Source organism: Numida meleagris, chromosome 3 (assembly GCF_002078875.1).
Source record: "Numida meleagris isolate 19003 breed g44 Domestic line chromosome 3, NumMel1.0, whole genome shotgun sequence".
NCBI lineage: Eukaryota > Metazoa > Chordata > Aves > Galliformes > Numididae > Numida > Numida meleagris.
In genome coordinates, this window is record NC_034411.1 from 42,771,857 (window position 1) to 42,843,945 (window position 72,089).

The 72,089-nt window shown below is 41.1% G+C and overlaps 1 protein-coding gene and 1 long non-coding RNA gene across 3 annotated transcripts; one reads left to right on the forward strand and one right to left on the reverse strand.

Moving 5' to 3' along the window:
• On the reverse strand, positions 15,161–17,908 carry LOC110396588 (basic proline-rich protein-like). 2 transcript variants are annotated; one of them, XR_002437077.1, is made up of 2 exons: positions 17,399–17,473; positions 15,161–15,837 (listed from the first exon to the last, which is right to left on the reverse strand). XR_002437077.1 is itself a non-coding variant. In XM_021392311.1 (2 exons), the coding sequence occupies exons 1-2, from the start codon at positions 17,888–17,890 to the stop codon at positions 15,828–15,830; spliced, it is 372 nt and encodes a 123-aa protein (XP_021247986.1). In that variant the 5' UTR covers positions 17,891–17,908; the 3' UTR covers positions 15,161–15,827. The 2 variants fall into 2 exon arrangements, 1 of the variants encoding a protein (XP_021247986.1); XM_021392311.1 differs by lacking the exon at positions 17,399–17,473 and adding an exon at positions 17,529–17,908.
• LOC110396589 lies at positions 21,795–40,289 on the forward strand. The gene is made up of 4 exons (XR_002437078.1): positions 21,795–22,054; positions 24,523–24,594; positions 38,810–38,899; positions 39,853–40,289. It is a non-coding gene; the product is annotated as an uncharacterized LOC110396589 (long non-coding RNA).

Below are 72,089 nucleotides of genomic sequence, written 5' to 3' on the forward strand. Positions count from 1 at the left end.
ACAGCAGCAAAGCAGTTGCTGGCTTTGGCAGTGGGGACAAGAGCTTTTCAGAGGGATGTCCTTTTGTATTTGAACTCTCAGTTCTGGTGTGGATGCGCTTCAGGCTGTTGTGCTCTGCTTGGATCTGGCTCTCATCACCATTAAGCAAAGGCCGCAGAAGGTTATCGGCGTCACTAACATTGTTACTGCTGCCTGATGATGCTACTGATGATGCAGAGGAAAATGTCAGGACTCAGATAGTCACTTTCCCAGTAATGGAGCAATCAGTGATGAGGAGCAGTATTTTTGTCCTGAATTCCCACTGCCTTGCTGCTCAGGCAGCTTCCTTGACAAGTCTCGTCTCATGCCTTCCCTCCCTGCAGGTAAGGATTCCTTGCTACACAAAATTCTGTTATGCCACCCAGGTTTGATATACATAAATAATGCTTTTCTGAAGGGATTTCAGTTACTTGTGCTTTGGAGATAACAAGTTTTGGTGTACAGGCTCAGTGAGGCCTGATGCAGGGGATGGGCAGATTATTCACCTCAGAATTTTCTGTAACTCACACAATTGTTGTGTTCATTAGGAACCCATGCTCTACATGCAAATCAGAGAAGCCCAAACAAAATTAGCAAGAACTACAAACGCAGCAGTTACCATGTAATAATTACCACCTCCATAAACAAGCCTGATGCATCCCAGTGGGTACCCACCATTAGCTTACTTCTGCACAGTGCTGCTGAGCAAAACTCGCCATTGTCAGTCTTGGGGAGAGGCCTCCCCCCCTCCAGGTCCCTGCTGCAGGCAAGGGAGCCGTGCATGCTCCTGCAGAGGCACAGTGCTTTCTGGGTTAGGAAGAGCTGACGCATTGCCCGAGTACTCTCATTCCATCCCATCAACCTTCCACAGATCCACCTCCCTTGTTGCACGGGTTAAGCTATGACCATGAAGATGTCTGTCCAGACTTCTTGTGCTATCAGTTCTTGGTGCCAGCTATTACACATTCATGTTCAAAACAATGCAGTGATTCTCAGGTATTTACCACGTGCCCAAGACATGCATTTTTGAAGGAGGTTGATGAACTGACAGGTGAAGTAGGAACAACACTCGTCTCCCAGGCAGTCAGATGTTTGGGCTGACAGTGCAGGTGTCCTGCAGGGAGGGCACAGCTGGCCCTGCCCCAAGTATCCTCCAGACCCCACATACCTTAAGAGATTTAATTTGCCACATTTTCAGGGCATTCAGTGAGCAGCCTTTCAATGTCACTTCATAGAATCATAGAATCATAGAATCATAGAATCATAGAATCATAGAATCATAGAATCATAGAATCATAGAATCATAGAATCATAGAATCATAGAATGGCCTGGGTTGAATAGGACCTCAAAGATCATTGAGTTTCAACCCTCCTGCTGAGTGCAGGGTCGCCAACCACTAGACCAGGCTGCCCAGAGCCACGTCCAGCCTGGCCTTGAATGCCTCCAGGGACAGGGCATCCACAACCTCCTTGGGCAACCTGTTCCAGTGCGTCACCACCCTCTGAGTGAAAAACTTCCTCCTAATATCTAACCTAAATCTCCCCTGTCTCAGTTTAAAACCATTTCCCCTTGTCCTATCGCTATCCAGCCTCGTGAACAATCGTTCCCCCTCCAGTTTATATGCTCCCTTCAAGTATTGGAAGGCCACAATGAGGTCTCCCTGGAGCCTTCTCTTCTCCAAACTAAACAAGCCCAGCTCCCTCAGCCTTTTCTCATAGGAGAGGTGCTCCAGCCCTCTGATCATCTTAGTCACCCTCCTCTGAACTCGTCCTAAGAGCTCTGCATCTTTCTTGTACTGGGGGCCCCAGGCCTGGATGCAGTACTCCAGATGGGGCCTCACGAGGCCCATCACTTCTGTGGTCTAAAGCATGATTGCCGTAGCAAACTAGCTCCAGGACACAAACAACCCTCTCATCTACAGAGACTCATTTTGCTTTCTCTTAGATTCCCTTCATTATCCTCAGGGAAGGACCAACCATGCTCTTTGATCTCGCAGAATAGCCAAACCTTTCATGAAGACATAGATATTGCAGCAGAGAAAATGTCAACTCTCATGGACAAAATGCATACAAAATATTTTCCTTCTCTTCTCCCTCCCTTCCCCTTTCCTTCTCTTCCTTTCCCCTTTTGTTTTGAGAGATTCTGGCTTCAGGGATCACTGAGGGACCTGAGGAAGGTAGGCACACTGATGGACTTTAAATTCTTTACTCGTTTTAAAGGACTGGGGACTGATACTAGATGATGAACACAAACCATTCTGTGGCTCCACACATATCCCTTTAGCACCTGTTTTTTGACATTTCTGTTTAACGGGTTTGCTGTCACGCTCACATCTGACCGAGAGCAATGTCTAAGAAAAAATTAATTAATTTAAAAGATGGCAAAAATAGTTGTTTACCACCTTAGCTAACAGCCTGGGACCTCCGTAATTACTTAAACAGAAATATGGCATGGGCGGTGTGGTCTGTCTGGGCAGATGGGAGAACAGGGAAATTGTAGTATCTGTTTTCTTACTCAGCTCTGCTGCTGTTCCTGTGTAAGTGGAATGCAGCTTGAAATCTGGTGGCAGTTTTAAGTCCCACACAAATGAAAGCAGACTTCCATGTGTTTGCTGTATGCAGAGGGGCATTTCATCACCCATAAGTCTGGACACATCATTAAAGTATAAAGTTTAAAAATACCTTGACTTTTGGAGGGAATCAGAGCATCTGGTCTCTGTGGTGGCATCAAAATGCTGGTACAAGCAACAGAGGGCCAGTCCTAAACCTGGCTCCTTCCTAGGGTGACTGGGGACATGCCAAGCTGCCTTGGGGCAGTGGAGTTGCAGGAGTCCCTCCCTTCCTAAGCCTTTTGGGAGAAACCAGGTGAGCCAGAGTTTCCCAAGATCAGACCTGATGCTTTGCATGCCCAAATTTCCCCATGTCTCCCTCATCAAGTGGGTTTTGCAGCCACCTCCTGGAATTTGATAAGCAGCATTTTTGAGCATTTTTTCTCTCTGGCTAAATTCTGCTGGAGGCCACCAGTGGTCAGTGCTGGAAACTCTAATGAGGCAGCTTGCTTTATAAGCTGCAGAGAGCCAGATGGAACCATTTCCATAATCCTGAAATATAAATTATGTATTATTTAATACAGATTCTGAAATCCCTGCAGGATTGCAAATCAGCCACTTAATAGCTTTTCGCTTTAAACGTACTGAACTCTGTAATAACTCGATGTCATTCTGAACACAGTGATTAAGTATTTAGTTTACAAGACAAATGGAGACTCATTACAGTCAATCAGAGAAGAATAACATGAACAAGAATTGTGGGTATTTATCACAGTTTCTCAAAAGAGTATTTTACCAGATATTTTGGAAAAAAAAAAAAAAAGCTGCTGCTTTGTTATCCTGCAGAAGTACTGCTTTCTTCATGAAGAACTTCTAATGAGATCTCTTCCAGTCCCAGTGTTTTATGGTAATCTGACAGTACTACGCCATCATGCGTCAGCGTGAAATTAAGTGGTGAGTGTGGCAATGTATCTCCTACTGACTATTTCTTCACCATCTATTTTAAGCTTTTGCTGCTGTGATAACCAGAATGAAAGAAAGCTTTACTTTACGTAATGCAATAGGAACTGAATCAGCAGCCAGTGACTTCCAGTACGCTAGCCAGGAAAGAAAAATGCAGGAAGAGAAAGGAATATTTGATGTGTTTAGTCGGTCACATTTGCTTAATGTGGAAAATGTTGGGAATTTTCCAGTAATTTAAAGACCAATGACATGAGGAGTACAAGTACATTTAGTTAGATACACACATTCCAATTTTTATGATTCCAATTTCTTGTGATTTCAATTCCATCCATCTCTGTAAGTTTTTTACTATATTTATCCTACTTTTTTTTTTTTTTAGCAGGTTGCATGAGCTGTGATAAGGCTTCCAAAAGCCAATTACAAATATCAGAGTAATGCTAATACATTGTAGCCAAGGCACTGGAATAAAATTATTTCCACTTAGCATCATGAGTATATTTATTGACAGAAAGCCATAGATGGAGTCTGCTTTTCAGAAAATTGCTGAGCATTTTTTTCCCTGAAATTCTCTGCAGCACAACAGTAGCTGTGGGCACCAGATACAGCATTCAGGGTTCCTACTGATTAAAGATAGTTTTATTATTGTTTAAAAGAATTACAGTCAGGCTCTGCTAATCAGTAAATAACCTTTGTATTCCAAATAACTTGCAGTAAAGCTCCCGTTTTAACTCCCTGTTTGTCATAACAGCATGCTTCTCTTCTAGGTTATTTGGTGTTATTTGCAGCTAAGGCTGTGTTTTGCACCCACTTTTTGTGAAGATAAAGTTGGCATGGCCATCCACTAGAATCTCACAGTCAGCTTTGGCTTCATTAAGAGATCAAGGAATCATAGAATAACCAAGGTTGGAAAAGACCTCCAAGATCATCCAGTCCAACTGTCCACCTACCAACAATGTTTCCCACTAAACCATGTCCCAGAGTACCACATCTAAACATTTCTTGAACACCCCCAGGGATGGTGACTCCACCACCTCCCTGGGCAGCCTGTTCCAGCACCTGACCACTCTTTCAGAAAATAAATTTTTCCTAATATCCAACTTGAACGTCCCCTGGCACAACTTGAGGCCATTCCCTCTAGTTCTATCACTAGTTACATGGGAGAAGAGGCTGACCCCCAGCTCACTGCAACCTCCCTTCAGGTAGTTATAGAGAGCTATAAGGTGTCCCCTGAGCCTCCTCTTCTGCAGACTGAACAATCCTCAGCTGCTCCCCATAGCACTTGTTCTCCAGACCCCTCACAGCTTTGTTGCCCTTCTCTGGACATGCTCCAGGGCCTCAATGTCTTTCTTGTAGTGAGGGGCCCAAAGCTGAACACAGTACTCAAAATGTTGCTACTCCAAGACAACAGGAATTTGTATTAAAGTAAGAGAGCAGAAAGGTTTGCAGAGAAAATCATGTTAATTACGTAGCTTTGCCTTAGAAAAGTAATTATGTTTTCACAGGAAGAAGGGAGAGGTTTTATCTTCATTTTCTTATTCCACATGTTGAATTAGACATAAAGATTCAAAGGTAGGACTTATTACTGGTGATCTGTAGAAGTGATAGGTGTGTAATTATTTCTAGAACATTTAAGTCAGCAGTTACTTCAGACATTTAGGCAGTGGAAATATTTTCAGTAGAAAATTTGAAAATGAGCAAATCATAAGATAAGGCTAAGTTTTAAGGACAGTTTAAAAGCTGAAATTATGCAGATTCACAATTGAAGTAGCTGAAGCAAATAGGACTCTATTCACAGTAGATGATACAGGACTCAGCAATCATTATAGCGCTAAAATCAGATGACAACAAATTAGATATTTGATAACCACGTTTATTACCCTTGCTGAAGAACGTGCCTAGGAACATATATTTCAGTACTAAGCACTAAGTACTAAGAATTGTTGTGGAAACCACTGCAAAATAATATTCACATATGACTGTCAATTGTCAAAATAACAATCATGAAGGAGGGAGAGGGAGGAGAAGAGACAGAAGATATCCAGTGCAAAGTAGGTTCCAGACATCTAGTGACTATAGGTAACATTGCTTTCCTTTTTAATTCTCATTCTTTGCCAAATTTCTTTCCCTCCATATCCCAACCTTCTCTACTCATCCAAGTTAGAAAAATAGAACATCAAGTGGAATACTTTTTAAGGAATTCTGGGGAAATGAGACAACATTAGTTTCTGAAAAACTGGTTGTGCCCTTGTCTGGAAAAGGGCTGGATCTTACTCTTTGCTACATCAATGCAATTATAGCAGAACAAAATGTTCCGAGTATAACAGGGTTTATGCCATCTACAAAGTAATTCTCACTCCTCTGATATTGTTTGCTCCTATGTTCATGGATTAGAGATAATTTATGTAGCAGATAATAGTTGCTAGCACAACCTAGCAGTATAATTCCATATTTGCTTTAATGGAAGTACATGAGCTGTTGATATGTGGTCAAAAGTTATTAACTGAACCAGTTGTGTTCAGCTGCAAAGCCGCAATTCTTTGCTGACTACACAAGGCCAGCTTGCTAGACAGCTTTTTTTTTCTCCACTCTTGAATGTGAGAAGTGAAACTCACTGAGATGGTCGAGACTGTACAGGTGACCCCTGAGGCCACTTGTATTCATCACAAGGCCATCACATTTAGGAGATTATCCATAAGAGCTAGTGATTATCTTAGCAAGTGCACAAAGCTTCCCACCTTTTCAATGGTTGACACAGAACATTGGTACCACAGGAAGGAAATAAAGCATGAGATTCTCATTGTGCTAATAGCATTTTCTTCTTCCAAATTTAATTACCAGAAAAGATCTTTATAACAATATGAATTCGTAGTTAAAGGCCGCATGTTCTCTTGAGCAGACTAATAATCCCCTCACATATGTATACCCATGGTGGTCATTAAATTTCAGATCTTTTGAGGATCTCTGTGCATCATTTTCCTTCATTGCACCTTTGTGCTACTAGGAAAATCCTAGTAAAGTTTGTGTTTATGCAAAACTCATCCAAGACCTCAGAACATTGACAGTGATCTCATGGCAAATTCACTTCTTTGAGGTTGAACAGTGGATTTAGGGTTCCTTCTTTACATGACTGGAATTCTTGCATATTGTCTCTGCAGTTAGCATGGTTTTATAACCTGTTAGTTATAATATGCTCTGATCCTATGGTCTTATGGGGTTTTAAAGCTTGTTTGCCAGGACAGTGTAGGTAGGATCTAATACTACTTTTACCACAGATATATGTTGTGAGTTATTGCTGCCTGAAGGCTACTTGGGAAGGTTAAACACTGAAATCAGGACAGATTTGATCTGTCACAGTCTATGGATCTATGAGACAGAGTGTTACCTGTTATGCATAAAAGTGGGAAAATACTTCAGTTAATGAATAAAAGCTTAAGATTGACTTGGAAAAAATGAAAATTATTTTGTAAAGATGGGTGTAAAGAAGCAATCCATAAAAAAGCAGCACAAATACTAAGAATTCCCGTACAAGATGACGTTTGGTTTCAGTTCAGGGGCAATTAGGACTTGGGAATTAGGAGTCCTTCCTTTAGCTCCCTTTTTGGCTCAAAAGTAAGAAGTGTGTGTTAAAATATGTCCAGGGCAAGGAACTGGCAGCAGATCTGTGGTTCTGAGGAGGAAAAGTAACTCTTGCAACACACTTCTTTTTGTTTGCATCCTAGAAGATATTTTCATATAAAAGAATTAGGTATGGGTAAAAAAGTGCTGTGCATAAGGACTGTGCATGCAATAATAGGTAATCTAGAGCCTCTCATTTCATAATTACTTAATATAGGCTAATATTATCTTTTCTGTCTTCCACTGCTTTTCTACTTTTTTTTTATTCTAATAGGGGATGTCACTCTGCTTTGAAAATAATTTAGAACCAGGTTCCCCTTCACTGAACTCGACACCTTTCCCCAGGAAACCTAGAAATGCCATTTATTTGGAAGGATGGCAGAAGATAAACACATCCTATATTGAAAATCATCAGAGCAATAGCCTCTACAGCTTTGGGAACACCAGCTTGGGTCAAGATCTGTGAGCAGAGGGGTCAGCTGTGTTGGAGCAGAACAAGAGTCAATTAAATGTGGAATTCTTATTGTGAGAAGCACAGGACTCCTGTCAGCCCTATAAATGCTGAAGCCTGTATCAATAGCATTCTCATAGGCAGTTCAGGTTAGCTGGATGGTTGAATGTGTAGGGCCAGTTCCCCCACTTTATCCTCAAAGATCAGCTGAAGACAATGATTTGGTGTAGGAGTTAATTAAACCCTGATGACCCACCTGAGGGGAATGAAGCTCACAAGGGGAAAATGCTAAACCTGGTAGAGAAAGAACGAGTGTAGATTTGTTAAAAAAAGCTGGGGAAAGAAATATACTTTGTGTTGTTTATCTGCTTATAGAAGATAAATGGAAATGCTGTGAAGGACTTTTACTAATTGTTTGAGATTTGAACTGATCAAAAGTCTGTGCAAGCCAGCTAAACATGGACCTTTTGTTCTTATTCTTTCTGCAGTTACTTTGGCCTATACAACATTACTTAGCCTTGACTAGTAAATTGCAGTTCTAGTGGTTGAGACTAGTTCAGAGTCTGCAACATGCTCTATGTATCTGTTTCAGTGACTAATGAGGACAAGGGAGCTTTGTTTTGAAACCTAGAAGCATGACTGCTCTTGTAGAATTCCACTTTTGGCAAAGAAAATTGTCCCTCACTTGTACAGTCAGAGCTTAGACCTTTGGTTTGTTTCTTACTGCTGTAGCCCCACATTCCCTTGGTTTTGTGCTGCTATGGAATTGATGCAGCCAGTCTTAAATCCTCACTGGTCTCATTCTTATTCCATTTGGCTAAGTCTTTGGCTAAATGGTAGTCAGGTTCATTTGGGGTTGCCTGTGTAGGAACCCTTGAAATTTTCTTGAAGGTTGCTTTAAAAGTTATTTACACTAATAACTTGCAGAACAACTATGTTTGTTTTCTAATACAAGTAAGCTTTTATTAATTGGTACTCTTATAGCATCTTCAGCAGGCTTTGCTTTTCATACATTGATTAAGAAATTATGCTTTGAAATTTTTCAGAAATGCAAAAGCTAACTAGTAATACAGAATAGTTCATGAAGCAGAACATTGAAATCATAATGTAGAAGAAGACATCAAACATAAACCAAATATAAAATTCTACTATAGATTTAATTTTGTTGGGAGTCAAGAAACCAGATGAATGTTGGAACAAATTTATAAATTCTACCAGAACTTTTCCACCCCTTCAGATAACAAGATGGCAGATGATAAAGGAAAACCCAGGAAATCAGTAACTCAGATTTTCAGATTGTTTTGCTAGCTGAGATTTTTTTCTACTACATCCTTTTTCTCTCAATAATTTCCTTTACTAGCAGAACTAACACATTGCAAGTTGCTGTTACTAAAATTTTACTCTCATCTGAACCAAAACAGCAACAAGCTGTTGTGCATCTCACTGACTTCCCCACAGGTTGAGCATGAAACCTCTGTAGATGCCTGCGGTACACAGGTGTTGTCAGGAGAAGTCAGTTGCTCCATTCATCTCAACAGACTTTGATCCTGGAAAACCCCAGCCCAGGAGGAGGTAGAAAATGCTCCCACCACTGAAGCCATAGCGCTTTCCTTCCTCCTAGAGCCCAGTAACAGATGAAGGCCTGGTGGTAGCTGGTCCTCACCCAAGTAGCCCTCGCTGCTCTAAAAAGGAGGTGTAAATTGGTGCAGGCTGTGCTCCTCTGCTTGTGGTCTCCTTTGTAGTTTGTGCTGCTGTTTTGCATGGAGGTGCTGTGCTGTCTGTAACCTGTAAAAGTAGAGAACTATCTTCAAGCAGCCCTATTTCTTTGCTCCTTCTAAGGTGGGAGAAGATAGCACTGAGGAACAAGAGGGTATGTGCTGTTGGGCTGGTTTATTCCCACTTTTGCACTGTGGGGATGGAGATTAGCTTGTGTGGCATGATTGGTTTTGTGTGCTCCTGTCCTGACAGTAGGAAGGACATTGAGTTTGGATATGTAACATTTCTTGTTAGTTTTGCCATGGGAGGTACCTGCGTGACCTGTAATGTCTATTTTGGAAGGGGTCAGCTATATTGCAGCTGTGGATATCTCTTGTTAATGGGCAGTGCAAGTAACAAATGGTTTAATCCCTTGAGCAGTGTGGTTCTGACTTGCCTATCGAGCTGCTTGGTTGGTTTTTTTCCTTTCCCTAGGAAACCAAGGCATGAATGATGTGGGGATGGTGCACAGCTGTGCCACCCAGACTGGTTCTCCTTTTACTCTCACTCTGTGACAGCATGAAGCTCCCACCTACAGCTTGCTGTCCCCAGCATCCCCCTCCTGCTGTCACCTTTGTGTCACTGCATTGATTGGGGTGATTTTTCACGAAATTGTGTAGGTGACAGATACATGTTGGACTACAGTCTAAAAAACTGTCAATCATCACCCATAATTTATTTCATTTCTTGAATTGAGACATTCAAAGCTGTACTTCAGTTGTCTTATGCTTTCTCTGGAAAAATAACTGTAGTTTTCACTAGGAAATGCAATCAAAGTATGCAGCATGACACAATTTATAAGAAAAAAATCTGTCACTTCTCTTTTGCATATTTAAACTTCAAAACACTGAAGAAATTCACTTAAAAATAGCTCTTCAGAGTAGCTGGTTGTTTTCTTTTTTCCCCTCCCAGAATCAGATGCTCGTCACCTGCAATGTTCATGAAAATTAATAGAAGAGACATTAAGTACTGCAAGAGGTAGGGATAGCTCCATCAGATGCTTTCTTATTTTCAAGCTAAGGTCATCATTAAAAACATGGAAGTACAAATTGGTGAAAGGGGCTGAAATCACACTGTGTGTTCTTTTTGGGGCTAGGAGCTCTTGATTTTCTATTTGTTTTGTTTGTAGGCTTTCTGTATTCCCCATTGCTTCTATCTGACTGAGGCAGCGGTTTCCTTCTAGACTAATGATACTTGATGTGGTAAAAGCACTGTTATAGCAGTGGCCTGGTGCTGTTTGCTTTGGGCAGACTGTCAGAGTTCTGTCTGCAGATAGATCCCTCAGAGAAGAACCTGTGCAGCTGAGCCAGCTACAACAGCTCCCATCAGTTCTGCCTTTATTCTTCTGTGTGGGCGAGCTCATGATTTGCCACCTGGGAGCAGAGCAGCTTGCATGAGTTGGAAGCAACTCGGGGGTGAACCCCTCCAGTGCCCTGCTCCTTACCTCTGCGAGGTGCTGCATCCTGAGCCAAACACAGACAGACTCTGCACAAATAGTTTGAATGGCTCTTTTTCACTACTTTGCAGCTGCTGAAAAGCTTATGCTTCTGTTAAATGTTGAAAGAGTTCGTCTGCTTGGATAGGCGTACTGATGGGGAAGTGGGCAGCTGGTGAATTTAGAGTGCTCTATTTAATGTCACTTGGCAACATGCATGACACCCTTTGCCTGTTGATTGAAATGGAATATTCTTCTAGGAGCACCTTAATTTATGGTTATCATTTTATCTTGATGCTGTTTTGGTGGTGTGCATCTATTTTGCCACCTTTCAGCAGATTCTAAATGCAGATGTGCCCAGAAGTGAGCTGGAACTGTCGTCCTCATGCACCTAAAATGCCTGTGTCACCGTCACTGGGTAAAACACTGTTTGGATTTCTGTCACTTGCTGTGTAATCTTCTGTTACATAAACAATACCCTTGCTGACTTCTACACTGGAGAAGTGCTGCTTGCACTCTCCAGATACTTCATTACATATATATCTAGGCAACCTTACCTTCTCTGCTCTCACATTATCTCCTAGGCTACTTAATCTTCTTTCTGTCATGCAAGTCTTTACATATTGATTCCAGGAGGATGGGGGGAGAGAGTTGGTTGGTTAGTTTTTTTCCCTTTTTTTTTTTTCTTGGAATTCCAGAAGTTTGTATGGAAAACATTAGTTCCATTTTTGTCCTCAGAGTAATGTTACTCTCTATGGCTCTATATCTGAAATGGGCATAATGTCAACATACAGCTGAGTAGAAGAGAAGCACCTTGATTTTCTTGTACTTGTGAATGCAGTGACTGATACTAACAGTGAGCTGAGCAAGGGCAGCCTGCTCTACCAGTGAAGGTTAACCAAGACCTGAATTTACCTCCTGGGCTCGATTTCCTCAGTGTGCACTGAAGTTAGGCAGATGCTCACACCTTGGGTTTAGTGCAGCTGATTTTCCACTACAATGATGGGATGCAGACTTGTCTCCTTATAATTAAGTTGGTGTTTCTGCTTCCCTTCCGTGTGGCCTGACTGATGTAGCAAAGCCATTCCTGCTACTACCAGTAGAGTTTAGCAGGTGGAGGCTCGTTCCTAGGGGGGACTCCAAACCGGTTTCCTGACCTCAGGTTGAGGACAGTGTGACTCTCCTTCTCTTCCCTTTCCATCTCCTCATTTTGGCTGCAGCAAGTGTTCAAACTGCTGAAGTTGCTGTGAAGGCATGCTCCAGCCTGGCTTGAGCTGATGGTGTCAGCAGCCCTACCCCTGCCAAAAGCAGGAGATCCTCTGCACAGCGAAATGCTGCACTCAGCAGCATGTCCCTTGAGGCTCTGCCCTACTGTGCTTTGAGCTGCTCCTTAAGGAGTCGTGCAATATATCTGGGGTGAAATGGTCTCCTCTGTGCTCACAACCTGAAAACATGAAGTCACAGGACTTACTGTAGACTTTCACAGCAGGAAAATGTTCTCTACAGTTAATTTGTATTGAATTCGGGCTGAAAGAGCTGAGGCTGTTTATCCTGGAGAAAAGAAGGCTTTGGGAAGACCTGATAGCAACCTGTCAGTATCCAAAGTGGGACTGCAAGAAAGAAGGGGACAGACTTTTTAGCAGGGTCTACTGTGACAGGACAAGGGGGAATGGTTTCCAGCTGAAGGAGGAGAGGTTTAGCTTGGATAAAAGGAAAAATTTTTTTTACAATAAGGATGTTGAGGCACTGGCTTGCCCAGAGATGTGGGGGATACCCTGTCCTTGGAGATATTCAAGATCAGGCTGGATGGGGCTCTGAGCAACCTGATCAAGCTGTAGGTGTCCCTGTTCATTGCAGGGGAGTTGAACTAGATGACCTTTAAGGGTCTCTTCCAACTCTGAAGATTCTATGAATGTGTTGAACTGGTGTTTTTCACTGCGGGTACAATTTCACTGAGGCATATCCCAGCTTGTGTGAGAGCTTGCTGTTTGAGAGATTACTTGACTGAAAGCTTCCAGAAGTCAGCAGCTTTGCCAGAGAAGTCCCTTCATTTGATATTAGGCACTGACAGTATCAGATAAGAGTGTCCTGTGGTTGGCAGCTCAGCTCTGTGAGGTGACACAGAAAGAGAAGATGGTGCAACTGAAAGTGGCCTTAGCTGGCCCATGTCACGACACTTTACAGCTCCTACATTCCCATTCTGCATGGGAATGGAGCTTGATTACCACTGTTGCTCCCTCAGCACTGATCTTGCTGTTCAGTCTAGACCTTCTCATTAAGTACAGATGGGCAAGTCAGAGCATTGCAAAGGTCAGCAATTAAGTAGAGCTGCTCTCTAGCATTCAGCATTTAGTATTTCAGGAGATACAGTGAATATGATTTTAATTTGCAAATGTTCAGCTCTGAGATTTGCAGGCAACAGATGCACACTGCTTTGCTGCTGAATGCCCTATTTTATTTGCCTCCAGTCGTTTTTGTGTGTCTCAGGAATGATAGGGCATCTAATTCAAAATTAAAAAGTAGATTATTTTATTAGCACTAGGGGCACCCCTTATGTTGGAGTGAGCAACATTTCCCCTTGTGCTTGCTTAGCTATGTGTGAGCATTGTTTGTGTTCTGCGTGAGTGGTGGTGAATATCCACCAACACTGAATGTGAAGTAGTTAATGCTGAAACATGAAAAGAGACAGCTTTTGCTGAGGAAATGTAGTCATCTTGTTTTAGTAATGAGCTTAAAGCATTTCAACATCTGCTCTCGGGGAAAAAACAGGAGCGTGGGGGATCTTGTTTGTTTGCCTGCTTTCAGTCAGCATGACTGGATTTTGATGACTTTGGCATAAAAACAAAAAGGCACAGGCAGCTAAGACTTTGCTCCATCGTGGTGATACATGGCTCCTGTGCAGTTCTTAAACTGCACTATTTTCATTAACTTCCAGCATTTTGGCACTGAGAATTTCATCCATCTAATACGGACTTAGTTGGGTGTGAGTTCTGGTGAATTGCATAGATTATAGGGAACTGGGTGTGCGCAGTCTGTTTTTTCCACTTACTGTCCATAGCATAATGACAAACTGTGGTTGGATATTAGGAAAAGTTTATTTTCCAAAAGACTGGTGAGGCACTGGCACAGGCTGCCCAGAGAGGTAGTGGAGTTACTGTCCCCAGAGATGTTTAAGAAACATGTAGGTGTGGCACTGCGGGATGAGGTTAGTTGGGATGGGTTGGTGGTTGAACTCTATGATCTATGATCTCTATGAACATCTAGTGCTATTTTCTAATCTTAATAATTCCATGAAACTGAGACAAACAGAAGGCTGTGTTTACAGGCTTTTTTATACTCATGCCGTGGTGAACGAGAGGCTGTTGAGGGATGCACGCGTGGTGGGCACTGGACAGTGCTAGTCTACTGCAATGACTTAGATGTGTTTGGACATCTGCATTTGCTCTTATGGTTACACTTGTCCATGGTCTGTGTACACATACTCTTCTACACTATGGGGTAGCTGCAGTGTGACTTTAATTGATGTTTTTTCCCTCAGTCCTCTGTGTCCTGCTCCTCCAGTTCGTACCAAGTGATTACTGTCAACTGATGTATTTTGAAGTGTTGTTCAAGTGTGCCTTGGTCTGTCTATGTGGCACTCAAATCTGTGCATAACTCATAGGAAAAAAATATTCTACAGAATAGTAAGCAAGCTAGAATTTGGTTTCTTGGTTGAAATCTGTATGTGCATTTGCTGCACGGTGAACATTTTCCTGCCTCAAGTGTTCCTCATTTTTGGCTGCAGTATGCAGTAGGAATAACTGGAAAGAACCAAAGAAAACCTTTGTGTGCTTCAGGAACCTGAACCAATCTCAGGAGAAGCTGCTGATACAATATGTAGTTCCTTTCTAAGTCCTAGGCACCATTGGGGAGAACTTGAGAACATATTTCATTGTACAGTCTGGTTGCTTTAGAGGTTACTGTAATGATCAATAATTGGACGTCTTGTAGATGAGCACTGTGGGCTTTCGAGGAGAATTCAGGCTGCCTAAAATGGCATGAGACAGGTGGTGTGTTCAAACGGCTGCGGGATCTCCAGCGAAGCATCTGAAAGTGACAGGGGAGTACTGTTCTTTGTCCCCAGCAATCTGTCTTTTTGCTGGTTAACTCCTCCTGGTACTACAATATTAACATTTCAGAGAACTGACCTTTGCTGGGTGCTGGTGCTTGTAGTAGTCCATCCTCTAAGAAATTCACCCCTGTCGCTGTCGTGCAGCTGGGAGGCACTGGTTCTGGAGCTGAAGTTCTGCTGGTGTGGTGCTGGGGCTGAACAGGGCAGGAATTGTCCTGAAGGTTCAACTTTTACTACTGTACCACCAACATCCACCGCTGGTGTCATGGGCCAACATAATGAAATAGAAGGGATTACTTTCAGAGCAACCCTTGTGTTATTTCTCTGTCCCTCTTCTGTTCTGTATATCAAATGGGAAATAGTACTTTCCATTTTCACAAAGCACTGGATGTGTGAAGTACTTGTGTCCAATATCTTGATATAGTTATAGACAATGGTCTTCAGAAATCTACTTCTGATAATGCAAGAGTTGCTGTAACACAATGGGGTATCCCATACACTGCATCTGGCAGCAGCCACAAGGCAGTACTCAGGAGATGGGTAAGAACGGATTAAAAACCACCATCCAGTGGATGGATGGTAGTCCAGGGCTTTGAAACACAGGAGATCAAACACTTTCATGTTCTTGAAACGAGTTAAGCTAATTTTTATGTGATTCTTGACCTACTTACCATATTTTCAATTATTACTTCTGCTACTAAAATGTGACTGTGGTTAACTAAAGTTTCCTTGGGGAGAAAAATAGTTTAAAAACTCATAACTCTTGCCTGTCGTGACTTCTTGCTCTGACCAGATTTGGGTGTCCTTAGAGATAAACTGAACTTCCATTTGCTTGCTTGTATATCTTCTGCCCCCGTGATGTTCCATATATGTCATCTGTTTATTCTGTGGAATTCCGTCCCTTTTCTACCCAGTATCTCCATAAGTGGATCACGGGAACCTGAGGAGGGAAGCATGGATTTTATTTTGCTGCTCTATTCAGATAAAATAATATCAGTCTTGGCTGTCAGTTAGATGCCACTCACTGTTCTGGAGTGACATGACTATTTTTAGCTATTTTTAGTATTGCCAAATACTCAGGAATTTTAGGCTTACGGACACATCAAGGTGCTTTTCTCTATGGATGAAGGTTCCAGCACAATGCTTTTTTCATTAAGAAGAAAAATGGTGATGTTATCAGTGAAGGTGACTCTGTTCTTGCAGAACTTCTCATTAAAAATATTCCATAGATTTTGGTGGGATTACTGTGGTGACAAAATGCAGCAAAACAGAGAAACAAGTGAGCAAGGGACATATTATTTCCTTTTTTTTTCCTATAGCAGAGATTGAAAAATTCTATTTTTCCTTATAGGCTGGATGACTGAGGTTCAATTTGTCCTGCAGTGCTGAAAGAGTTCAGTGGCTGCTCTGGGGTACATGCATTACACTTGAAACATAAGCGTGTTTGCAAAAGGTGTAACATGACCTCATTCAGTTTTCTCTTTGTTTCTACCTCACACAAATTAATACCTTTTATTTTCATTAAAATAAAAAAATTCATTTTAACCAAATTTAATAGGTTAAATATTTAAACATTAAAATGCATGTCTCAAGAGTTATGTCAATCTTACGTAAAAGAGGTAAACATATTAGGTCTGTATGCACCCGATGCAGAACCTGGTGCAGATGTGATGATGGCCATCCTGTTCCCTTCATCTCCCTCACCCAGGACTACCTAGGCACGTCTCAGCTCCTTGCTGCTGCAGGGGCTTTGCTGCTTCTCTCAGCCTGTGATGCCCATGCTTCGTGTCCCTAAGCCAGCGAGCTTTGTGCTCTGAATGGATTGCACTTGGTCTCGTATTCTACTAGAGAATTAGAGGGCTGAGCTCGGGCAGCAGTGCCTGAAAGCACAGATCTCTTTGTGGTCCTAGCTGATGCACCTTCTATGGTCAGTGAGCTGTTGCCTCTCCCCTACAGCCCCACTTGGTGCTGGACTTCGCGGGGCAGCTTGCTGTTGAGCAGAGCTGGAGAGAGGCAGCTCAGAGCCCAGGGAGGGATGCTGCATCTGCTTCGCTATTCCTCTGTACGGTGTTTGTTGGTCGCTAAAGTTTGCTCTGAATTAGTTTGTCACTGCTGCCGTGGAAGTAATCGGTGGCTTTTTTTGAGCATGGAACAGAAGAAAAATGCACTTCGCATTTTTCTTGCGTTGACTGTTTGTTCTGACATGGTTCTTTGAGTGGTGACTCGTTTGCCAGTAATGCCCTTGGGAGAGTGATGATAAAGATGCCAGAAGGAGGTGATGTACCCAAGTTAGCCTCAGTGTGACTGAAATCCAAATCATACCCGCACAAGCCCCGGCCCCTGCGGCTAGCAAGCACGTGGTGCCGGTCGTAGTGGAGTTGGGACAAGCTGCCATGGCTGGGGAAAGGAACAGGCTTCACCACGGGCAGCGTGGTGAGGGAGTAAAGCGTTTATCTTAATGATCACTTGCTTTATCATTAGTTTCCAGATCGGAATAATACCCAGCTCGGTGAACTCCGGCTCTCCTACTGTTAGCTGCGCTCCCTATCGCTACATCCCCGCGCTTTGAATCACCGGCAGGACGATATCGCTCCTTAATTCCCACTTTCCGCTCCTGCCCCGCGGGCTCACCCTGCGCTGCGGGGCGGCCGGGGGGAGGGCACAGCGGGACCGAGCCGCAGCCCCGGCGGTGCCGTTGCTATAGCAGCGCCGCAGCGCAGCCTCGGCCGCAACTTTGGCCGCGGTGCGGGAGCGGAACGGAGCGGCCCCTCCCGCAGCTCCGGGCTGGGCGGCGCGGAGCCATCTTGCCGAGCGGGAGGAGGAGGGTCCCGCGCTGGGTCCCGCTCCGGTGCCTCCTCTCCTCCAGCTGCTCTCGGCGACCGCAGCGTTCTGAATTGAATTTCGTTTCTCCTCCCTTCCTGCGAGGCATCGCCCGGCAGCATGCCGATCGCCCACCTGCTGGAGCTATGGAAAGGGATCGAGGTGGAGCCCATGGAGACGGAGGTGAGCAGCCCGCGGGCTCCGCACCTGTTGCCCCGCGCCCTGAAGCGGCGGCGGAGGGGAGCGCCCCGAGGTGCGGGGGCAGAGTGCCGGGCGCAGAACCGAGCTGGGGCGGGTGGGAGCCCGGCCGGTGCCGTAGGGCTGGGACAGCCGCCTGCTGCCGTGCCGCGCGTGCCGTCAGCTGGCGTCGCAACGGCTTCGTCACCCGCGTTTTGATGCCCGTGTCAAGGAAGGGCATCATCTTTGTGTGATGCAGCGGACGCCGTGGGTTCTGGATGAGTATTTCTGGGGCTGCTGAGTAGTGCGGGATAAACAGTGTGCTCTCAAGTCAGCGGTTTCACCAGGTGATGTAAATAGAGGAGTAACGGTTGTGTGCAGGCTGTGTTTGCTGTGTGCCGCTGAGTTTAATTTCTGCTTAAAGGCTTCCCGGGTTCTGTGACCGTAGTTCTGCGATGGATTTTGGCGGGGATGCGGGGGGCAACGTAGCTCAAACAGACAGGCTGTGGGAAGGCAGAACGCCTCAGAGGAGGAGCCCCAGAACTCTGGGAAAGGTTTTCTACAAAGCGTGGGCTTAAGTACCTGAGAAGCACAGCAGGAGCAATGCTACCGTGCGTTGTTATTCCGGTGCTGCTCGTGCTGGAGCCCTGACGTTCATAACTAGTTTGGAGTTGGAGCTGGAGAGGTTTCTGTTGTGTGGTTCAGTGCTGAGTGCTGCCTCCGGCTCCAGGCTGTGTAAGAAGCCCTGTGTGCTAACCCAGGTTGGGTCTGGGCATCTGCACATCACTCTTGATTTCAAGTAGTCAGTTGGCACCTTGCTCGGTCACCTTCCCAATGAGGAGTCTTCTATCACTATAACCACTGTACAGTTTTTCTGCTGGACATCAAATCTGCTGTTCCCTTGACCACAATATTCACCTCTCTGTTCAGCGTCTGTGCCCAGTGTCTGTCTTTCTTCCCCAGACAGGAGACACTAAGCCATTGCTCAGATGTCTTTCTCTGCATCAAACCCTGGGGAAAAACATCCCCTGATCGCAGATGAAGCTCTCAGCTCTGCACTAAGGCCCAATGACCGATGCCTGAGATGACAGCATCCTTATTTTCTCCCCTTGCTGCCGGAGGAGCATTTAGGCCCTTCTTCCATTTAAAGGGACAAAACTATGTGGATCTCCTTACCAATGGAGCTGACCCTTTACACAGATAGTTAATCACGAATCACGTGGATGGTATTAGTTTTTGTTTGCTTGTTTTTTATCATTTCTTGGTCTAGGGAGTACCATAGTTATGAACTATGTGAGATAATCACTCTTGATAAGATTTCACTTACAAAAAGAACAGAAAGTTATGGACATAAAGTTCTGTGGCTTAGATAAGAACAACAGATAAAGCACCACTCAATCTCCTTGATTTATTGTTACCTTTTAAACACATGAAATCAATAGGAGATATTACAACCCTTTAAGTTGTGCTGTGGGTAGAATTCATGCAGTACCATTTGCTCAAATCTAGTTAAGGTACACGAAATTAATTTAGTATCCCATGGGCTCTTGCCCATGAAAAGCATTCATCGTTTCCATCAGTGATGCCAGTGGCTCCATAGTGGGTTGCTGCAGTCTGAATGCTTGTGGCTGAACTGCGTCTTGGGAGCTGTCATAGGCTCTGAGGCTGTGTGGGATAATGTGTTTTCGTGGCTGTCTGCTAGTTGTTCTTTTTTGTGTAAGCTTTTCACAGTTAGTCGACAAGGAGGGAGACAGCTCCTCTCTCTTAGGCAATATGGGTCTGCTTCTCCTCCTCTCCCTTGATGCCAAAAAGCCTTTTAAAATAGACGTGTGTAAGAGTGCTTGTGCATGACTCAGGTGAATGACTTGCAGATATTAATGATAGCATTTTTAGTAAATCGATCGCATCATAAGGAAGAGTGTGTTGAGGACATATTCTGTATTATGATTATGCAAGGGAAGAATAGGATAAAATCCTGCTGCCTTCATCTTTTGGCTCAGGAGGTCATTAACTTCCTGTTAAGTGAGCAATAACACCAGGATATTTACTGTCTCTGGATTTTCTTTGTGCTTAGGCAGAATTATTGATGGAAGGAGAGTAAGTTACAGCCTTGGGAATGTTTTTTTGGAGGATGGGAGGTTTGCTTAAGCTTTCAGCTTCCTTCTGTCATCTTAGACTAGAGCTCAGCACTCACTAAAATGTTAATATTGATGTGGAAGTTGTATTTAGAAAATATGACCTTAAGTGTGCATACATTCTCCTCTTAGCAAAAGTTACTCTTCCAGGCCTCAAGTTTAGCTTATTCATGAATAATCTTCTTTCATTCTTTATTCAGTTTTTCATCATTTCTCTGACAAACCCAGTTTCAACTGTTCATCAGCCATTTTAGTGCCAGTGTGCTCTTGCGTTCTTCTGTGTGCTCAAAGTAATATATATGTGTGTGTGCATATAAAGTTGTGAACAACTGAATAAGTCACATACATACTCAGCAAATAGTACATGGATTTATCATAGCTTATAAGCTATGAGAGCCATTCTGAAAGTAATGTCACTTATTTTATTATGTTGGCTCATGACATCAGAGGTGGATGTCGGTGGTACAGAAGTAGAGGTTGAACCAATATTCCACTACATTTCATTGCTGTGTGACAGATGGCGGCAGAGGGGAAGTCTGACAAAATGGTGTCTGACATGGAAGTACGGATGAAGCAAAAGTGTGTCATTGAATTCCTTCATGCAGAGAAAATAGCACCCATTGATATTTACCAATGCTTGCTGGGCTTTTATGGGAACCAAACAGTGGATATCAGCACAGTGAGGTGGTGGGTGGTACGTTTCAGTAGTGGGTGACAGTGGGTCACCTCTGTTGGTACAGATTTTGACGAGCATGGCATGCAGGCTCTTGTTCACTAATAGCAAAGATGCATAGCTAATGGTTGTGACTATGGAAAAACAGATTTTTGTAGCTGAGAATTTTCTCTATCAAATAGTGTTATTGTGCTCTTTGTATTTGTTGTAGTTTTCATGGAAAAAATAGGAGGCAGTACGTTCAGAGCAACCGACACGTATCTGTGAGAGGAAGCAGATACTCTTGGATTCAAAGCTTACGTTACCTGCATTAAATGTGAATAGGTGAATGGGCGTGTAGTGGTAGTATAAATTAGGAGTGATGTAACTGATTAAATGTAAACCGACTATATTTTGCATTAAAATCTGGCTCAGAGCTGTATCTTTCCCAAGAGTGTATATTTACATGAAATTTTTCCTTTCTGTGTTCCCTAGGCTGTGGTGGAAGATGCTACCCTGGATGAAGAACCTGTAAAAGAGGCAAGTCTGTGTATCTGTGTTTCACACATTAGTAAAAAATTATAATATAATCTTTTACCTTCATAGAAATAAAAGGTCTGAGGAGCCTCTTTTCCATATGCTTCTAGCCCTGAAGATGCAAGTACAATGCGGCTGTTTTTTCTTTGTCTTGAAAGAAAAAGAATAGTTGGCCAACTGGAAGCTAGGGATAATTATTTCAGATGTTATTCTTCTGCTGTCTTTCCCACAAAAGAGCACAACTTTCCCAGGCCTGTGCCTTTCCTATGGAGGAGATTGTGTAATGACCTCAGGAAGAGTAACCACCATCATAACATGGCTTCTGTGTCATGAATTATGTCTGACTGATTAGCTTTTCATATTATTAAACTTTGATTCCTGTCCATCCGCCTGATTCATTAGGCTCTTCATTGAAAGCATGCCTAATCTAATCATTTCATGCAAGTTTTATTTATTATTTGCATTATTCTAGCATTGTACTATTTTTCTAAAAATAATTGTAGAAAAATATGGTCCTTGCCTCAGAGCTCAAATGCCAAATGGAAGTGATGGAGGGTGATAAGAAGCTGCAAAGCAGTTGAGAACAAAATAAGTGTTGACTCTTCTGATCAGCCAAGGGCAAAACTTGACTATATAACTGGTTGCTGCTGACCAGAGGTGTCAGCAGACAGTGATGCTACTGGTGTGAGACAGCAAGCAAAGGATGTGTCAAACATCGCTATGTATTTCCTTATTTCAAAAAGTGAAGGAGGCTGAAAATCTCAGGACTGAAGGGAGGTTGCTGAGATGTTTGTCTAAATTGCCACCTTTGAACACATGAAGCTTCTCAGCTCCTGGTAAGATCCTCTTACTCCTTGGAATTTCATGTTTTACCTTTGTGATATTTGGGTTTTGGTGAAGGGTAAGGTGGTGGTTGTTACTTTTTGCTATGCTAAAGGAATATCTTATTCTCCTAATGATAGAAAGGGGGACGGAGTCGTGGTTTTTGAGCTCTATGAAATAGGTGCAACTTCATAATGTAAACTTCCCCTTTCAGTTTTTAAAGACCGCAACAAATTATTCTCCAAAAAGCCTAGGGCTGAAATCAAGTGCAGGTAACAGTCCTCATCACGTTATCTTCTGAGAATATTGCTGAAAATTAAGATTGTGGTTAGTGGGCTCTTGGGTTCCAGGAGTATATTTTTTGCTTCATTCCCTAAATGAATTTAAACCTACTTCATTTTCATTAAGGATGCACCTCATGATTCTTAAGTTTTAACTTAGACAGAAAAAAATTATAGGTAATAATTACTTAGAAATCCCAGCCCTGTGTTCTCTCATTTTTCTAATGCGTTTCCTGCTCTAAGTACTACAATTTAGTATTTGGTATCTGTAATTGCGTATCTGCTCTTGCTGCAGAAAGGCAGTTGCAGTGCCTGTATTTCTAATGGGAGCGATGTAGTTATGTCTGACAGACTCTTTCTAATTATGTATTAGAAAGCACGCACACAGTGGCCACTAACAAATCCTCAAAAGTGAAATATCTGTCAAATGTCAAAGTACCCTTGCCATTCAATTAACTTTCCTCGGTGTTCTACAGAGAATACCATAAGGGAAATGGTTGTGTTTCTTTGCCCTTACTCCGCTGCTGTCATGTCATTTCAGACATTGTCTGGTTGAGGCTGTAAGCCTGATAATTTCTGTGCAGTGTGCATCTTACTGCAGGGGTCTTGAAGGGAACTGCCTGCTGTTGAGGTGACTTTTCTTACTGATGGCTTTTTGTGCCCAATTCCAAAGTCAGTTTTTTCCATGAAACATTAAAGCATGACTTAAGGGGTGAATTGAAATCAGGATGTGCAATGGATAACACTTGCTCAGAGGACGTTCTTGTTCAAAACTTGCTTTGGTCTGTGTTGGCCTCCTGCTGTATCTCCAATCAAGTGTGGAGTCTCTTTTCTCAATCAGAGAAAAGAGAGTGGCAAATACATCATAGAATCCTCATTTCCTGCTTTTCTGATGGCTGATCTTGTGTTGATGGACAAGTTCTTTAAACATCTTGGAGAGCATAACCGATTGATGGGTTTGTTGCCTACAGCATGTGTTTACGAGGCACCTCTCAGTCCCCCAAGTAATGTGTCAGCACTCAGGAGCACTGTACCTTTAGGGTTGTTCTCATCAAGCAGACCCTCTCAGAGCCACAGAACCCACTGGCCTGTCACAAAGGCAAGCACATTAGCTGATGGGGATTTCCTAGAGAGAGAGGTTCTGATTCAAGTCCTTGCTTAGACTTGTGGGATCCTGTTTTTCTGTAAAGTGATTCTTTTTTATTATTATTTTTAATAGGGAATAATAAGCTTGACCACACATTATTGGAAGCACAAATTTGCTCTTAAATAAGGGTGCTGTGCTTTGTGGCTTGTTCTAGGTTCAAGTTAAGCATTTATATTCTATCTAAATTCTTCCCTGAAGTTGCAGTTGGCAGCAATATCCATTGTTGCATCCTTCTGAAACAAGGAGCACATGCAATATCACTCACAGTGCTTTGAAACTTGCATTTGGAAGTTAGATTATAGCATTTCTTTGCTTTGAGTTGTTTCACCCTTCCAAAGGGGTTTGCAGGTCTAAATGAAGACTCATAGAGGGGGCTTTGGGAAAGTAGAAAAGAGATGCAGCACAAGTTGTGGCAGCCAACCAGAAGCAGAACTGGATGAATTCTCTAGATTTTTCTCTATGAAAACTGCATGATGAAAGTGAGAATGGTAAGACCTGGGCTTACTATCTGCTCCTGGACTGAGATTTCCAAAGATGCTTGTAATTTTCTGCTGATATTTTGCACTCTTGCGTGAACAATAAAATCAGAGAGAGAAATTAGAAGCATCTGGCTCCTTCTTTCTGTCAGGCATTTATACACCTTGATAAGATCCTCTCTCCTCCAAGCATTGTCATCTTCAAGTAAAGCAATCTCAGCTTCCTTGAGTTAACTGGAGCAGTTTTGATACACATAGTATTGTTTCTTCAGCCTGTATGAGGAGTAAATGTATGTTGTGGATTTTTTTTTAGTACAGACTGCAGTATTTTTTCACAGAGCTAATAAATAAAATAAAAAAATCTGCTGAAGCATAACTCTTACGTATGTTGGCTAGGGTCTGTCCTGAGTTTGACTGAATTAAGACTGCTGGCAGGGATCTTGCCTCTGTTCTTGGTACTCCAAGAAGTACTAATGCAGTGGGATGGCGCAACTGGCACAGTTCAGGGAAATGGTGTGCGTTGTGTTGTATTTCCCCTCACCTCCCATTTTTCCGTTTTTTTTTTTCTTCCTAAGTAGACACCAGCACAACCTCGTCTGATGCAGTCACTCAGTACATAGCAATGCGCAATCCAAAGCTAGCAGTCAATGGTGAGTAAATGCCATGCTGAATAAGGGGGGGAAAGGTCCTCACAAAATATGTGCAAGTTGTAAAGCATTTAACAGAATTAGGATGCTTGATTTTTTTTTTTTTTTTTAATTGGACAAGGGTTATTAGTCTATGAAAAAAGAAAGTTCATCTGTGGGAAAACTGTTTCCTTGTGTGAACGAAATTGTTCTAGAATGGCAGTCAGTGCCCAGGAGACCGTGCTACCTATGAACTAATGGTGTCATTGGAAGAGATGAGTCACTTGACAGCCACTAGATTTGAGGATAAATTCTTTCTGTGATGACTGTGGTGCCTCCTAGAGAGCTGTGGGTTTTGGGTTTTTCTTGACTCTTATTTTAAGTGGGAGAGGAGGGGGAAAAATCCACAAATTTTACACACAGATAATTGCAGTTCTAGGATGGAAGAGTCCATTCTTCTCTTTTGCTATAATGAACTGAAAAAGTCAATTTTCTTCTCAAATATTCTGGTTGGCTACAGTTTGTTCTCTTATAAGAACATAGCGTTTCACATCAAAATAACAATTCTTTCACTGAATTAGCTTTTCTTTAACTTCATTCCAAACTTGTGTATTATTTTAGCTACTTCCAAGGTTTATGAGTTACTTTCTCCAAAGTAAAATTGAAGTGGTAAAAATGAAGAAAGCAAAACAAACACTGCTGCTCTGGAAGAAAAAGCTTTACTCTGACTACTTTATTTCAAAGATAAGATAGGGGAAAGCCAGAAGGTAGCTCCACCAACTGTGCCTGAAGTACATGTATTCCCAAATGGATGTTATTAGACGTAAGGTAATTATCTTGTTATCACTGTAGGTGCCAAGAATTAAGCTTCTGTTTCCCTGTACTTACATGATTTATGGTGCAATATATTTTATTCAAGAAGCTGCCTGGTTTTCCTGTTGACTGGAAAGGGAGCCATGGTTGGTTAGGTTCTGTACAGAATCTCTTTCATAGCTAAATTGCAGGCTCTTCTCTATGGTGCATAGCGATAGGACAAGGAATAATGGCCCAAGAATTTGAACGTAGCAAATTCCGTACGAACATGCAGAAGAACTTATTTTTGGTAAGGGTGATGGAGCACTGGAACAGGTTGCCCAGAGAGGTTAAGGAGTCTCCTTCTATGGACATATTCAAGACCCATCTGGATACCTACCTGTGTGATCTATTGCAGAGTACCTGCTTTAGCAAGGGGGTTGGACTCGATGGTCTCCTGAGGTGCCTTCCAACCCCTGCAATTCTGTGTGATCAAATGACATTTTGGTAGTTATAAAGCCTTAGATTTTAACTTCATATGAGTACTTTTACTCTGGATGTGAAGAAGGAGCTCAGTAAATTACAGATTCCACCAGTGTTTAGATCTGTCTTGGATTCCCTTATCACTATTTCTATCTGTTTTGTAGCTGCTTTCTTCCCCCTTTAACTGCTGTTTGTGTGAAGTCAGTAATTAGCAGTCTGATTACTGGGTTCTTTCAGTTCTGTCTAGGATTATTCTTTCTGTCATCAAACTGAAAAGGAAACAAAAGAGGCAGGAGGAAGGGGAATGTTCTGTGTACTAATGAGCGATTGCATCTATGGTGGATGACTAAAGTACTCTCTACTCCTTTTGTTGATGTCTTCTGTTATCTGTGGTGCCCTTAGTTTTAAAATGTGGTGTTAAAGTGTATTTATTAATGTTTGAAAACCTGAAAAGATGATCTTGTCTTTTCATGTGCTGCAGCAAGCACAGCTCTCATTTTTAGTGATCTGAAACTGATGGTGTCCACAACACTTGCCAATGTAAAACTTTATTCTTATTGTTTCTTTTTAGTCTAATTCTGTTTTCAACTGCAGCAAGAAGGCAGCCACAGAGTACTTAATAGTACCTCTTGAGGAAGAAAATACAAATAATAGAACAATAAAAAATACGTTACTGCTAAGAAAGCTGATAGTCTCATTTTCAAGAGTGTGCCTTATTTAATGTGACCAGATTGCTTCCCACTATGCAATAATTTGCTCCTGCGTATGTGCTGATTTATCCCCTCCATTTCTTCTACAAAAAAGAATAATCTTTTACTATGATAAAAGTTCTGAGGGACTCCTTTTGTACAAGAATATATGACTGCAGTTTTTTAACATGATTTCCTTTGTTTCTTTTTAAGGAAAGAAGGTTGTGAATCACCCTTCCTACAAAAGGTGCCGATAGAAAGGGATTAAAAAGAACAGGTAGAGCCTTGGTTAGGTCAGTGAGCCCTCTCTGAGTGCTGTCACCTGAAAATTGTTTTTGGCTTGTACAGGTAGGGTACTCTTGCTAGTTTTCCCCATCCTACTGTGTGCCTGGGGGCCATGTCACATCCTCTGTTAAAGAAGAAGAGTGCCCTGTTTGACATGCTGCAGCCATGATCTTGAAAGCTGCCTTGTGCTCTCTGTCCAGCTGAACAGGGAAGTCGTGCGAAGAGTGATTCAGTGTGATTTTAGGTGAAAAGGATGAAATGCTTGATCTTGTCATCTCCTTTCAAATCATTCTGGGAAGCCCCTTAGAAGGAGGAGAACGCACTGAATTCTTCAGCTGGTGTTCTGAAGGACCCTGGAAGAAGACTCAAGCCTCTTAAGTTGGATTGACTTCAGTCAGTGCTATTGGCAATGCACACCATTTTTCCTTGGCACAAGAAAAAGTGCATGAGAATTTTTGCTAATGTAAGGTTTAATGGCTAGAGCAAAGTATGTAGAGCTGTTTGCCTTTTTGCCAACCACCTTCATTTATTTATTGTTGTACTGGGAGGAATAATGCAACACTTCTGTCGCCTTTCTGGCATTTCCATCTCTGTTTTGATCGTTTCATTTTGATAGCGAGTCTATTAACAAGTGTGATAGAAATGGGAACAATGCGACAAATGTTCAGTGCCTTCTTTAGCTCTGACTAGCAAGGCGTTGGCATTCTTTTGCTGTGCCAAACTTGTAACTTGAGAATGAGTGCTAGAATCAGTTGGGGGTCTTTGCATCTTTTTGTTGTTGTTGTAATGCTCTTGAACTCGTGGATGAACATGATGACTGGGAGAGCCAGTCACCATGCAGATCAGCACAGCGGTGATGGAAGGTACCCAAGTAGAACTGGTAATGTAAGATAACTGGTTACTTCATTGTAATCAACTTATAAAACTTCATACTGGAAGAGAGCAAAGGGTAATGGTGACACTTTTGTTTCCCTGCAACAACGTAGAGGGATGTGTGAGTATATATATTCTTAATTTAATTCTTATATATATATTATATATATATATGTACACTCAATATATATATATATACTTAATTTGCCATTGACCTCAAATTTTGTAGGGTATTGTGTGAAGAGATTTATAGATCCCTTATGGATATCACTCTAAACTAGCCACCTGTTGCTTGTTTTTTTTCTGCGGTTTTCAGATGTCAAAGGTCTCTTCTCGGTGTCCTTACTCTGTTCTGTCAAATGTCACAAGTATTGGGGATGGGTAACCAGTGATTAACAGACAAATATAGATATTTATTTATTTTAGCACCAGAATCGTATCGTGTAAGCTTGACTTCTTCTGCTGGCAGATCAGCTCAGTGTTGCTTCCTAAGGCATCTCCTTGTTAAGTGAGGAAGCTCAGGATACTGTCATGTCTTACAGTGCGTGAAAGCGGGTCACAAATAACAGTAACTATAGTAAGACTGAGTAAATGTAATGTCATGTACAATGATCGCACACTACTTTATGCTGATGACATTACCAGCATCTTTTCCTATTAGTCTTTGTGTTAAGTGTGCCATCCTTCCTTGGATGCAGTTTTGTAGGAGACTAAAGTGAGAGCAGTGGATGAGCATTGCAGCCTCAGTTGATGACGTACTGCGGAAGAGGAGCTGATGCCAATGCTCCCACAAGTATTGGTAGCAGAGCATCTGTGCTTAAAGTTATTTATTGAGTTGTTGTTGTTTTGTTTCACTCCCCTTCTTCCTGACTGCGTTATACTTGCCCATGAAGCAGAAGGCTTCCTCTTGGATTCCTGCTGTAGAAAGTAATTACTCAGCTCCCGGGGTAAGCATTTAAGCTCTTGTGTTGCTCTGAGCTGCTCCTGTGGTCTAGCTTCCATGATTCATGCTCATGCTTGCCAACAGGAATTAGTGTAAGGCTTAATTAAATGTGTAAAACATTTTGAACTTACTGAGTCATTTTCCTGAAATACGGCTTGTCATGCTGTGTGTCACTGGCAGACTCACACAGCTTTTGGGTCCTCAGAGCCAGCTTTGAATAAATAATTGGCTTATGGAGGGTGGAGTGTGTCTACATGCTGTCTCTGAGTAGTCAGCCTTGAAGTACCTGAATAAAAAGAGTATTCAATAATAAAGACTATTATACTAGACTAATATACTCAGTTTGCAAATGAAAAATATGTGCTTTTGTTTCCTTCGTATTCACCATAGGATTTGAAAACTCCAAAGGCTTTGATTCCTAGTTGAAGCTAATGTAATTCTATTGATGGAGAAACCAGGGAGAACTGAGCCATCCTTCCAGGAGCTATGCAGCTTCTCTGGATTGGAAGTGAGTTTGATAACTATTTGTTTTCTAAACACAGAAATGGGAATCCTTGTGGCGTTCAGCTGGGAGTCTCTCTGACATTGTGACTCCTGGAATCCTCACTTTGACTTCCATAATACTTCAACTCAGCATTAAATACTTCTGAGAAGTATTAAATTAATTAAAATTAGTATTAAAATAATTAAAAATTGGAATATTTTAAGCTCTAACTGTGGTGGAGAATAGATGATTCACTGCTGTGACTGAGTAGAGCAGTAGGATATTATTCTTGTTCTAACAGATTTTATCAGGTTCTACAGCCTTTTTTTTTTTTTCCAGCAGGTGTCTTAAAAGTAGTCTAATTTGCCGCATCTTCTCTGGGAGGAAATGAGACAACTTTACCAAGGCTCTTTAGAAAAACCTGAAATTGAATTCCAGGTTTTTTTTGGACTGACAATGTACTGTAGGCATCTGAGATTTTAAATCTTTTTTTTTTTTTTTTTCCCCTGGTAGTTTAGATGGTAGTGAAGTAGTTGTATACTGGGTTCTGATCACTGTACAGGTACAAAGAAGGTTGGCATAGAAGAAGAATGGGACAGACTCTTTAGCAGGGTCTGTTGTGGTAGAACAAGGGGAAACGGTTTCAAGCTTAAAGAGGGTAGATTTAGATTAGATGTAAGGAAAAATTCTTGTACAGTGAGGGTGGTGAGGCACTGCAACAAGTTGCCCAGAGATGTGGTAGATATCCTGTCCCTGGAGACTTTCAAGGCAACGCTGGATCAGGCCCTGGGCAACCTGACCTAGCTGTGCATATCCCTGTTCACTGCAGGGGAGTGAACAGATGGCCTTTAAAGGTCCCTTCCAACTCTAAGGATTCCATGATTCTGTGGCATTTGCATTCTTCTTTTGACTGTCAATTGTTTTATCTTTGCTGCAGAGATCATTTTTAGGAATACGTAGAGCCATGAGCAGCACTTGCTGTTTCTGAAGTGATAGCCTGATCAGGCTTCCAGTTGGGTGCCAGGACAAAGGTAGTTCTTGGAAGCTCATGTAAGGGGATAGCCACAAAGGGTTACTTGGGAACTATCAGACCACCATCTCCCACACTCCTCTGGCTCGAGTTGAAGATCCTTCTAGAATTAGCTGAAGTAGGCTTAAACAGAATTGCCTTCCATATTTCTTCCACACAGTTGTTAGTTTGTAGTGGCCTATATGTAGTATCTGTTCTCTATATATTTCTTTTTTTTTTTTTTTTTTTTTTTTTTTTTTCCTTCAGGGCATATACCATGTGGTATTGAGACTGGTATCTTGGTAGTGCGTTAGGGTGCATTACAAGCATACTTGTGGACAGCAGGCATGTTAGCACCTGGTGATCTGAACAACTGTGAATATCAGTGAACACTTGAGCCTCCTTTCTGGCAGTTACGAATATGAAGTCAAGATACTTCTGGATTAGCCAGGGCAACTTTTTTGTTGCTGGTGATATTAAGGGAGAGAGCTCTTTGCCCTGTGCTAATCTACTGAATCTTGATAACTTATTCCTGGTATAGTAATCCTTGTTCTTGTTAAGGTCCTAGCCCTCAGCTTTGCTGATGTAATTAAAGGCATATTTGGCTTCCTAAGTCAGACTGTCCAGCAGGAAACATGTGCAAGGCAAATGTTTACAGGACGTTCAAGCAAACCAACCTGAGCAGAGGCACAGCTGCACAGCGTCCCAGCAGTACAGCTGCAGCGAGATCGGTCCCTGGCACTGCGAGAGGAACAGGCCATTTAAACTTTGCTTTCCCTGGTTTACCCTTCCAGCTGTTTTCATTCTCCTTGGACTAACATAGAAGTGTTCCACACATGAACAGTTGGAAGAGCTTCTTTTCAAGAAACTACACCCCTTGCTGATGGCTCAGGGAAGCATTTCATGATGCCCTAAGCACTGTGCAAGAGAGATGCTGACTGCAGGAGAAGCAGCTCTGTTTTCCCTAGCTGTCTGGATATAATGACTTGTGTTGCTTTGAGGAGTAAAACTAACCCAGATTAGGGTGTTTGTTTGCAGTAATTAAAGGCCTTCTGGAGGTTGGTGAGCACTAGCAAATCCTGTTTGCTTTGCTGCATCAGAGAATACAGGTGCTAGATGCCTCCTGTTCCATCTGCAGGGTGAATCTCCTTGCTTATGGGCTGTTTGGCAGGAGGGAGAAGAAAAATGAAAGCAAGCAAAACCAGCTTAAGCTTTTACGATATTGGCACTGGGAAGTGAGTCAGGGCCTGAGTAGCTGACTTACTTACACAGTCCTTGGCTGAACACTGTATGTGTGTTGTGGCGAAGACAGAGATACTGCTGTCCTCTGTACAAAGAGAACAGGTCTGCCCAGAGTCTAGACCTTTGGGTTTGAGTAACTACAAGTTTGTTTGTTTGCTTTTTATCTGATGGGAAAAGGATTGTTCCTTATGAGGTTAGAAAAAGTCAGTGGTTTTGTGGAATGTTACGGTGGCCTGGGCACCCAAATCTACCTGCATATGCAGTGTTAATGTTGCAGAAAGATCTTCAAGACTGAAGCAAATAACTTCATTGTTTCTCCTTGTTTCTGAGATATTTTGGTTTAATATATGGCAAAATAAATGGTGGAGTAAATTTGTTGAAGTAGAAGCAAAAGAGCTTCCTGTGTCACTTCTCAAGGAAAAGGTATGTGGGAGGCCAGGATCAGCCACCTTCTCTGTATGAGGACCTGGAAAGGGCATAGCTCACTCCTCTGGTGTGTGTCTGTCAGGGGGCTGAGTGCTCTCTGCTGCAAGGGACGCTTCTTTGTCTGTCCAAATTAGCATAGATATTTAGTGACTGAAGATGGTAGGTACCAGCTGTACACAATGGTGCTTTAAGGCATCAATTTTTTTTGTTTTCTTCTTGTCTTCTGACTAATTTGAAGAATTAATCTGAGGCAGCATAAGCATAAAAGCAGCCTAGGACTTGTAGGTTTGTGTGCTCATCAGAGATACTGCATTTAAAACCTCTTTCATCATAGACTGCTTTGAAACACCGTAACATTTCACAGAGCTATGACAGCATTGTGATGGGTAGATACGGCTTTCACTTTAAACAAGGCATGGCTTTAATTCAGGTTTTTGACTATAGTAAGCCTATTGAGAGGATTCAGACATGTTCTTACTCAAACAAATGAGTATTTTTATATGTATGACATGAAACCTGAAGAAATCCATAGGCAAAAGTGCCAATTGAACCAAACACCCCGTTGAGTACCGCTGTCTGTGGTATGGTAGAAGTTGCCTCTCCTGTCCTGTGTCTGTATTACTCCTGAATATTTTAGGTGACTGTTCGAGAGGCAGGGACAGGGCATGATCTGTGCCCTATGTCTTTTAAAATCATCTTAATATATCACACTTTCGTGCAGTGATTGCTGACATAATTTCAGAGAGTAGAATGCCCATCTCTTCCAGGTGCTGCTCTGTAGCTGATGTGGTCTCAGTGCAGCTGTGGGACAGCAGGTTCAGCACCAGGAGCAGCTCAGGAAAGGCAGAGTGAGCTGTGGCTGACAAATGTGTGCTGGATGTTTGAAGAGCCTGAGCCATGCTGCTTTGTCTGTGTCGTTGTATTGTTTTGTATTAGCTAGGGTGAAACCAGCAAATGAACTGCAGGTCTATCTTCCAATTGCAGCATGGCCATACCTGCAGTGTGTTGCCATGGGGACAAAAATGCCTCATTTAAAGACTTGCACTGAAAACTCCTGTACTTGGAGACCGTGCTGTCTTTAAGCAAGCAATTAGGCAGCTGTTTGTTGCTGAAGGATGCCACAGTTAATAGATTCTGAGTTTAATTTATTCTAAATAATTGGTTTTCCCTTGATAGGTCTTTAGCCTGTTCCTAGGAAGACAACTCATGATTGCACTGATAAGTGCACCCTCTAAGGTAGTTTTTGGATAATGTGGCCACCTTCCGTCAGACCTGAAAGAGAGGCAGCACTTTCAGACAAACTCCTCAAAAGTTTTGGGAGAGCTGGCAGCTAAGCAGAGCTGAGAGCCCCTGAATGGAGTCCTACCAAGGGAAGAAAGCAGCAAAAGACCCCAGTACATGCTATTGGAGCTAGCAAGCAGGTTTCCTGGCCTACTTCTGTCCCTATACAAAAAAAAGGGAAGGGGAAGACAAGAGTCTGAGGGACAGTGGCCATCAATCTGTTGAACAACATGCTCTGCCTGTTCTGCTTCTTGCATGATAGTTTACCTACCTTTACTTCTGCTAGTCTTTGTGTTTCCCCGAATAAAAAGAAAGGAAGTCTGCCAGCTTCTTTGTTTCCCTACAGAAACCAGATTGCACTTTTTTGCAGCTGCACATCCACCTTGTTTTTAACCTTGCTTTTATTTAGTTACAAAACCAGATCAGCTTTGAGGGAGAAGGTCTCTCAAAGATGCAGAATATTATTTTGTAGCATGTACCTGCCTGAATAAAAAGGAGACTTGATTCTTTTTAACTGAGTGCTATGCAAACATGGACTCTATGAACACTCCCTAAATACCAGTCCTTCAGCGTGTGCTTGGCTAACCTCAGCCACACTATCCTGCAGGCAATACTGACATCTAGTGCAACTCAAGTACTGCAGAGCAGCCGGCCTCTGAAACTCCTGTAGAGAGTTAACTTTTAAATGTCAGAAACTTTTGATGCTTGAGATTTGATCATTTCAGACATCAGGCAGCTCACATGTGTGCCTTTCTCATTTTCTGGCAGCTGGCAGAAAACTTGCTGGAGGGAGTGGTGCAGCCTCAGGAGACTGCTGTTCTAGGATGTGTGGTCCCTTCTTACCTGTGGGGACTTCCTTCCCTGGGTGGGTGAGTTAAGGTGATGGAGGACATATTTATGCATCATGTAATACAGATTTACATCCTCCCAATATTTTCTATGGATGGCACTGCCTCAGTGATGTTACTGTCATTCTTTAGGTATTGGTACGATGCTTGTACTTCATTACCCTTAGCAGTACTGTGCCTTTTGGTTAGTGCTCACTGAGCTGTCTTAGAGCAGATCTTGGAGAGTTTAAACAAACCACCAAAGCAGGGTGACCCTTCAGTATGGCAACTATCTTGAAGTTAAGCTATTGAATGGATTTTAGCAGAGCTTCCAAATAGGCTTTGTATATTCATGGACAAATCTGTGTCATGTGATACGCATTTTGTCTACTTATAACCTGATAAATTGCATTGGGTTAAGTGTAGAAAATAACACTAAGTACTTCTCAGACAGTAAGTATCATAGCTATAATTATTTATTGTGGCAAGACTTTACCATAATTCTCTGCATAACCACATTTCACCCAAGAATAAAAACAAACAAGGAAAAAAATTCTCCTCTAAATTCTACCAAATCCTGCCACTTCCCCTCCCTCCCCCCCAGCCCTTAATCATCCAGTTTCTAGATGCAGCCTGAGCCTGGTCTAACCCAGGAGTGGTTTCTGCTTAGAGCAGGAGGTTGGTCTGGGTGACCTCTAAAGATCGCCTCAACCTGAATTATTCTAAGGATGAGGATTTTAGCCTCTTGCCCTTTCTTCCTTTTCTGGCATGAAAGATACAGAAAGATCCTTTCTGTGTTTCCTTTTCAATCCTAACCTTCCATCTGAATGGATGGTGCATGAGAAGTACTAGGTGTTTTCTAACCAAACAAATGGGTAACCTCTTCAGCCATGCTAGAAGCAGTTGCAGTGCTGCAAGCCATGGTAACTTGGAGTAGTGAGAGACTGGCACCAAGGAGCCTGGTACAGTGGTTCATTGAAACAGTTTGAGTGTTGTTTGGGTTGCTGTGTCTTTCTGGATGACATGCATTAGTTGTAGTGTCATAGAGCTCAGTTTGGGCCAATCTGAAGCATAGCCATGGTAAGACATTTTGTTATTCAAGGTAAATGCATTCATTTTACTATTTTCCCAAATTTATCAGAAGGTTTTCTGCTCTTCCATCTTCTGAGCCTGACAGGTCTAGGCTCAGATCCACAGCTCTATCTCATGCAGCAGCACCATCAGTACAAGGAGCAGCTGGCTGTGATGCTCAGAGTGCATTTGTTTCTATCTGATGGCCTCTTGGGAAGAAATGTATTGGCAGGGAAGGATGCCTTGCCTCACCTTCTTGTGCTGGGCCACCTCAATCTGGCTGCCTCCGAGGTGTTGTACTCCTACTCTGCAGACAGTGCCTTGAGTTGCAACCCTATAGCCTGTAAGTAAAGCAGTTTGTTCAAATTGCCCGGAGAGGTGGATGTGCTGTCCCTGGAGACATTTAAGTTCAGGCTGGACGGGGCTCTGAGTGATCTGACCAAGCTGCAGGTGTCCCTGTTCGCTGCAGGGGAGTTGGACTAGATAACATTTAGGAGTACCTTTCAACTCAAATGATTCTATGAAATTGTTCTGGGGTAACTGAGTATAATTTTTGAGCTTGCAGTAACTTTGTCCAACAGTAGAGGTCTGTCTTGTTTGGAAGAAATGCAGTTGTTTTTTTTATCAGTTAAGAATTAATCAGCCTCAGGAGGAACCTGAATCACTCTTCAGTCTGTTTGTTTTTGTTTCTTTGAATGCCAATTTAAACGTTTTTATGGTGACAACAGCTGACGTGAGAGTGCTGCATGCAATTCAGTGAACCACATTAGCCAGTAGTTGGGGAAATGCTGCCAGCCAAATGGCTGGTGCAAGGAGCTGGGCTGGGTAGCTTAAGTACCCGCTCTCCAATCCCAACAGCAGAGAGCAACCATGAAAGCCAGAGACCATAACCAGATATTTAGGAGTGTGGATGAGTAATCAATGGGACAAACCACACGTGGGATGTTACAGTTTGTCCTTTTCATGGAGTTTTTAAGTCAGGCTGAACACTTTTCTAAAAAAAAAAAAGTGATTTCTAGAAAATAGCTAAGCCCCATGTTTTGGGTTTCACGTAGCCGCAAGTGAATGAAAGCACATGGGGTCACATTAGGCAGGAATTGTTATAGTATATGATCATAGCTGTTTCTTCCAACACTTAAAAAGAGAAGTTTTGCAATAATTCCTGTTTTTCAACCCAAAACAGCTCTAAGTATTCTTTGTATCCATTTGATTTTTTGGGTCTGTGGATGGAGCAACTCTGGGCTGTTTAGTGAAAAGTTTCACTAAACCTGTAAAAAGCACAGGACTCCAAAGTGAGAGTTTTGTTATTTATGATTCATACCTCTTCTAGTTCTGGCATCAATATCTATTAAAATGTACATTTTTTTCCTTCTTTAACCCTTTGGCTTTACTGTTGTCGCATGATTATTTCATTTAAAGTGTGATGCTATGTTGCATCAAGCCAGTGCAGGTTTATTTTTTTGCTTTTGCTGAAGTTCAGTGACCTCAGCCCAAACACTTACAAGTCAAAGCTATGACAGCTCCTTCTAATCATCTTGTAAGTTAATCATCCCACAGCTTGGCTAACTACACAATGTGCAGATGGTTCTTCTGCTCTCTCTATCCAAACTTAACATACGCTTGCTCTTGATCAATATTGATTTCAAAATCCTGTCATCAAATCCATTCCTAATTTTGCAAAATGTATTTGGGGAGGGGAGAGATTATCTTATGTAAGGCCATAAGCCACAGATGGACTGTTTTCTCCCGTTTGCTCTGTAGTTGTAGTTATTTGGGTACTTTGCTCAAAAATTTTGAAATGTAAATATGGTGCAAAATTATGATTGAATGAACAGTTATATTCCCAATTGCTGCTTGTTTTCTGCTTATGCAGTGTATGGGAGGCACTGGGGGCAGAAAGAAGGGAATAGGCTGTGACAGCAGAGCTATGCCAGTGCAACTGCTTTTCCTCATTTGAAACCCTGTCTTAATTTCCTGACATTTTACCTTAGAAATATGTAGTGGAATATGATTAGTGAGATGAAATAGTTGGTGAATATGTTTAGAGGAATGAAGTTTGTATGAAGAGATAGAGGAAAAATAAATACTTCTTTTATGTGTTGATCAGTGAAGATCAACTGATTTAAGAAGCAGTTTAAAACTTTCATTTTCAATACAGATGTTTGAAACATGCAAGAATCACATGGTAACATTGAATTACAGGTAGATATGGATGGATGCTAATAAATGAAAAGAACAGAACTAAGAATGAATTTTTCCTAAAGAAAACATGTGAAATATTTTCAGTTGTGGGCTCTCTTGCTCTTCTCTGAAATCTGTGGCTGACTCTGTGCATTAATTAACTGTTTCTAAATGCCCTGTAGCTCTGAGCAAGGCGTAGAGGTCATGGATAGAAGAAACTGCTACTGTAACTCTGAAAAATCTACATTTGGATCATCTCTAATCTTAGAATAACTAGATTGCCCAAAAGGATGAACAAGAAGTAAATGCTTGTTAGAACATGCTAATACTCTAACTGTATGCTGAGATGAAAGTCTGAATATAATAAGGCATTCACTTCTGGCAGTAGGCTTTCCTGGCTCATGGTGATAAGGAATTATCCACAGTGTGAATTCATCCTTACAGTGATTATTGTAGTAAGGAAAGTATATGATAAAAAAAGCTAAATTATTCGCATGCCATTTTAAGCACCCAGATAATTCATTTGGATGTACTCTGCTTATGGTAAAAGTCAGAATTTTAAAGAACCTTCTGTCTTTCTATAGCTGTTGGAAGTGTTCAAGTTTGTAGTTGACAATAATTTTGTGATGTGGTGTATTCCAGGTTTATCTTTCTATGTTCTGTGTCTACGACATGTGAAAGACATGAACAAAACAGCCCTAAGTATAGCAACCCTCTGTAATTCCGGTTTGCAGCCAGAACTGAATGATCAGTTACTCCTTCTGCATATTTACATTTTTTTTTTGTGTTGATTTGTGTTAAGAAAGATGTAATGAGAACCCTTTTTGAAGCCTTCCTTTTTTTCCTTATTTTTCTTGTACCGTACCTTCTGGACACTGTGCAGTTTGTGTCTTAACTTGAATCTGATATCTGACAATATTACTGTCAAGTGTTGTGTCTGAGGTCAGAACCACTGTGCCTATGGAAAGGTGGTTCTTTAACCTTGTATTTCTGAGGTTTGTTTTTAATATACATTTTTATTTTAGTGAAGGCAGAACATTGGTTGAATCCCTTAAAACCTTAACCATGAGATTCATTAACTTTTTGGGCATGACACATTTGAAGAAATAAAACCGACTTCTCCTTTCTAAGAAGTTGTTCTTGTTTCTCTACACTGGGAAGTTTTCTAACTGTAATATAGCCATGCTTCTTTACCTTTTTTTTTTTTACCCTTCTTCTGCTTCTTTACCCTTCCCAAAGGGTAATTCTTGGAATCAGGGAAGCTAAGCAGGTCCCACAGAGAAGCAAGATTCCTCACTTCTTTCATTGCATCAAGAAACACAGTCCTTAGCATCAGGCTCCCGGGCAATTGCCTGCATGCAGGCTGTCTGGGGAGGTGTGAGGGGGAGGGGTTTTGTTACCTGAGAGCTGTTTTGAAGGCTGCAGAAGGATATGTTGACTAGAAAAAGATTAGAAAAAGAGGGAAAACTCACATGCCAATGCCTGTAGTCAGCACTTCCTCCCCAGACTACTGTGGATCTAGCATCAGTTATTTTGGGAGGGGAAAGGGGCTTCTGTTGTTCAAGGTTAGCTCTTGATTTGCTACAGATTGTGTTGTGCTACCCAGAATGCAGGCAATGTCCCTAGCTTCTTCTTCCTCGTTTCTCCCTCAAGGTGGCTCTGGAGTCAGTGTGTTGGGATGGAGGAAGGAAAACGAAAGGATGTATGTGTCTCGTGCTTCCACATCTTTTTGAGGAGTGGGAGGTGAGAAACGTTTCTGCAATGCAATTTCCTACATCAAATATAGTCAGACTGCATTTTTCAGTGCCTATTTCAAAAAAAGTAGCCTGAAAACAGGCATTTCTTTTGCTCTAATCACTGGTGAGATAACATCAGCACCTCTACTGTGTAACTCTCATCATCTTGAACAAACTTACACTGGCCAGTTGTCTTGCGAATAAGAAATAAATCCTTTTTGCATAATAAAATAAAGAATTTAACTTAATTTTTTTTTAGTGCATTTCTCCTCAAATTATTGAGGGGAAAGATATATGAAAGCTCCAGTTCTGTTTTGAGCTTGCAGGTCAATAGCACCAGGGGCAAAGGCCTCTTGAACCCAATGGCAGTGTGTGTCCATAACTGCTGTGCTACCCATTTCTAAGCACAAACAAATACTGGGGGATTCAATCCAATTTTATTGTTGATTTTGTAAGGGATGAGCTAGCCAGGAAAGATACTAGCTTCTAATAACCAATTCTGCAGGTGCATTGTGAATTTGTGAATCAAAATAAGGTTAGGTTAAAACAGGTGACAGATACAGGGACTGATGTGCAGTTAGAATTATTTGTAAAAAAAAAAAAACAAACAAAAAACAACAACAAAAAAAACTTGCATACTTATTTTTTTTACCCTATTTGTTCTTTACTCACACTTGCTTTGTACCACTGAGTTAAGGAAGGAGGATGTTTTGTCTTGTCAGCTCTTAGTTGTGAAGGAACGTAGAAGAGTAACTTTAGGAACAGAAAGCATTATTTGAAAAACCCACTTACCTCTTTGCCATCGACTTCAGTGTAGAGCAACACTATGATTACAGTAAAATCTGAGCTTTATTTATTCTTTATATTAAATACTGTAAAGGAAACAATATATTTACAACTAAATAAAACAGTGAAATACTTTATTCCTTCTTCAGTCTTATGAATGTTGCTTATCTCTAGCTGGCTGCTTCTGGGGTGCAAGGTGCCATCTTCCTGATGGGAGCTAGGATTAGATGAGAGCAGATCTGCCAAGAGCTGTGTAGTTCATCAACAAAGAAGAGGAGCTTTATCAAAAGATGTTTCTTACACTGTTTATGTTAGAAAGATGAGGTAAGCTTTCACTGATGAATGAAGCAACTTTTTGCCTCTGAAGAAGTGTATTTTTTAATTTAATCTGCATATACAACGCTTCCATAGCATAAAACAGCACACAGATTCAAAAGGGCATGTAGCAGTGCCTGGATGTGTAGATGTTCTGCACCTGGGGTTTGGAGAATGTTTGCTTGCTTATTTGTTTGTTTATTAAGTGATACATTTTGTTTAAACGACTGTGAATAAGCTGCAAATGTATGTGTTAGGTCTGTCACACTGAACAAAGAGCAATTATCTACCATAGTAACCATGGGAGAACTTGGGATATATTCAGACAAACCCAAATAACTAAAAAATAATGCTGGGTTATGTCTTGACTCCCCAATGTGGCTTTATCAATTTATTATTATTTTCTTTTTATCAAGAAAAAGCCAGAAATTCAGAATTAAGGGTAGCCTCATCTCTATACCTTCTCTCTAATGCAGCTCTTTTGTAAAAACTGGTTTTGTATTAAGAGGGATAGAAGATTGTCATTATGATATGTTTAGCTTAAACCCAATTGTTTCATTTGAGATGTGCTCCCCAAAGCACTGGGTGATCCTAGTGGCTGCGGTGAGGATATCATATCTCTAAGAAAGGTAGTAGCTATATCCTGAATGTTTTAATTTATGCATGTATATTGGGGAATACTTCACATCTTTTATGGATATGAGCACTGAATTAAAAATATAGCTAAACTGTTACAGTATGAAGAACTGCGACTTTAAACCAATCCTATTTGACTCCAGCAAGTTTCTAGGTGAGAGTCAAAAATTAATGTAAACCCTGGAGAACTGTATATGTTTGAGATTAAATATGATATACTTCTTTGTAATATATAGCCAGCAAGTGCAACTTTCTAGGACTGTCCATGTTCTAGGTCTTGATGCTTCAAGAAGTAGCTAGTCTTTTATAGGGATAGCTACGGAGAAAGGAATATAACTTGGAGCTTTCTTATCTGCTGTGTGTGTGGATGGTCCTCACAGCATTTGCACTATGTTGTTGCATCTCGAAGTCTTCCCTGCCTTACGCAGCACATGCTGAGGCTTTTCTAAGAAATGTTCTTTTTGCTGTTTTATCAAAATTAGACCAAAGGTATAGAGCACTTAACACACCAGACAATTAGCCTCTACCTTATTGCTCACATTCCCTAAATGCCAGCATGAGGACCATTTCTTATCAGAGAACCTGGATTCTTCTCCTTGACCCAACCTCTTGAAGGGGCTGCTCTTGGTGCTGGGTCCTCCACAAAGCTCATCTGTCTGTTCCTCCAGCATTAGGCTGGGCACTGATGGCTGCGGTGTCTTCTAAATACTGCTCTTGCCAAATCAATTGCTTATGTTCCCCTGTTGGTTTATCTGAGTGGTTACTCTGGGTCTGTGTTCTTATGACCATTGCATTTCTCATGACCAACGTTGTGTCACAGCAAGTACTTCTGCTCTTGTTGGCTACAATGGCTTACAGTGCTCTGTGATGTTGATGCTCAGGACTACAGATTCTTGCTGGAGGGTCTTAGATTTTAATGCCATTATGTGATGAGAGCTTTTCCTGCAGAGTACCTCAGAGGGAATAGTACTGGTAGCAGCTTATTCAGGCTGTATGGAAATCAAATCATATTGTATGCTCAATTCTTAAATGCAGGAATTACCCCATTGGCATAATTGAGAGTGGATGCTTGGTTTTAGGTCAGGCTGTCCTATGGCATCCTGCAGTTAGAATACCACTGACCAAGGCAATGCATCGTTGCTGTTGTTCTGCTGAGCCCACGTCCTCCAAATCTGGAGGCAAACTCTACTAGCAGGCTCCCAAAGGGGGAGGCAGTGATGACCATGATATCTGATTCCTATGGCATTGAATCAAATTCAGCATTTTTGCTCTCTATAAATACCTCTGCTTGTATCTGTATATAACACCTTTGTGAGTAGTCTTTATTTTCTTTGTACAGGTTTTCTAAGAGCCATTCAGAGAAAGCAAGTCTCTGAGGGCTGTGAAGCTAACAAATGACAGGCTTCCCTGTGCTGGATGAGTCACAGCAGCCTGTACAACTGACAGGTGCACGGTGGCAAAGTGTACACAGCAGGCAGCACGGGGTAGGCTTCGCAGTCCTGAATGCCGAGCTCCTTTTCTCTCCAGCACAGGGTTTGAAAGGAGCAGCCAGACACCAAGCTCCTGAACACCTCTTTCATTTTTCTTGTAAATCTTTGCCACTGGGTAAGCATCTTTTGTAACAACTTTGCAGATTTTCCAGAGAAAGAAGCAGCCCTCAAACCTTTTCCCTTTCTCCCTGTGCTGCTAGCACAGTCAGGCTCCTGCTGGAGCTAGGTGTCTGCATGCAGCTCCTGAGTCGAGTCAAAGACTGGATCCAGTCTAGCTCTTGCTTTTAATCTGCTGCTGGGCTGGGCTGGCGCCTGGTGACGTGCTAGCTAAGCTGGCTGCAGTGAGTTAATAGAGAAGAGGGAAGGTGTCAAAGCCCTGCAGAATGGCTCAAGGTCTTACAGCGTCTGACCTGCACCACGTTCCTGAATGCTGAAAAAAGATGATAAAGCTGCCTCACAAGAAATTACAGAAATTTTTCCTTAGAAAGGTAAAATGCTTTTTTCTTTTGTATTTTCTTTTCTGGCTTGCTGCTTTGGCTGCCTGAATTAGGTTGACAACAAAGTTTGACAGTTGCCTTGTTTTTGTGCACTCAGCCTTGTGTCTCCTTTGCCCTGAGATGCCTGAAGCTGTCCTCTTGATGCACTGTTTTCTTGGCTTGTGGTTTGGGACAGGATGGCAATGATCAGAACCACACTTGGGCAGTGTGCTACACAGGCTAGCTAGATTACAGTCGCTTACAGGTTGTGCCACCCTGCCCTGCTGTGCTGCCTTGTAACCTTGTTTTCTGACACCCTATGTTGTGAATCTGTCAGGTTGAATTTTAGTGCTCCAAGTTTTGTCAGCAGTGCAAGAGAAATGCTGCTCATGGACTGATGCTTATTTTTTGGGGTCGGGGGGAAGGTATTGAAAGCAGATGTCTGTATATTTTTTTACATTTGTTGTGCATCTTTTTACCAGTGTTTTCAAATATACCCTTGTAACTCAGTAAGCACGTTATGCTTTCAGACAGTACTATGTTCAAAACTCCTTGGGCTTTAGTTTGAAACCACTTCTAGATCATCCTTTGTTATTTGGTACTATACCTAGCTGGGTATTGAGTGCTGTAGTGACTGACTGTTTAAAATTGCATTTTCTAAATGTCTGAATCATCTCTGGATCCTGTTATGGCTTCATATAAGCACTTTCTCATAGCTGTGAAAATACATACACTTAGTCATGTTCCTTCCAGCCCCTACTTCTCTTCACTGCTTGTCTGCACAGTTTGCATTCCAGATAAACCTCTAACAGCCTGTTTATGTAGTAGGGTTATCTCAGTTTTAGTATGGGGGTCTTAATTATAGTGAACTGGGGTTCTATACTTTCAGCATAAGATATAATTTCAAATGTATGGGATTTCATACTGTTATCTATGTCTTCTCTATAAGATGTTCAATATTTGGCTGTGTTCTAACTGAAACCAATTTTAACGAGGTACAGATGAAGACAATGGTCACATTCTTGTGGTAGTTAGGATCTGGCATGTAACTCACTGATTTTGGCACTTTGAAGGATACAGATAACTAGCTGTACTGCTTATTTTGACATCACAGGCATGCAATTGAACTATCCTTTTGGGATTTCTTATGGTACCTGACAATTTTCCCTTTTGCAAGAGAATGTGTTTCTTATGCTGGCAGTTCCTGATCGAAAGGTCATCATTCCACTGTGATATAACCGTAACTGTTGATATTCTGTTATATTCTTGCATACAGGACTGGAAGTCCCCAGTCAATTAATGTGGGTGGAAATGTAAGAGAATGATTGATTCTCTCAAACTATGCTAATTTTGAACTTAGTATAGTTGCTGGAAATAGGATATTGTTGCTTAGCCAGTCATTTGAAGTGATAAAGCGAAGGTAATTGATAATCTAAGGGGTCTTGCAGCAATGTGCTCTATCATGAGAAGATCTCTATGGTACCATACAGCAGAGATGTTGAGGATACTTACCTGTGGTAATGATTCACATTATTTTCCGTGGAGGTGAGTGGGGAATTTTCAGCAATGTTTTGATTTGTGGTGATGTCTGAAACAAAATTGGTGAGAACGTCTCAAGCCTTCTAAAAGATGTATGCTCATTCAGTTTATAGGGACCCTTTTCTAAATGTTGGGAGAGGGAGGCACCACAAGGCAACTGGCTCTCTCCTGCCCCTTGCTATGTTTGCACACATCTGACTCAAACGAATGCATTGGCATATTAAGACAGAAACTTGACTCATTCTGGTCTTGGGTTGTAAGTCAGGGGAATGAGCAGGCCACGTGAGCCCCAGACTGCCTGATTAAACCGCAGCTATTATTGAAAGTTTTGTTTTCTCCCTTGAATTTATTTTAGGGGATGGGGAGTAATCTCAAATAATTGGAAGATTAATTAGATAAAATATGCCCTGAAGTGATGGTTGGAAAGGATTAATGGATATTTGTCTTTTCTTTACCTATGATCCTGTTTTATTTGTTTTAGTTTTTTAACAGATGTTTTTCAAACTTGTGTCCTTTGGTTGGATGTGGAGTTTAGCTGATGATTGCTTCCTTTATTTATATAGCCACAGTCACAGCCATATCTTTTTTGAGGAAAGTTTAGAAAAGGACCTGTAACTCCTTTCTTGTTTTTGTGATTGCAACTGCACAACAGTCTACCTGAGTCCTTGCCTATTTGATAATCATTCAGATTCACACTGTCTGTGTGAAGTTAAGTAACTAAACGAGCATGCTTGTAATTCTACGCAGAGCAGAATGCCCTAAATTGACAATTTCCTTAAAATACATAAATAAGTAAGCCTTAGAATGGTCCTGTGTCCTCTTGGCAAAAGTGTCTACTGAGCAATGAGCAAACTTGATTACAGCAATGAGACTCCATCAGAGCTTCCTCTACGGCAGCAATTCACACCCAACTTACCTTACTAATTATATAGGCACCAGTAGCTCTTACACAAGTGAGTGATTTTTTTATGTACATGTGGAGTTTCAGAGTTAAGCTTTTAATGGCTGCATGTGAAAAGTTTTACAGAACAAAACAGTTTGCCCTGAGGAGTATGCCTCCACTAGAAGTTAATATAGTATGTTTTGAGCTTACAGTGTTATTCAGTGGATCTGTATCAGATATGTTAAGTTTACAAGGTGTCAGAGCTTTTGTTGAATACATCTGCAAGATCATCTACTTCAGAAACATAGGTTGTTTTCTGCTTTTTTCTTTCTTCTGTATTTACAGTATAAAAGTCTTAACCCAGATTCTTTCCACCTGCACAAATCCAGCATTGTCTGCAGCATCTGAGAACATAACCAACTGGAATTCCGAAGGCAATTTTGTTGGACATCAGATGCATTGTCTGTTTCTTTTGTTTATTTCTTTGTTCTAAATAATTACAACTTTGAATGCCAGCGCAATTTAGTTGGTACTAATACATGTAACAATCCCATTGAGACAGTAGGAAAATAAGAAGTGGAAAACATTGATTCGAATGACATTCTAGCAGAAAAATAGATTTTATTAAAAATGGTTAATTTAGAGTTTCACTGCTTAAGAGCAAGATGTAATCTCTGCCAACAGGACAAAAGCACTTAAGCAAAATTAATTATGACTTCAGTTGATGCCATCTTTTATAGTGATCTGGTGCTGTAAGTTCACACTTGTTTATATTCAAATGCATGTTTGTAGCATTAAAAAGGCTTATTTACTCTTTTTCAGTGTTGTGAAAAATTACTTGCTAATGACTGCAGTATTAGCAGGATATTACTCTCTGGCAGGTCGTGTGAAATATCTCTGCCTTTTCTCTGTCACTGCTGGCAGAAGTTTCCATCCTGAGGGAACGTATGACTGAGTCACTGATAGAAAGTAGAGAAAAGAATGAAAGGCTGCGTAGCTCCAAAGGAATCTGAGAGAGAACAGATCTCTTAGACTTTTCTCTGCCTTTGCACATATGTGAGTCATACTCATGGGCAAGGCATTTGTAATCTTTATGATGCTTTTGATGTTAATTTTAATATAAAGCAATACATTTACACGTATCTAATAGTTTTCTTTTCATGTGCTGTCTCTTGTAAGGCAGTCTGTATTACTGGGGATCTGGGCAGCTCCTTTCTCTATGCACTGCAACAGCATCCAGCTGGCTCTTTGCAGGACTCTGGTATAGGCAAGATAAGAAAAAATGACTAATTTTCTGCATACAGCAGTCTGCTTCTCTGGGAATCACCTGCTTTGTCTATGCCAAGAGTTGGCCCCGATGCTGCATTGTCTTCCAGTTGTAAATTGGTGACAGGGAATGACTGTAACCTTTTGAAAAGTGTAGCACTTGACTATAAGTCCATCAATGTCTTCGCAAGAAAGTTTGCTGAAAATTATACTTTAAGAAGTACATAATTATTTATAATTCTTCAGATCCCCCAAAATTCAGAACTAGTAATGGCTAAGCATGCCCAGTTGAGCAAATGATGGCATACAGAGAAATTGTCCAAAGAGCCCTTAAAGCAGCAGAATTAGAACTCTGAGGTTTTGGCTCCCATGCTGGGTCTGGTAGAGGATGCAGCTGTTTGTTTTGTTAGTAGGCTACTTGGAAAGATTGTAAGGGAAGCTTTCGAGGCATATGAGCCTCCTAAATTTCATGAGATATTAAGAAGAAAAATATACTTGTGAAGATGGTTTTTCTGTAGCCTCAGTACTGTATTTAGTTCTAAATGCCTACATAGAATGAAGCAGGCTGTTCACGAAAGAGTCAAGGCAAAAGCTTTTAATAGCAAAGCAGTAAAAATGTGAGTTTAACAATGGCCATAAATGGGCTATGTATGTTAATGCTGACATTCCATTATGTAAAAACACTACACAATTTTTGCATTAAAACTGAAAATTGTATCTCCATATAAAAGCAATATTGAGGTTGAATATTTTAAAGGACTTTTGCATTTAAATCTCGTGATTATTTAAAAAAGAAACAAATTCTATGAATTAATCTTACAAAACTGTATTCTGTTCTACCTCCATGCAGGAGGAGCTCCTGTCCTCTGCTCTGGTGTCAGAGTTGCAAAGGGGTGTTTTAGTTAAGGGAACTGGGGAAGAGTTTGTTTTTGAACTAAGCAAGGTGTACGCTTTCCTTCTCACCTTGCTGCCTAAAATAGCTGAACCAGTCAAGCTTGTGAGCTTGCAAAAAATTGAGCCCAGGGCAGGCTTCCGAGGTGGAAGACATCAGTCTAAACAGATTTGATTTGGCAGAAACAGGAACAACTGAAGCATAATTCTGTGATGGGGATGCATCAGCAAATTCCACAGAAGGTGATGCTTGTGAGATAATGTGGGAGCCACCATACTGAAGGAGAATAAAATTGAGCTGTTGGGGAGCTATGTCCTTCTTGCTTTTTTATTTTTCCAACTTGAGTAGGTTTTGAGCAATGCTGTGCCAAATTCTGTGAGCACAAATGAAAAATGCCTCCTTACACACTAACACTATGTTGGTGTTTCCACTGCAGTCAGTGGGATGGATACTGTTATGCAAGGGTTGCGTAACTGGATTGCAGGTGTCATGCAAATGAAGACTAAGCCCAAATGACAATTGATTGTATATGATGAATCTGAATCAACGCAGTCTGGGTGGAGTTCTTGGTGTGTTATTTGCCATGCATGATATGGCAATCATTTCAAGGTTAAGGAACAAATATGAGCCAAGCACTTAGTTATGCCTTTACTTGAAGGGACAAAAAATAGGTTGCTTTTAAACCATTAAGGTGCTCCTAATGAGAGGTTTGGATGGAATAGCAGCAGTTAAGTGCAATGGATTCGTATGTAATGAAAACTCCCTGAATTTCTCATATGAATTAAGGAGGTAAAATAATAGCCGTACTTTTGTGGGTCCAAGGACTTGACGGAGCTGAGTCATGGTTTTATACTGGTAGGCTTTCTTCATCCCATACTTTCTAAGCAGGTTGTTCTTCATTTGTTTAGATGTACCTCTTGTCCTTTTATAAAATTGCTTATATGAATCCAAACTCTGTCTAGATGCTTCAATAAACTGTTAATCAAGTGTGAGACAGTACCACATCCTTGCTAGCTCCATGAGACAGAGTGAAGACATTTTCCCCTGGCCATGACCCACCATCGCTATATCAGCAACACTGGATGCTGATATAGCATGATGCTGGGGAGATGTGTGCTATGCTGGACATGGTCATGGTAAACAGACATTTTTTTTTTTTTTTTTCTCTGGCTGAGGATGAAGGACCTCTTGATCTGTCTCCTGAGGCTTATGCGTGTGCCGTGGCAGGTGACTCTGCACCAGTGTCTCCCATCGTAGTAAGACTGGGAAGGTGATGGGCTGGGGCCTGAACGAAGGGCACTGTTCATGGCTCTAAGGTGAGAATCAGCACTGGCAGAGAGTGAAGAAAGAAATGGAGATTTTTTTGACACACCTCTAAAATTGTTGCGAGTTGAACTAGGCTAATAATGGCAAGTAATTGGTGTTTTACAATTAATTACCTCATTTAAAGAATTGGTAGGTAAAGAGGAAGATGTGAGACACTACTGAAGGAGGGCACAAAGAGGACAGGCATGCTGCAGTGACAACAGTGCTGGGCAAGGCCTGGTACAACTGTGCAGGAAGTGCATGGCCTTACTGCTGTGGGAGGGACTACAGAGCTGCTCGGGTCTTGGTGCTGCACTGCTGATGCTTCAAATATGCAGGCAAAGATTGCAATACGGGTTTCTCTCCTTCCTTCTTTATTAATGCATTGCTTGACACTGCAGAGTGTCTACAGAGATTGTGTGACTCATCCCTTCAGCTCATGAAAGGTCTCACCCTCAACTGCTCTCTATTTTTGTAAGCAGGCAAGTCTTGATGCTTGCCACTGGCACTCCTCTGGCACTTGAAAAATACTTCTGGACTTCTACATCCATGTACTCCATGTGCTGGGGTGAATTCTGAAGTGTTAGAAGCCCTTCAAATAACAGAACTGTCCTGACTTTCAGAAAGGAGTGCCTAGGTTAACTGCCTCACAGCCATTTTCTGTGATCTGCTGTATGACCCCTGTCATATCTAAGGTATTCTATAAAACTAGTGTTTTCTCATATTTTCCCCCAAGGAAACACTTTTGACTGAGCATGATAATTTCACTGCCAAGTCTATTGCACTATTTTCTTCTATTGCATCCAAATTATGCCATTTGGAAAATGGAACTCCTTTTTCTTCACCTAAATTACTTTACCCTCTTTGCTAAATTCTCAAGTTGTCCCCTGTCCTCAAGCATGATCCTTACATTCTAAGATTTCCCACTTCTTTTATCTGTATCCAGGATTCAGCACTGTAGCTAACAGCAAAATGTGCATGCTGTGCACCTTCTTCTGGCACAAGTCATTCTTCCTGTAGGTAGAATGCTTTAATAGCCTGAATGCTGTTCTGGTCAAGTTCATATTTTTAGTGTGATGGGTCATTTTCAATTGAATTCATGTGGTCTTCCATACTTTTTTTTTTTTTTTAGTTGTGTTTCCTTGAGAATGGGCATCAAGTATCTGTGCAGTAGATGTAACCCATATGATCTTCCTGGTCTTGTAATTCATATGCAGCTGCATTATTTTCTTGCTGTACGAAGTCCAGCATTGCATGACTTGTGCCAGCTTTTGTAGCTTTCTAGAGTGATGCAAAAATCTCCTTTTCAGCAGCCGCTGCTTACCTTTAGCAATTATTTTTAAAGGGCAGAAACATGCGGTCTTTCTGTTTTGAAACTCTCAAGAGGTAGAAACTGTGAGCTTGGCATGAATCTATTCAACAAGTTCTGGTGCTACTATGTAAATGAAGGTATGAGTCATGGAAAGAAGGTAGCTTCCTGTGCATTTCCAGGTATCATGCAGGTTTAACCGTCTCTTCCTTCGCTAGTGTTTTTCTCATCTAATGCAAACTCGATGCAGGCTACAAAATTGGGTGAGTCTTAGAGGAAATATATATACTGTGTTTTCTTGAGAATAGTAATAACAAATCTACACTTCACCTATGTAAGCAAAGAGATACCTTCACCTACCTCATACTAGTAGTTGTCCCAGCTCAGCACTGCCTAATTTAACTGAAAAAAGTAACTCTAAGGTACATCTTCATTTTAAGCTGCCCTGTGGTCATGTCTGTATTTCATCTCTGGCTGTCTGATTTCTTGTACCAAGCAGAATAATGTTCCATCAAACGCACTAGAAATCCATTACTCACAGTACACTTGTAACCTAGTATATAAGTGAGGATTTAGTACTTGCTACAAATGTACTGTGTAGCTCTGACTGCACATTTTTAAAACTAAAGATGTCTAAAGAAATACTCCTACATCTCTGAAGATAAGGTGTGGCTGTGTGGCCTGTGTTAAATCTCCAGGGATACTCTATTGAAGAAGTGGGTTTGTTGTTAGGCCCACATGCAAGCAGTAGTCCTGATGAAGTCTTTGGTAAGATTACAGAATGATAGAATGGCTTGGGTTGGAAGGGAGCCCAAGGATCATCAAGTTCCAACCCCCCTGCCACAGGCAGGGCCACCAACTGGTACCCTGGTACTAGACCAGGGTGCCCAGGGCCCCACCAGCCTGGTCTTGAACACCTCCAGGGATAGAGCATCCACAACCTCTCTGGGCAGCCTGCTCCAGCACCTCACCACTCTCTCTGTGAAGAAACCTCCCCCTGACATCGAATCAAAACCTTCCCTCCTTGAGCTTAAAACTATTCCCCATTGTCCTATCACTGTCTACCCTTGTAAGAAGTCGATTCCCCTCCTGTTTATAATCCCCTTTTAAATATTGGAAGGCTATAATGATATCTCCTCGCAGCCTTCTTTTCTCCAGGCCGAACAGGCCCACCTCTCTTAGTCTGGCTTTGTAGGGGAGGTGCTCCAGGCCTCTGATCATCTTCATGGCCCTCCTCTGGACCCTCTCCAACAGCACCACATCTTTCCTGTACTGAGGACCTCAGACCTGAACTGTACCTGCTGGCCACCCCTCTTCTGATGGAGCCCAGAATACCATTTTCTTTCTGAGCTGCAAGAGCACACTGCTGGTTCATGTTCAGTTTTTCATCCACCAGGACCCCCAGGTCCTTCACAGCAGGGCTACTCTCAAGGAGTTCTTTTCCCAGTCTGTATACATATCTGAGATTATTCTGACTCAAGCGCAAAACCTTGCACTTTGTTATGTTGAACCTCATTACGTTCACACTGGCCCACCTTTCAAGTTTGTCAAGGTCACTCTGGATGGCGTCTCTTCCTTCTGACATCCCAACCACACCATTCAGCTTGGTGTCATCGGCAAGTTTGCTGGGAGTGCACTCAAGCCTGTCATTGATGAAGATGTTGAAGAGCACCAGTCCCAAGACAGACCCTTGGGGAACACTGCTCATCACCAGCCTCTACCTGGACATAGTGCCATTCACCACAACCCTCTGTCTACAGCCTTCCAACCACTTCCTTACCCACTGAACAGTCCACTCCTCAAATCTGTATTTCTCCAATTTAGAGATGAGGATGTGGTGGGGGACCATGTCAAAGGCCTTGCACAAGTAGATGACATCTGTTACTTTCCCTTTGTCCACCGATGTTGTCACTCCATCATAGAAGGCCACTGGATTGGCCAAGCATGACCTTCCCTTGGTAAAGCCATGCTGGCTCTCTCAGATTACCTGCTTATCCCTCATGTGCCTTAGCATGTCTTCTAGGAGGATCTGTTCCATGATCTTCCCAGGCACAGAGGTGAGGCTCACTGGTCTGTGGTTCCCTGGATCCTCCTTCCTCACTTTCTTGTAAATGGGAGTGACACTTCCTTTTTTCCAGTCCCCGGAGACTTTGCCCAACAGCCACATCTTTTCAAATATAATGGAGAGCGGCTAAGAAACCACATCAACCAGCTCCTTTAGGACCCTGGGATGCACGTCATCTGGCCCCATAGATTTGTATACATTCAGCCTCATGAGGTGGTCTTGGACTTGCTCCGCCCTTTCAGTGGGTCTGGGGGGGCAGGATTTACTCCCCCAGCTCCCACCTAGAGGCTCAGGGATGCAAGCTTCAGGGATGTGAGAAATATGAGAATCCTGGCTGCCAGTGAAGACTGAGGTAAAACTCAGTTAGTACCTCCATCTTTTCCGTATCTTTTATAGCCAGTTCTCCTTTCTTGTTTACCAAAGAAGATGCTCTCTCTTTGGCCTGTCTCTTCTTGTCAATGTACCTATAGAATCCTTTCTTGTTGTTTTTAACATCTCTTACCAAGTTCAGTTCTATCTTTACCTTGGCTTTCCCAATTCCCTCTCTGCAAGTCCAGACAGCATCCCTACATTCTCCCTAGGTGACATGCCCTTGTTTCCACAGCTGGTAAAATCCCTTCTTTTCCTTCAGTCTGACCAGCAGGTCCTTGCCAAGCCATGCTGGTTTCCTGCCTCCCCTGCCTGCTTGCTTATTCTGAGGGATGGAGAGCTCCTGTGCTCTTAGAAAGGCATCCTTAAAGAGTAGCCATCTTTGTTCCACTCCTTTGTCTCTAAGGACAGCTTCCCAGGAGATGAATAACCTGAGAAGAGCAAGGCTGGGTGTTGTTGTTTGTAAAAGCAGAATATGTTCTATGGATACATGTTACTTATTTTATTAGCTATAATGCCCCTTTTCCAAGTTCCTGGTGATAGTGACAAGATTTGCAATGCAGATCATTCCCAGACCAGGCAGTTAACTCCAATTTCATGTAGATATCAGCTCATGCTCACCAAAATCATTGAACAGTCTGTGGTCTAGAGTGTAGATTAGGATTAGGGGACAGAAGGTTACAAATTTATCTTTTATTTTTGTTACATTTAGATTAAGGGTGTTTTTCCATCTTTAAATGCAATTATTAGTGTTGAAGGGAAATCTTTACAGTTTTCTCCCAAGAAAGTAAGTCATAAAATTAATTGCCAGTGGTCTTCTACATTGCAATTCCAGAATCAAATAGGCATTTTGAAATTTCATCATAGAAATGCAGCACATGGTTTCAAGCTTGAACTGTGGTTTGGTTTCCTTTGTTCTTCAATGAAGTCTAAAGTCTTTTTTTTTTTCTTCTTATTGGAGCCTTTAGAATTCAGATATTCCTCAGCTCTGCTTTTGGAGAATTTTGGAGCTGTATGATTAGGAGATTTTTATTTTTTATTTTTTCTCATTGAAACTACAGTAATGGATGAAGTGAATGCAGGTTTTCAAAATAAAGCTCTTGTAGGACTCTACTCATTTGGAGTAGTTTCTAGATATACAATACAAACAGCTTACAGCCAATTTCCTTGGAAGGTTTATACAGAAAGGAAATCATCTGTGTTTTGCTGTTTGTTGTGTTTTTGTTTGTTTTTCAACAGGATGTTAATAAGATCTCATTCCTTTTTATTGTCCTTTTCCTGTTCTGCCTTAATAGATAATTGAAAACTTCCCCCTCATCTGAAGAATAAAAGAAAGCCTCATCTACTTACTCAGATACAAGCTCTCTGTTAATCTAGAAAATAAAGGTACATTTATGTAGATTGAAATGACCAAGGCAACAGGTACAGGCATTCTAGCTTTTGTTTAATCTTTTTAATAAGAAGGAAAATGAATTCATACTTAAATTCAGTCTTGGGGGAATGTCTCTGGAGGCCTTAACAAGATGCATTGTTAATCTCTGAAAATCAAGGAGATCTTGCAGCCTTCACAATGAACTACTTTATGTGGGAGGGCATCTGCTGTGTCTCATGCTTGAATCTGATGGGGAAGAAAGTAATCTTAGTACAAACGTAGCAGCTATTGTAAATGTAAGGAAAACTGACTAGAAATATCTAAAAAACTTCTCTTTTTGTACTGCTTCAGGCAATTGCAGATTTTCTTCAACAGAAGATGATAGAAGGTGCGTGGTTGTGCAGGGAAAAGAGAGACACTTATAAAAGCGTTAGAAAAACTGAAGTGTGTTTCAGTCTGAAGAGCTGTGGATTGCCATGACCTTGCACCTATTTATTTATGCTTTCAGAAGAAATATTGTGAGCAGGGAGAATTGAACACTGGGAATCAAATTTCTGGTACTGATTTGTCTGGATCACCTTACAATACAGAACTGCTAATATACTTATTTGTTTGGGGCTAAACTAGCAGCTCGTGGAGCTAGGGGACAATATTCAGTTATGAAAATGTATTCTCCTTCATAGATGAATGTTGACAGCAGTAACAGGAGTGGGGAGAGGGAGAGAGGGGAAAAAATCTGTCACTAAAACTTCAGTTTTCCCTGTTGTGAAAAAGTTTTCTAGCATCTTAGATTTTGACAAAAGATACTATTTGATTACTTCAGCTTTTAGGGTAATAATGAACTGCACTATTTATCAAAAGACAAAATCTGCGTAAAATAGCTGAGGATGCTAGCAAGAGACTTGCTGGTAAAAAGAGAAAATGCAGAAGAGAATGGTGGTAAATGTAAGAAAATTGTTTTCTTTGTCTTGATCTTTTGACTTTCAGTTTGATGCTGGAACAGAATATGCCTTTAGTGGCCTCTTGGCTTAACAGTTAAGCACTACAAATTTCATGTCAAAAGGGGATTTTAAGTAACCTTATTCTCTTAAAAGTTGTATCTAAACTCTTCAACTTATCATCTGACTGTAATGAAAAAGAGAAATTCAAGTGCAGAAAGCAGTCCACTTGATTGAAAGACAAGAGCTGCTTCTAGAAGTGGCTATGCAGCTGTACTTGTTGCCCACTTGAGTAAATCCAGGCTAACAAGCCTATGATTTTCCCTAGCTTCTGAACTGAGTGCTGCTATTGTCCTCCTAATGCTGAACATCTTTCAATGGAGCAAGTGGTCAACTAGTGCAGATTATAGTTGGTTACCCTAGGCAGGTGTGCATCTCAGTGCTTGCTTACAAGTGCTCCACTAAAAAAATAATGTTTACCAATGGCTTTTATTACTTCAGTGTACAATGAGATACAGCTGGTGCTTGTCAAGTCTATTAAAAAGCTTAGAATCTAATTTTTGGCATGATGCCATGGAAGAGGTGACAGTGTAGGGTGAAGGGGACTAAGGAAAAGGTAACGAACCTATATTGAAGCTATGTACTCAATCTGAAAGAAGAACCTTCCTAAAAAATTATTTTCCATTTTTAAACCATTTTGAGAAACAGTTTGGGGAGCTGTTTCTTGAACTGACTTACAACCGTCTGTTTTAGTGGACCTTGAACAAGAATTATCTGAGTTTTTTTCTCTTTTTTTTCAGGTTTTCCTCCTCTGCCCACCATGCATACAGTTTTGTTAGGAAGAAATGGAAAATGAAATGTTTCCAATATCTTAGGCACAGCATTTAAACCTTAGCTCTTACAGTATTAGTAAAAATGTTGAATGATTGTGAAACATAATGCCTTTCCATCAGATACTCAGGAACTGAAACTGAGAAAACATGTCAAAGTTGTTGAATGTTAGCGTTTTCAGGAATGTGTTTTAAACATTGTTTTTATGCCCTCATCTTTTGGATGAAAAACGTAGGTTCAGTTTAGTAATGAAATCTAAACTTATAAATACCATAGAGAAATCAGGAAAACGGATGATAGAAACTTCATAAGAGATACGTGGTTTGGTGGCAGCAGTTGTTAGTGTTTTATCACCTCTCCCTTTTGTCTTCAAAATGCTTGTTTTTGCTTCTGAAGAGGGCGTATGCAGACCTCAGGTCGGAAACTGCATGCCAATACTGATGTGCCAGAAAAGCGTTTTGTTTACCTGTTAACATCTCATCCAATCACTTATTCAATATTTAGCAGTTATGAATAGCAGTTACTCAGTGTGCTGCCTGTATGTGTGCATGAAAGCTGCTCTGCAGCTCAATGGCTATTGTTAGGAGAGCAGTTGAAACAGAATAGCAGATGTTCCCCTCAAATGAGGTAGCATTAGTAACTACTTTCCTGGACCACCAGTTAAGGGAGCAGAATGCAATCAGTCTGCTGAATAAAATATGCTGTAGACCTGGTTTTGGCCAGGGTTTCCATGGCTGCATGGGGTACAGTGACCCAATGCAGCTGGGGAAGCTGGCCTCAAAGCAGAATAACGATTCTTTTGCACATATGTCAAGGGAGCATGAAGGAGAAACCTCCATGCTCTGATTCTCTAGGCAGCAGTGTCTCCTACAGAAAGAGCTGGAGTTTAAGGAAATCAATTTAAAGAATCCAGAGAAAAGAAAAGTAGGAGAATAGTGAGAACAAGGCAGATGCTAAGTGTCAGTGCAAGAAGACACTTCAGTGGAAGAAGGAAGGTAGGAGGGAGAATTTCTAAGTTGTTGAAAGGAGATGACTGGTAATGGCCATTCCCATGGCCCTGTGATGGTGAGCTCTCCTTTCTCAGAGGCAGAGGCCCAGACAGGACACATAATGGAGGAGAGGGAAAGCTGAAGCTTCTGCTTGCTATTACTTTACACGCCCTCCCAACCTGCGTCACTGTAGAAGGATCTGTATACTTGTATTTTAATTAAGAAGTTTAGTCTGGAATCCTACAAAAGCCGATTTGAGAATCAGTATTTACAGATGAGTGACATTTTTAATTTTCCTCTTACGTTTTTGGAGAGAAGCTTGTGGAGGGGAGGGGGGAAACCCACTGCGTCGTGAAACTCAAAATTAAGCAATGTCATAGATGTGGAAAAAAGAGCCTGGGACAAAGTTTACGGTATTCAAGGTGCTATTAGATTGAGGCTGGCATAATTTGTAGTACCACCTAATTTTAGAAATGTGGAGTTTATTCTGTGTAAACTGTAGTATAGTAACTTAAGTATGATAGAATAACTGATTCTGCCTGTTGGCATCATTTGGAGAATCTTCTGATTTCACCTTTCATGATGAGGAGGAGATCATCTAAATATTTTACACCTTTTGAAAATGACTGAAATTTAAACTGAAAGTGACCCATTGCTAAAGACAGTGGAGGTCAGCAATGGGATAATGTTTCACATTAAGTGAATTGAACAGAATGATGAGTACAAAAACATATCAAATCCCTTAATTCCTTTTAAAACCCCACTAATCTATGTGATTGTAGATAATCCTCTGAAGCAGCACCATAACTGATATGTGGAGTGCAGCCATAAGCACGATGTTTAGCCTTGTAGTTTGCTTGAACTCCACTGGTAGCTTTCAGAAACTGTATTGCATGTCATTTTCTGCTCTCTTCACACACACCAAAGTATGAGTGTTGTGAAACTTACAAGTGCCCTCTTCATTCCTATCTTCTTCGTTAGGTTTTGTCAATAAACTCTTACACTGAATAGTGTAAAAAAAAAAAAAAGAAAAAGAAAAAAAAATACACATGCTTTTCCAAATCTTCTGAAGACACATAATCTAGATCATATTGTGTCAGGAATGGAAGAAGACAGCAAGAAGGTTCCTGTCTTGCTGGGAAGAAGCAAATTAACGCCTTTATGTTGATTATCTCTTTACGAGTAGTGTGCTGGGGCTGTTTACCTCAATCTTAATATTCTTTACCAAAACTATTGGAAAGTGAAGATTAATAACACTTTATCTCCTCAAAAGACCATTTGTCCTACTATAGTCTCATCTCATTCTCTTCCTTTCCTGTTTCCCCCACCACTCAGAAATGTGACTCGAGACAAGGAAGTGAAAATTGCCAGGTTCTCTGCTGGAAGTTAAAAGACTGAGGGGGAAGTTAAAAGATCTCACTCGCAACAGAAATTGGTCTTTCTCATTATATGCACTCTTTGTTCTTCCTTTACTGAACTCTACACCTAATATGAAACAATTTCTGTTCTCTTAAAAGATGGATATGCATTTCAGTGCTGTCTTGAAGCTGTGGCACTGGAAAATTAAGGAGGATTAGATACAGGGAAAGTATCCCTAGAGGTGAAATTATACACGCTTCACCAGGAATACAGTTTAATTGAAAACCAGCTTTATTTACTGTTTATCTTCATAAGCTTTTATTTACTCTTTGCGGCCCTGATTTCAGTGCAAATAGCTCCTTTAAGCTTTAGCAGCTTTATGACTACAACTTGTTCAGACAGACAGATGGTGTGATGTTAAATCCACCTGACTGCCTCATCAACAATGAGAGTAGGCATGAATGGTTTAGCTAGTTTGAGGGTTGAGAGGTTGGGGGCTGGGGAGTGGGGTGAGCACAACTAATACTAAAACAAATTAATGCATCGTTTCCAATAGCCCCAACAAATGATAATGGGAAATCCTGAAAGTTTTACTTATATATGTTTTTAAATTAGATGGTACGTTCACTTTAACTGATACTGTTGTCATCTCATTTTGAGTCTTGAGTTTATATAGTTACTCTAGATTAAATATATAATTTAAATATAGATAAGTAAAAGCTTTTGGAGGCAACTGAGATCTTAATAAAATACCATTATAATAAGATGACTTTCTGAGAAAACAGCAACAATTAAAAAATATGAATGACTTGTAATGGCTCTTGCAGATTGCTGAACCACCTTATACAAGGAATTTTTCTCATAACTACTAATCTGTTGGAAAAGATTAGAAATGTACTGATAATGGATGATGGTATTAATCAATGCACTCACTAAACTTGTCAAGAGAGTCTAAATCAAACATACAACTGGGGGGAGTGGGGAAGAACAACACATCTTTCTATATGTCTAGCAGTCTAAGAGTTTTTGCTTTTCTTTAACGTGGATCTGGTGATCTAGGATACTTTTTTCTATTAACTGATCACTATTGCCTTCTACAGTATGTGGAAGTATTTAAAGCTGTTTTGATCTAAGCCAATCTCAACCCACCAGCTTGTACAGACCTGCAGAATATAACATCAAATGCAGATAAACTTTTAAGCCAGCATTATTTTATTATTTCAGAAATGAAGAATGGATGTGCTTCTTGCATCTAAATTTGTGTCAGTTATTTCAATTAATGCAGTCTCAAAACTGCATTTCTTTTTGAGACAACCCATCTGTTTTCTTTCTCACAAGACACACAAGTTTAATCTCTTTAGGGGGACCTGCTGTTGTATGGAAAAGTGCAAAAAGAAAAGGATTAGAAACAAGTGATGATATGGGAGAGATAGTAAAAAGTACTTCGCTTTGATGTTCTTTTTTTTAATGAATAAGTCTCGTAATTTTCAAGGAAAAGGTCACAGTGCATTCTTTGGATAATTTAGTACCTTAACTGGGGGCAAGAGGGATGTCTTTAAAAATTGTATGATAAAATACAGTTCCAATACCCAAAGAGATACTGTAACGACCAGCTTTTCTAAATTTAGAAGTCCATTTAGTAATCCATTTTCTAAGTAACGGTGGCTGGTAAAGTAGGAGAAGTGAAATGTCTCAAAATATGTGATTACAACTCTTACAACCTACTCCAAAGGTTACTCCTATACCCACTTAGCCCACATGTCTGCAAAATCATGTGTCTTACGCCTCTCAGAGGTATTTGTTCATTTCAGTGATTCTTCCATAATCTACTTCAGTTTATTTATTAGAATATTAACTCACTCCACTGCTCTCCACTGGTATGCTTTTCTTCTCTCTCAGTTGTGTATTATCAGCACTTTCAACCATACTTTATTAACCCCTCTGACCTTGGGTTTGTGATGAGAAGATGTTCGGGGGTTTGAAGTGTTAATGATCAGAGCTGATGATAAGCTTTCCAAGCATATTGCTGAGCTGGTGTTAAAGGTTAAGCAATGGTTTTATGTACTTAATGGATACCCAATGGTATTAAATATTTGCTGAGTAAACTTTCAGGAATTGAATCAGCTATTACATGTAGCACATCAAATAAGTGCAAGATGTCCTAATTTATGCTAGCTTTTTAAAAGGATGGCTATGCAAAATGATCACGTAGTTACTGCACTATTTAGCAACTCTTAGTTTTAGGGTTAATGTTGGACACGAGTTAAAGATCTATCTAGTTAGTATTTGTGGGTGTTTTCTCCATCAGATAGTAATGGTTTTGTACAGCTAAAGCTCTTTGTGAAAGAAACTGCATTCAGATTTGTGCAGTCCTTGGATCTTCGGATTTCCTTCTTTTTGCAGTTCAAGATAGCTATCAAAGGAAAGCAGTGGTTTTAGCATGATCCAAAGGACCAGACACTTGTTTAAACACTTGCATTCTCTTTAGGGCTTGAAACGTGTACAGTTGGAAAAGAGGCTACTTTATAGCTTTCTGTTGTGGTTAAACCTGGCAGGTGGCTGAGCACTGCACAGTCATTCGCTCACTCCACAGTCTTTCTCTGTCAGATGGGGAAGAGAACTGGGGGGGAGAGGGGAAAGGTTAAGTAGAACTCATGGGTTGAGATAAAACTATTTACAAAGGGAAAGGATAATAGTTATGACTATATATGTAGTTATATACAGTTATAACTATATACCTGTATAAAAGGATGTATGTAACAAATGATGCATAAGCAGTTTCTCACCACCCCCTAGCTAGTCCCCTGAGCAGCAGAAGAGAGAAACTTCTGCATGATGTCACGTGGCCAGTTAAAGTCAGCTGTCCTAATTCTGTTCCCTCCTAGCTCTTTGGGAGCTTCACTGAGAATGGCCTTGGCTCTGTACAGCGCTGCTTAGCAGCAACTACAAACATCAATGTGTTATCAACATTGTTTGTCTCCGAGAACGAAAACATACCATCATACCAGACGTTCTGAAGAAAACAATTCCATCCCAACTGAAAGTAAGACACTTTGTCTGAAGGAATATGATACATATGCACCAAAATCAGTAGATGATCCCAACCAACATGCATTAGCATGGATGATGGGAGGCTTTGCTTCATAATCCCATTACTGTTCTTAAATAAAACACTACTGTAGGCACAGCCACAGGGGCAGATGAATTGGTGTTTTTTAATCTCAGGGAGTGAATACAATGATGTAATTATAGTGGATCCTTCTTTTCTTAGCAATTAAATACTTGTTTCTGTTTTCTACTGGCCAACTTGGACAGAAATATCTGTACCCTCATAAACTATATCCCCTGGTCTCCTTTCTTGGCAGCTAATTTGTATTGTGCAAGATTAAGCATATGAATTGATTTCTGCATTGTTCATGTGCGTAAATGATGTAGATTGACTCAGTTCATTTTGGTGGAGCATATTTCAGTTATTGACCTGAGTAGTTCAGGAGATAGCTGAACGCTCTACAATTTTCCACTTCAGAAATGGCAGTTGCAGCAGCTGGAGTGAAAGTGTTCACGTACATGCAATCTTCAGCTTGCGTAAATCAAAAAATTGACACTGACATATTGCAGCTGGGGATCTAGGCCATCAGATAGATAATGTGCAATGAATAAACTTGATTGAAGTGTACTATGAGATATGAGTAAAAGATGTTATTTATGGAAAGTAATATGTAATACAACTGTGCAGATCTGGAGGTATTGCATAGGTAGACTGTTTTCTAAACTGAGTTAGTAACCAGCCAGTGTAATGTGGAGAGGACAGGAAATAACTACGATGTTCAAAGAAGTAATATATGTTTTGATACATAAAATCAAAATAAAACAGTGTCAGCCTATGCTCTCTTGGCATGGTAACATCTTCTCTCTTATTTAATTTGTCCCCATAACACTGTCCAGATAACTTGCTATATATCAAGTAAATAGTTTGTTCTACTGATGCAGATCTCTTACTGATCAGTGATTAAAAATGAATCTTGATTTGCTAGCTGTTGGCAGGCTTTAGCCATGACTTAATTTGAGTGTCAAACACTAAATCCTGTAAGAAATCCTCAACATGCTGCTGGGAAAAAGCCCCACGCATTTGCAGTTCAACTTAGTTTCTGTTTCATTTTTTTTTTAATGTAAAGGAAAATATTGTTCTCTGTTGATATGTTTTTTATTAAGTTATTAATATTTTTATTTATTTCTGAAGAAGTTTTGTAGACTGCTAAATTCTATTTCTAAGCCCTGTGGACTTGATCTCCCCTCCTGTAGCAAAGCCAAGCCCTGCAAGGTGATGAAAGAAGTCCCGGCAGAATTGTTTCTCTTGTCAGTTTTATAGGCCTGAGTTCCAGCTGAGAGCTTTACACTATTCTCCCTTTCTCTCTATCCTGGATTTCTTCATCTGCAGATGAAGCTCCTGTAGAATTACTGTACCCTTCCTCTGCAAGTGACAAGTGCTTTGCAGCATGGTGTTTTGCTGTGGGGAGATTGACAGCCTCCCAGTTTCACTTTCATATTTGTTTTCCATGCTCTTCTTCCAAGAGTTCATCAATCTCTGTCAGAAGAGTACACAGTGGAGCTTCCACTTTTATGTTCCTGCTTATTTAGAACACACCTACAGTAAAGCAGTGGCTTTTCTTCTTTACTTATTTTGGAAAACAATTTTTTCGTTGGGGAACTTTCTCCTTGAAAAGTTTTAGGCTAGCAGAGTGCCAAGTAAACACTAAGAAATATGGCATTTGGCTAGCATAGATAATTCAGGTGAAAAGAAACATTAGTTTGAAGTCCCAACAACAGAGAGATTCTAGGAAAAGGTACATATTTCTTACTTCTAACATTAGTGCTACTGAAACACACAAGCATAATAACAAAGGTCAATACGCAATAGAATCCATCAATTTTCCAGCATGTTGTCTTGTTATGCTCATAGCAATATTGAGAATATTCTTGGGAAGGCGGAGAAACTATGTGTATGCAGACTTTTTCTGCTATAATTTATTCTTTGACTTTATATATTTCAGCCTGATACTTTGTGCTAAGTTTTCAAATATGTATGAATAGCCAAAATATAAATTATGAATACCTATTCTGCCTTGTTCCTTTGAAAGGTTCTGTATCAGGTCACGTAATCATGTGGCTGCTAGGAGAATCAGTTTTTCACTGAGTTAAAAAGTTCTTTATGGAGGAGTGCTGACATAATATTAATTCCTTTGTGGATGGATTAGTTTATTTGAATTATTTTTCTTGTATTCTTCTTGTATAGGCTTTGAAAAGGAGGTGTGTAATAATTTTTACTCCATTTTTTTTCTAATCATTTTAATCAGCAAATAAGATTTGCCATTCTGTCATTCTAGAATGATTTTGTGTTAGAAATGCTAAAAAAAAAAAGTGTGTATAATGTCATAACTGGATTGTGTTTTTCCTTCAGTAAGAGGTGGAAGATGCAACTTGGTCATGAGAGAGAGCAGGGCACATGGCTAATTAGGCTTTGTTTACATACCCTCTTTTCTCCCCAGAAACTTGCTCCCATTTGAAAGTCTCAGTTTCTTTGTAAGAGCGTTTGTTCAATACTTTTTTTTTTTTTTTATTACTGTGGTGAATTGTAGGGATACTGCGATTGTTTTGTTCTGTTTTGTTTCTTTAAAAAGGTTCAACATTTTTTAGGGGATAGGTATCTTAGGTTTCTACCTGAATGCACAATTTAACATCATTTTTAAGGTAATAACGTGATCTCAAGTGCAAATATGAGGTTCTTTGGACCTCAGCATTTCATGGTTAATTTTATTTCTTTTTTTTTTATTAGGCTATAACTATTTTATTACTCTTACATAAATAAACCTGGGATTTTCTCTCACTTTTAATTGTGAAGCTGTTCTGCAAAATTTAATTTTGGCCCCAGACTGCATTAACCACAAGCTTTCACCTCATCTTTATTTTCTGTAAGCCAAAACAATGGTATTTTTTTCATGCAGTTTGCTCATATCTCATGCTTTATAGTTAATTTACATCGTTGAACGCTGATCATCAAATTTGTAAGAGGAGAACTCAAGAAGATAGGGGATTGTAATTTTAACCTGCTAGATGAACTTTTTGGAATAATTACATGGATTATTTGACTAAAAAGTAGTCAAATTTTTGGAGGAAAATAATGTTGAATAAAATGAATTTATTTTTCTTTTGCCGTTTGAGCATTGCTGTTTGAATTTACATAGCAAACTAATCAACAGTTGAAGCACGTAAAAGGAACATTTTGAATAGCTGCATTTCTTCATAGCTTATTTAAATGTCTTATTTATGTGCCGTCTTTCTGAAAAAAAAACCCAAAACACAGTAATTGGTATATTGCCAGAGGGATTTAGATTCAGTAGAATCCACTGAATCAAATTCATGAGAATATTAGGGTGCCTAAAGGATCCATCAATTTCAGAGGGCATGAGCTGATAAACAGCCTTGTCATCCCCATAGTGCTGTACAGAGTTTGAATGCATGCTGTGCATAACAAGTTGCACTCATGCAACTGTCTTCATCCAGAGGAGGAGGAGATGATTCTTCAAATATAGGAAGTGAAGGAGATTACAGGTCAGGTTCTGCTCAGCCTTGCACCTCTTGGAGCTGTTAGCCTTAGTGCAGGCCAGCATGTTTAGGCTGTGTTTTGAGCATCAGGGTAAGAGGCTCTATGAACAAGACTGAAGAGCATGCCAGTGCTTCTCCTGAGTAGATCACAACACATGGGATGAGTAGGCGCTTTGCAGATGGCCTAAGTCAGTGCAAGGCTTTTACTTTGCCAAATGCCATAAGTGCTCAAGAAAGAAGACTAAACTTCCTAGGCTTGATGACCTTAAACAAACGCCTGGCAACTTAATATGGGCAGAAAAAAACCAAAGTGCGTTTCTCAACAAATGAAACACATTGTGGACTTTTTTGTGAGGTTTTTTGTTTGTTTGTTTCTTTGTTTTTAAATGTTCATATTTGCCCAGTCAGAAGAGCTGCTCCAAAAATAGAATAAACAAACTTTCCAAACTGCTCGTAACTGACTCTCAGCTCCTACTACTGCAGATATGGGATAAAAGTATCTTGCTTGACACCAGTTTCCTGTGGGCTACATAAGACTTTTAATATAAATTTTCAAAATAAAAACACAGGAATATGATAAGGCATCTTTTTCTTTAAAAGTTGTAATGATATTTTTTATTTTGGTGTAGCGTATCTTTTCATATTCATTTCAGTTTTTATCTGAAATGGATGGAATGTCAATCTGATAGCATTGGATTTCTACATGTATTTTCCTATTGGTGATGTGTTTCAAGTGATTAAAATCCGTGTGTAGCAGCAGCACTACAAACCCCAATTTTTGACAAATGGTATCTCATGAACAGGAGCTTTTCGAAGTTACAGATGCAGAAACTGTCAAATGCCCACTAAAATTTATGACCTGATTGACAGCTCTTGAGCACTGTTATACTGAGTCTCATTTGTGCTCTTTGCAGCCTCCCTCTTCACAGGCTTTTAAACTTCAGTATCAACACTTATACCTGGATTTACAGGTTCCAGGTTTCAGTGATTTGTCCACTAGAAGGTGTGTATATGTTTTATGAGATAGGATGATCTGAAAGACCCAAAATTGAATGTACCCAAGGATAACTACTGTAGTGGAAATACAAGTCATGGCTTGAAGCAGTGAATGAGCACCTGATGGGAAGGCAGGGCCAAGCCAGGGGAGCTCAGGTGCATGCAATGCCCCTGAGTGTCCGGAAGGGGTGGAGACAGGATCCTCCCCTTCCCAGACCTCATTTAAGGGTTGGAAGTGGAAGCAAGGGTATCTCACTGGAGATCCCTGACTAGGTGAGGCCTTCCAAGGGTAAGCTGATATATATATATTTTTTTCCTTTGTTTTTTTGTCCACAGCTGCTGCATTTGGGCTTATCCTTGCTTGCTGTAGCCTAGGACTTTGCTACCCCATTGTTATTGCTGTGCTTTCCATTGCATTATTGTGTTACATCTACTGTAGCGATGCTGAGTTAATTTTAGTCATACCAGTGGTAAATGCATGTATCCTACGCCTATTGCTGGTTCAGACAATTGATTAACCACTTGCTATTAGAAGGTGAAAGGTTCTATAGTGGCTAGGAAGAAAAAGGAGGCTGGGTGAGAGGGGTAAGAAAATCTTCTTGCTGTTTCCTCAAGCGTAGTTTACAAACATCTCTGAGGCAAACATTTCTCTATGTGGTCTGACCCAAGATGTCCTCTTGCTCTTGTCTCCTTTGTATTTCATAATCATGTGAGGCTGTCCTGACTAACTGGGATTGTTAAAATACAAGCCTGAGGGAGACAGAACACAAGCAGCCTTTTCAGGTAACTTTTCATTAAGGTTGCTACTATTGCAATTTTTAAGTTTATTGCTGCTAGGCACTACATCTTTTTAATGTGTACTGTAGTGATCTGGTGTTTCTGATCTATGACTTTACCCTGAATACTTTATTTCTGAGGGGCAGAAATGTTCCTTTTTTTTTTTTTTTTCCTCCATTTGATGTGGCTCCATCCTGATTCAAAATGGCATGAGATTTCTGCTACTGTGGTAGAAATGCATCCCCAAAAGAAATAACTGCATCCTCTAGTTTCAAAAGTAACAATCACACGTATGCATATGTATTTTATGTTAGTATTTTTTTCTGCTGCATTGTCTGTGTTTGAAACCGTTGCTATTGTTGCCAGTGTCTTTCATTTTTTGAGGAGGGTGAGCCTTTATTCTGTTAGCTGTTGTAAGATTATATCCATTATAGATTACATTTTAGTATTATCCACTATAAGATAAATAAACATCCCTTCTTACTGCTATGATAATCCTTTTGTTTGCTCAGCAATAGTTCTTTTTCAAAATAGTATTAGTCTACATGTAAAGATTGGCAGTATTTGCAAGCTTGAATCAGAAGTAATTGACATTTATGCCCTATGTCAATGGATATGTTATTTCAGGCAAGCTATTTTAAAACACATTTCTGCTTTATGTTAGCATGCAAAGAAGGAAGAAGTTTGGTTTTGAGCAGCTGTTCTTGTCCATTGTGAATGTATGGTGTTGGCCAATACGTTATTCCATATTAGAGGTTTTACTGGCAGGTGTTTTGTTTTGCATCACCACCTGGACTGTTTAGGAGAGGTCAAGCAATCAATCAACATGTGTGTAGTTTTCCTCAGAAAACAAGATATTTCTTCCCTATTACTACTGTAATCTCATATGATGCTTGAGAGTAAAAATCATGCTCCTGCTTCACTGAGCGGAAATCAAATGATTTGTTTTAGTAAAATTATGAAGAGAGTGCCAAGGTACTGTTTTCTGAAAGGAATTCAAGCTGGAGATTAAATACTAATGGGTAGGAGTTTGCTTTACATACTACTTTTTCAAAATATACTTAGGTTAGTTAACAAGTGGGTGGTGCCAAGGACTAGGACATTTCTTTTTTGCTTCTAGGTATAGGCAATGAGGTTTTGATTTAAAATCTCAGACCCATAGAAAGGCTTAAGTTGGAAGGGACCCTAAAGCCCACTTACTTCCAGCTCCCTGCTATGGGCAGGTCTGCCACCCAGCAGCTCGCAATGCCAAGGGCCCCATCCAACCTGGTCTTGAATGCCTCCAGGGATGGGGCATCCACAGCATCTCTGAGCAGCCTGTGCCGGTACCCACTGAAACACTTGAGGCACCACTGGCAAGTCTGAGGGGATCCCTGCAGCCATGGCACACCTGCAGGCAGTTTGCCCTTAGCCCCTACACCCACCTCCCTGTAGGCAGGCAGTGCTCTATCCTCCTGAGACTACCGAATCTAAGTGCTGCTGTCTTCCCTGTTTGGTGGGGCCCAGAGTGAGAATGCTGCTGGGTTGGATAGCAGCTGGTGCTTATGTTTGTTCTGGATGGGGATTGTGTAAGGAATGGGATGACCTTAAATTCATATATCAGCTATCTATACAGTAGGCATTCAGACTTCTACCTGTACACTGGATCACAAATGGTGAACAAAGTATCCAGTCTGCATTTGTGAAAAACTGTCCTGTGTTTCTTACAGAAGAGCAACTTTTTCTCTAGATTTGTGTTCTTCATCCCCTCACAAGGGGCAGATCTGCAGCTTCCACACAGCCTGTATGAGAACTGCTGAGTCTCAGCCTGAACCACTGATTGAGCACCTGGAGGAAAGACCTTCTCATCCCTGGGAGCCAAGGTGAAGGCAATTCACCTGCGCGACCAGAAGGAGTGGAGCCTGGGTCCACCCCTTGTAGGCCTCATTTAAGGGCTGACTGCTGCTGAGGAAGGATCTCCTTCTGGAGATCCCTCCTTGTTCGAGTTTTCCTTGCAAGCCCAGAGTCTTCTGATACTGGTCAGTGATCTACTTCCTTGCTATCGTGTTGGTCCTTCCACCTCTTTTGTAAGGCCTTTTCCGTTGTGTTGATCTTTCTGATCACTACACAGCCTTTGGCAGGAGCAAGGGAGAAAGAAAACATCAGAGCTTCACTGAATTGGACTCCTCCTTCTGCCAGATCATTGAAACTATGGAGAGGTATGGCAACAGTTGCCTGATCTGTTTGAATCCATAAGAAACTTAAAAAGGAAAAAAAAAGTCAGCTTCTGCAGGATCAAGATCTCATGCAGCTGATTGATATTGCTATTTATATATTGTCAACTGAGCAGCCATATGCACTAAGAGTGGGATCTCAGCAAATTGAGCAAGTGACAACATGAGGAATGGGATGGGATCGCTTGAAATTCCCAATTCCTGTGCCCACAAATGCAGGGCAAGCATCTGGTGTTGATTAATGTCCTGCAGGAAAATGCACCAGTGAAGGCTGCTAGTGAAATGGGAAGAGATGCAGTTCTAAAAACTCAATGGAGATTTGAAGGGTGATCCTACAAGAACTTAGTGTAAAAATAACACCTGAAGACAACAGCATCATGCTGTAGATGTTTACATACATTGATTACAACCTTAGGTGTAAGTTCTGCGCTTGAAGCAACTGAAATGAGTGGAGAAGAATGGTTCATAGGTTTTATGAATTAATGGAAGTTAGACAGCCTGCCTCAGGCTGTAGAATTTCCCTGAGCAATTCCTGCAGAAGGTCTGAAATCTTTTGGTTGAACTAGAGTGTATTTCTTTAGAAAGACTGCTAGATTGAATTTGCAGCCTTTAAAGGGATTAGTTGCACCTTCACTTTCTAGCTACTATGCATGTCATTTAACTTACTGCATTTCAATCTTTTTCTAGCTTAATTAGGCCCTATTTGTAGTTGATTTTAGAGACACTGACTTCAAAAGTTAATTTATAGTCCCACTGTTCTGTCACCAGATCTGTCAGTGCAGGTTTGAGCCCAATGTTGGTACAGCATGCCTCTTGAAACCACCACCCCTCATGGGGTGACTCCAGAGCAGCTGCTTGAATCCCTGTGACTTGGAGCTCCTTGTGGTGCAACACTTCTACTTCAGAGCAAATGTTCTGCTCTCAGAAGGCTCTCTCACTTCCAGAAGGACCACGTTTGTCGCTTAACATCTGGCTGCTTATCTGTTAGCCACCTGCAGAGTGTTTAATTTCAAATACTGATTAAACTACACTGCCATTATGAAGAATACAGTTGTGGCCTTATTTTTCCTTCAATTTTTCCCAATGAAGCGGAAGAAGAAAGCAGATGAAATTGTTTATGATGTCAAATAATAGAAAAAGTCTGTTTCTCACTTTTTCAAACTTTATCCAGCAAAAAATGGGAGTTCACACCATAGCAGCAGTAAGAATAAGAGGATGAAGATGCAGTTACAGCCAAAAGGAAGTCTCAGTTCCCAACAGGAGGCTGTTTGATCCACTATTTTAAGAGCCTGAAAGGCAAGGAGACCATTGCATAGAATCAAAATATCCTGAGTTGAAAGGGACTTGCTAGGATCATTGAATCCAATTGCTGGCTCCACACAGGACCACCCAAAAATCAGATTTTACATCTGAAAGCATTGTCCAGATGCTTCTTGAACTCCTGCAGCTTGGGGCTGTGACTGCTGCCCTGGGGGTAGGATCATAGAATATCTCAGGTTGGAAGGCACCCATGAGGAATTTCAGGAGGAGTCTAATGTATTCTGTGAGTTCATAGAGCTATTAGGTTACTTGCATATCGGGCTTCCTTAGAATGGTGTATTGAGTAGCCATCAGTGAGATGAAAGCACAATTACTCCTCGCTGCCCTGGTTGGATGCCTTCCATAACTTCTTTAGTTTTGTTAATCCACGAGCTTCAGTAGCTTCCAGAACTTCTGTATGGATTGAATCTGGCTGTTGATCCAGCAAAAAGCTTTACAAAATTAAAAGCGATCTTCCAATTTATCTTCATGAAAAGATTAAGTGCAGTGGCAAGTGGATTGCTAGAGCCTGCTGCACAGAAGGACCACGTAACTGGAGATGGGGAGTGTGCCTTCTCATTGTAGCCCAGCCAGCACTGGGCTTGATGCAGCTCTGATGCGGAGCTGCACTCTTGTTCCCAGCTGAACTGCTCTGGAGGCTCCACAGACGAAGAGGTCTTTTTGTCAATAGATTGACCTTCACTTTTACATGCGGATAGAACTGTCATCCACGTTGAGTAAGGCTGTTGTATGTGCACACAGGAAAACTTAGAAATCGTACATATGATTTGACAGTGTTTGTTTTGTGTTGAAATGTTAAAAACCATCTGCTCTTTCCTAGCTTAAACATCTGCAGTATTGTAACTCTTCAGGATGCAGTAGTCTGTTGGGAAACATTGCATGCCTGGTAGCGCGTAGCTGACTTTTCTCAAAGATTTACGGTATGACCTTAGATAAGAAGTAAGCTGTGTATGTGTGGAACTTACTGCTTGTAGTGCTTTAATTAACAGCAGGTGCTGTGCTCGAAAATAGCCTGGGAAATGATATTGTTTTGAGACACTTTTGAGATCTGTGGGGCACCTATCTTGTACACAAGTATGCTATATAAAGAAGGGCTGTTGCCCTAATAAACGGAGCTGTTTGAACTCATACTGAGTTGCTGCTTCCCACGCGGGCGGGCGGGGGTTTGTTTTTTCCCTTTGCCGACTGTCGGGGTGACCCTGTGTCCAAGTGTTTTCCTACAGTAGTCAATAGATGTGAGGCTTGTTTCATTTATTTGGTCATCAGGTGATGCTCAGCAACATTTCTTATAGACGGTTACAGTGAGGGCAGCATGATTCCAGGTGACCTTATCCACATGCTGGAAATCTGCAGTCAGACCCCTTTGTGTTTGCCTTCTGCTATGTGAACTGCTATATTTTCTCTCTCTCCCTCACTCATTTTCCTTTTGTTTGAGGATCTTGCATGATAAACTGTCTAGGGTATGGGTTATCTTTGTTTTATTGAAGTGGTGCTTGTGTCAGGTAAGTGTTTAACAATTCTGGTATTAACAATTGATGTTTGTTTATTAGTGCTGGAACCATTGTTCCAGCTGGAACTCATACCATTCAGCTTCTAGACAAGTGGAAGGAAATAAGATTTACATTTTTGATTCAGAAGCTGAAGGATTTAGCTACTTTGGCTCAGTATTTATCATTCATTGTCATGTTTTCCGGCACTATCTCTGAAATCTCAGCTGCTAGAAGTGTGCTAATCATTAAAAATGCTGCTTTATTCTATCTCTTTAAAGCAAAATATCTAGCTTGTTTTGAAGAAGCCTTGAAAATGTTATTCAAGTGCAGCACAGCACAAAGAGCTGGAAGGCAAGTAAAAAATGGTCAGCATTAATCAGTCCAGAAGACTTCCTTATTTTCAAGCAATCCCTGTGGTTTTCAGGAACCATGCCACTGCTTCTCACGCTTCTGTGCTGAACTGTTTTGCTGCCTGAAGGCTTGCTGGGCCACCCATGGGCCACTGCTGTATGAGTGGGCTGGGTGTGCTGCTGCCTAGGCCTGCTGCGTCCTCTGTGGGCACCCAGCAGAGCTGCAGCCTGGAGCTGCTACTGAACCCTCAGCAGCTCAGTGCAGGGAAAGGATCAAATAAGCCACCGCTTGTCTTCCCACTGTGGTTGTGAAAGAGAAATTTATTGAAAATGTAAATTATGGAATGCAGTCAGTGAGCACAATTACACCCTTTGACTATTCCTTAGCAGGTGTGCTTCAGCAGTGCCACAACTCAAACAGGCTCTTAATGCTGAAATTCCTGCAAGTGGGTGAGAAATCCTAATAGGTGGTTACCTTGTTACTGATGAGTCCACCCTCACCTCCTGGTCTTTAATTGTAAGGTGGGAGGTTTTGTATCAGTGGGAGCTGGATGTTAGGAAGAGGTAATTTCACAACATCGACCTCTCTGATCTCCTCAGTAACATGAAGTGGCATCCTTACAAATCA

Excerpts from the sequence above, each read along its gene's own strand:
- LOC110396588 (XM_021392311.1), bottom strand. The coding sequence starts at position 17,890 with ATGGGCTCCACCTCGATCCCTTTCCATAGCTCCAGCAGGTGGGCGATC.